At 37.5% G+C, this 70,461-nt stretch overlaps 7 protein-coding genes and 1 pseudogene across 8 annotated transcripts; 3 read left to right on the top strand and 5 right to left on the bottom strand.

The window, feature by feature from the left end:
• Positions 1-24,630: 24,630 nt before the first annotated feature.
• On the bottom strand, positions 24,631-25,830 carry LOC110610514 (F-box protein CPR1). Its single transcript, XM_021750463.1, has one exon. The coding sequence runs from the start codon at positions 25,828-25,830 to the stop codon at positions 24,631-24,633; it is 1,200 nt and encodes a 399-aa protein (XP_021606155.1).
• Positions 25,831-26,591: 761 nt separating this feature from the next.
• LOC110601055 (GDSL esterase/lipase At4g10955) lies at positions 26,592-29,028 on the bottom strand. The gene is made up of 3 exons (XM_021738092.2): positions 28,704-29,028; positions 28,024-28,132; positions 26,592-27,732 (listed from the first exon to the last, which is right to left on the bottom strand). Exons 2-3 carry the CDS (start codon positions 28,116-28,118, stop codon positions 26,829-26,831), a joined length of 999 nt encoding a protein of 332 aa, XP_021593784.1. The 5' UTR covers positions 28,119-28,132; positions 28,704-29,028; the 3' UTR covers positions 26,592-26,828.
• A 779-nt stretch (positions 29,029-29,807) lies between these two features.
• On the bottom strand, positions 29,808-32,069 carry LOC110600975 (scarecrow-like protein 3). The gene has a single exon (XM_021737973.2). The coding sequence runs from the start codon at positions 31,364-31,366 to the stop codon at positions 30,014-30,016; it is 1,353 nt and encodes a 450-aa protein (XP_021593665.1). The 5' UTR covers positions 31,367-32,069; the 3' UTR covers positions 29,808-30,013.
• Positions 32,070-32,835: 766 nt separating this feature from the next.
• LOC110600899 (uncharacterized protein At2g34460, chloroplastic) lies at positions 32,836-37,422 on the top strand. 2 transcript variants are annotated; one of them, XM_021737856.2, is made up of 9 exons: positions 32,836-33,182; positions 33,670-33,782; positions 33,938-33,991; positions 34,091-34,175; positions 34,975-35,080; positions 35,912-35,998; positions 36,138-36,235; positions 36,476-36,585; positions 37,202-37,422. In XM_021737856.2, exons 1-9 carry the CDS (start codon positions 32,897-32,899, stop codon positions 37,268-37,270), a joined length of 1,008 nt encoding a protein of 335 aa, XP_021593548.1. In that variant the 5' UTR covers positions 32,836-32,896; the 3' UTR covers positions 37,271-37,422. The 2 variants fall into 2 exon arrangements, with proteins under 2 accessions (XP_021593548.1, XP_043816073.1); XM_043960138.1 differs by having other exon boundaries at positions 32,851-33,182; positions 33,675-33,782.
• Positions 37,423-37,463: 41 nt separating this feature from the next.
• On the bottom strand, positions 37,464-39,548 carry LOC110600814 (sugar transport protein 14). The gene is made up of 4 exons (XM_021737737.2): positions 39,269-39,548; positions 38,829-39,151; positions 38,110-38,739; positions 37,464-38,029 (listed from the first exon to the last, which is right to left on the bottom strand). The coding sequence occupies exons 1-4, from the start codon at positions 39,408-39,410 to the stop codon at positions 37,577-37,579; spliced, it is 1,548 nt and encodes a 515-aa protein (XP_021593429.1). The 5' UTR covers positions 39,411-39,548; the 3' UTR covers positions 37,464-37,576.
• Positions 39,549-41,061: 1,513 nt separating this feature from the next.
• On the top strand, positions 41,062-45,293 carry LOC110600735 (nuclear speckle splicing regulatory protein 1). The gene is made up of 6 exons (XM_021737629.2): positions 41,062-41,310; positions 42,619-42,712; positions 42,963-43,128; positions 43,229-43,351; positions 44,057-44,275; positions 44,758-45,293. The coding sequence occupies exons 3-6, from the start codon at positions 42,967-42,969 to the stop codon at positions 45,184-45,186; spliced, it is 933 nt and encodes a 310-aa protein (XP_021593321.1). The 5' UTR covers positions 41,062-41,310; positions 42,619-42,712; positions 42,963-42,966; the 3' UTR covers positions 45,187-45,293.
• A 1,357-nt stretch (positions 45,294-46,650) lies between these two features.
• Positions 46,651-49,196, top strand: LOC110623145 (protein DETOXIFICATION 41). Its single transcript, XM_021768057.2, has 8 exons — positions 46,651-47,019; positions 47,111-47,655; positions 47,747-47,833; positions 47,922-47,978; positions 48,080-48,318; positions 48,486-48,604; positions 48,690-48,776; positions 48,850-49,196. Exons 1-8 carry the CDS (start codon positions 46,705-46,707, stop codon positions 48,916-48,918), a joined length of 1,518 nt encoding a protein of 505 aa, XP_021623749.1. The 5' UTR covers positions 46,651-46,704; the 3' UTR covers positions 48,919-49,196.
• A 277-nt stretch (positions 49,197-49,473) lies between these two features.
• Positions 49,474-51,629, bottom strand: LOC110621227 (annotated as a pseudogene).
• Positions 51,630-70,461: the final 18,832 nt, after the last annotated feature.

Below are 70,461 nucleotides of genomic sequence, written 5' to 3'. Positions count from 1 at the left end.
ACGGCATACCCCTCTGTGTAGCTTACCACACCGTGCACACACTGCATTATCAGCACCAGAGCTTGAGCCACTTCCTAGTCCCAGACCTGATTTGATCTTGCTCCAGAACTTATTCTTCTTTGGTTTCTTAGTGGTACTGCTCCACTTCTTACTAGCTGAACTCAAGGATGAAGGATCTATCCTTCCCCCACCTGGGGTCTTAGAACCAGAAGGTTGTGCCACTGACTGTTTAACTTTTCCCTCTATTACGGCACTAGCCTCCATTCTCCTGGCCATGTCTATAATGGCATGGAAACTTTCTCTATCGGCTGACTGAATCAAAGAGGAATACCTGGAATTGAGCCTCATGGTATACCTCCTCGACTTCTTCGAATCTGTGTCCAGATGTTGCCCAGCAAACGGCAACAACTCTAAGAATCTATCGGTGTACTCATCGACACCCATCTCATCTGTCTGTTTCAGCTGTTCAAACTCAATCATCTTCAACTCCCTTGAACTGTCAGGGAAAGCCCAACCTGCGAACTCAGTCGCGAACTCCTCCCATGAAAGATTGTCCACCCTCGGTTTCACATAGCCCTTGAACCATTCACGGGCCTTTTGCATTTCAGGGTGAAACCAGCCATCTGAATGGCTCTGCTGTCATCAGCACCTATCTCATCTGTAATTGTTTTGACCTTCTCCAGGTACACAAACGGATCATCACCTGTATCAAACTGGGGAGCACCCAACTTCATGTAGTCGGTCATCTTGGCCTTGCTCCCTCTAGATGAGGTAGGTTGAGGTCTTTGGGTTTCTGGAACTGTGGGTTCTGCTGGTGGTGGTGGTGCGACATCCCCTGGGATAGGGTTTGCCGTGCCTGGATGGAAGGATGGAGGTGGGTACATAGGGTACTGTGGATACTGTGGGTAGAAAGGTGGGTATGGCATGTGAGAAGGGTAATGATTAAAACTGGGGTAATCCGATGTACTTCCCATCGAATACCCGGGGTATGGTGAAAAAGGTGGGTACTGGGGTGGTAGAACAAACCCCGAGGCCTGAGTGCCTCCCTGAGACTCACCCATGCCCTCTTCTGGCATGTTTACACCAAGGTTACCGTCCCTCCTCTGCTCCACATCCATCTCTTCTTCTCCATCAACTGACATTCTTTCCTGAACTGTACCCCTTACTGATCTGCTTCTACCCAGATCCAAGGACCTTCTAGGGTCCCTCACTGTTCTGTCTCTGTTGGACCTGCTTGACATTGCCCTTGGCAATGCTGGAGGACGGGCGCTCGTGCCCTCATCCTCCGGTGGTACTCTAGTCAATCTAGCTGATCGACGAGTTCCTCGCATTCTGTTTACTGAAAAACAGCACAGATAACAAAACATTAGCATCAGATGGTTCATGTGGAAACACATGAACCCACATCATATACACATCATAATCATAGCATATCTCATGGCATACATACTTGCATTCTAGACAGGACTCTACATCCTATCCTAGTGGACATGATTTCCTATTGTGCTTGACCTTTCTATAACATCTATGAGCCCGACACTCTAGGTCCGACCATATGAACCTAGGGCTCTGATACCATTTTGTAACGACCCGGAAACCGGACCGCTACCGGCGCTAGGATTCAGGTCGGCTTAAGGCCGCCGGAACCCGTAGCAAGCCAAACATACATCCTGTGAACCTGTTCAATCCCATACATGAACCAAAACATACATAAAAATTAAAACTTTTCTTTCATTTAAACATTTCTTTACCCAGCCTAGCCTGTGCAAGCATAACCATAACATAAACCCCTCATTGGAGTTCTCAACAAATACTCCAATGGGGTACATAACATATATCAGGCTTGGGTTACATAAACATCATAAAACATTTATCTCATGTATTCAAGGGATTACAACAGACTCTAGTCAAGCACACTATATAACTTACATTACATTACATAACATACTTTTACATTATGAATAAACCATGTCCACTTCTATGCTATTACAGAGACTTCTCTTACTCTTGCTGACTTCTCTATCTACACAGTACCTGCAAGACTGGGGTTAGGGGAGAGGGGTGAGCTAAAAAGCCCAGTGAGTAAAAAGTAAAAACATGATATTAATTCCTCCCTTTTTAGGTATTTTATTCTTAATTTTATTATTATTATCATTTGATTTAGTTCCACACTTTTTAGGTATATTATTATTCATTTTATTATTAACATTGAATAACTTAACTTTTACTTCACATGCTTTCATGAAATGCAACACATCACATTTAATCACATAAAGGATGGTATTGTCACCATTAGTCCTCACATCTCCAAGTGCCAGGGGCGTAGAATGGGCCTCGCTGGTCTTTCTCTTACATAACATACATATCATAACATTCCAAAGTGCCAGGGGCGTAGAATGGGCCTCGCTGGTCTTTCTCTTACATAGTGCCAGGGGCGTAGAATGGGCCTCACTGGTCTTCCATAACATATCATCATAACATAACATTAGAGGACTATGGATCACCCAATAACCATCCACATCAACATCAAATTATGCAATGCAACATATTCGTGAATTTCTAATGCAAACATCCTGAACATCACATGGCATTAATGATGCATGAGTATGCTATCAGATTCATTCATTTGTTCATTCATTCATTACTTAAAAACTTAGGGAATAATCCCACTCACCTGGTGACCGAAGCTTTAACGACGGACTCTGAAAGACTATCTCACAACCGGGGGTCTCGGGTCCTCGGGTCCGAACCTACACAGGTGGACTCAAATGAGGCACCAAACAACAAGAACATAACTCTAAACATACCCCCAAAAACTTCCTAAAAACACCTCAAAACATCCCTAGAAAACATGCAAGAAAAGGCTGGGAAGGGCACTTTCGGCGGCACCTTCGGCGGCCGGAAGTCCCTCCAGAGCCGAAAGTCAGGCAGGTTCGGCGGCACCTTCGGCGGCCGAAACTCCCAGACAGAGACGAAACTCATGCATGTTCGGCGGCACCTTCGGCGGCCGAAAGTCTCGGACAGAGCCGAAACTCAAACTTTCGGGGGCAGGCTTCGGCAGCCTAAAGCTGCCTCCCACGCTGGTTCGGCGGCCGAAAGTACCTTCGGCTGCCGAACCTGGTTTCTGCCAAAGGGCAGAAACTTGGTTCCTCTTGCCCAAAACAACCCCCTACACAACCAATCATGCATAAACCTATTCTACAACAATCATACTCAAGCATACAAACTCCTAGGGGCCTCCAACAAGCTTAAACCCCAACTACAACACACAAGCAAGCCGCATTGCACATAAACACACATTAAACCATGGATTTTTCATAAAAACTCATCAAGCCTACTCATGCATTTCTACCCCAAAAACTTGCATAAAACTTACTTAAAACACATATAGAACTAGAGATCGGCTCTTACCTCTTGAAGATCGAGAGAGAAACGATCCTAGCTCGAAGATGGGGAGATTCGAGTTCTTGAACCTCAAAGCTCCAAAACTTGCTTAAACTTTAAAACTCTTCAAAAACAAGATGTAACTTGTTAAGATCTAAAGGATTTGAGGGAAAACACTTAAAATGATCATAGGAGGGCTAAAGCTTACCGTCGGCCGAAATGGGAGAGAAAACCTCGCCTGTTTCGGTCACGGGGTCTCTTATAGGGCAGGTTCTGTCACCTTTCGGCGGCCTAACGTGCCCCCACATCTCATGCATGTTCGGCGGCCGAACATGAGGTTCGGCGGCCGAACCTTGAGTCTTTCAAACAAGGCTTTCGGAGGCCTAAAGCGCTCCCAAAACCCCACCATGTTCGGCGGCCGAACCTCACTTTCGGCGGCCGAACCTGGCAAAGCCTCCTTTGGTCTTTTTCATTCAAAAACTCAATTTCCTTTTTGTTTAAAACATAAAATACATTAAAAACATTTCATAAAACATGGTTTTACCCTTCTAGAGGTTTCCGACATCCGAGATTCCACCGGACGGTAGGAATTCCGATACCGGAGTCTAGCCGGGTATTACATAAACATCACATAGCAATCATACACATACAACACTCATGGCATATCATAGCAGATAGGACTCAAGACCCTATCCTAGTGGACATGATTTCCTATTGTGCTTGACCACTTCTAACCTGTCTGAGCCCAACACTGTCTCTATAGGTCCGATCATGTGAACCTAGGGCTCTGATACCAATCTGTAACGACCCCAAAATGGACCGTCACCGGCGCTAGGATTCAGGTCGGCTTAAGGCCGCCAGAACCCATAGCAAGCCTGCTATACTCTCTGTGAACCTGTAAACCTCATACATGATCATACATTTTCTGTGAAAATAAAACTCTTTTCTGAACCAAGGCTTAACCTGTGCATGCACTATCTCTGTACTCTGTACTCATGTACTCTGTACTCTGTATCCCTGACTAGAGCTTGCTCTAGATGGGTTAACTCATACCTGTTAAGCCTGGTTTTCACATACAGGAAAACATATATACATATACAGATCATGTACAAAACATACATCACTAGGTCAAGCAACAACTATTACATCTCTTTAATATTACATGTCTACTCTAAGCTATTACAGATCTCTTTACTCTTCCTGTACTCTGCTGGACTGTCCCTGTACACTGTACACTGAACCTGCAAAACTGGGGTTAAGGGAGTGGGATGAGCTCTATAGCCCAGTGAGTAGAACAGTAAAACATCTCAGTAAAATATGATCTCATGGAATGCGTCATAACACAAACAGTTCACATCAAGAGTAAACCTGTCACCACATAGTCCCAGTAACTCTGTGCCAGGGCGTAGTCAAAGGCTCCTGGACTTCCTGTCATATATGTATATGTGTATATAACACCATTTTACTTACCATTGCCAGGGCGTAGTCAAAGGCTCCTGGACTTTACTATATACCTGCCAGGGCGTAGTCAAAGGCTCCTGGACTTCACTATACCTGCCAGGGCGTAGTCAAAGGCTCCTGGACTTCCTGTCTGAGACTATTGGATCATTCAGCATTCACTCACATCACCAAATAACAATGCAATGCAACATATTCGTGTATACTAATGCAATCAACCTATGGCATAATCATGATGCATGAGATATGCTAAAAGCAGTTTGGAGTTCAATTAAAAGTCATCAGTTTAGTTCCACTCACCTCTGGCTATCTGGACTGACTGACTTTGCAGGTTCTGAAACTCTGGAGCAGTACTCACTGCTGCTCTCTCTGGTTCCTCTGGTCTGTATAAACACATAAAGACGTAACTGAGGGACCAAACTAGCATAGAAATAACTCTCTTACACTTCCCCAAGACTCCCCTTTCTCTGACTCTAAAGCTCATGCAAAACATAAAAAGAAAAGCTGGACAGAACACCTTCGGCGGCAGGTTCGGCGGCCGAATCCCCCAAACAGAGCCGAACATGCACAACTCGCGGGGGCAAGCTGTGGCAGCCTAAGCTACCATGCAAGAGGTTCGGCGGCCGAATGAACCTTCGGCTGCCGAACCTGAGTTCATCCAGAACTCAGCTTCAACGGCAAACCATCTCCTTCTTCCCTTCAACACTTTCTAACATGCATCCTTCACGTAGTCAACACACATATACTCAAGTATATGTTCACAGGGGTCCAAAACTAGCTAATAACCCCAAACAACAAAACAAACATAACACATCAACATGTCTATATACATAAATCATCAAAAACTACCATGAATAACCTAAGCATGCTTCTCCTTCCTTTCACCCTTCAGAAAACATATAAACAGGGTCTAAAACTGCCCTTACCTCTGGAAACAGGAAGATACACCCACTGAACAAAGGAAAAACAGATCAACCTCTCTTCAAACTCTCAAAATCTCAAAAGCGTAACTTTTGTTTCTCTCAACTCTCAACACCTTTGCAAGCCTCTCAAACTGCTGTAAGAACAACCAAAAACATGTACAGATGAGTCATAAGAGACGTGGCCATTCCATGGCAAGAATCTGAGGCCAACACTTGTCAAAAAACATGACTCAGCTCACTAGCCAACTCATCGTCGGCTGCTCAATCACATGCAAGACCATGCAATCGTTCGGGGGCCGAACTTGAAAGCCGAACATGGAGCACTTTCGGCGGCCGAACTTACCTTCGGCGGCCGAACTTGGCTCCTCTGCCTTGGTTCATTTCAACTCAAAACTCAAAACTAAAGAACTGTAAAACCATAAAACACCTCATAACACTTAAAAAAAACATAACTCCTACCCTTCTATAGAATCCCAACACCCCGGATTCCACCAAACAACAGGAATTCCGGTGTCGGATTCTAGCCGGGTATTACATAATCTATCATGCAAGTCAATCATGGTCACAACACATTCAGATATTTGTCTATAAGATATGAAACTTCTGTTATTTGAATCAGTCATAGGAAGCATAGTATTTATAAGAGTATGGAGATTAATACTAGAATTCATGATCTAATGCAAGCAGTAACTAATCTCAAAATGAGAGAAACTCTTCTAATTGAGGCTAAACAGGCCTCTTTATTTCTTTCATATGGCTACACCCTCTTATTTAGTGGGTCTTGTATAATGCAATAGTGATGGCAGATTACAACACAATAAGCATAGGTATTTACTAGTTGGCTAACAGATATGAGATTGTAATGAAAATGTGAAACATACAGAACATTATTAAGCATGATTTTCTCAAATAGATTCCAATTCCTAGAATATGATATTTGTGTTGTGTTCCATCTGGAAAGTAAACAGAAACATGTTTGTGCAAAGGTTGCAAATAAATAAACAAAGTTTTATCTAAACACATGTGATTAGTGGCTCCAATGTCTAGAATCCAACTATGTCATTATATAATTTTGTACAGCAAGTTTTAATAGAATTGGACTTCCCAGCAAAATCCATGAAGTGAGAGTCTGGTTCAATTGAAAAGCTTGCAGTGAGAACACTTTTACCTTTGACCAGTTGTGTAACTTCTTGCCTCAATGAACTTAACATGGATGTTAGTTCATTGATTCTAGTTGTTGTAACGACCCGAAAATCGGACCGCTACCGGCGCTAGGATCCAGATCGACTTAAGGTCGCCGGGACCCGTAGCAAGCCTAACATACATCCTGTACATCTGGTATAATCCCATACATGATCAAACATAAGCATAAACTTTAAAACATAAAACTGTAAACTTTTTCTTTAACCCTTTTGACCTGTGTATGCACTATGACTGAACTCATAGAACCCCTAGGGTCAGCATACCCTATGTCAAACTCGGTCCATCACATGAAACAACATAAAATAAAACTCATGTACAAAGGGATTATCCAACTCGGGCCAAGCACAATACTATAACTCTGAACATATAACATAATGTCATATTACAACATAACTCTTTTACATCCTTACACAACTTTACATTACATCATGTCCACTGCTATTCTATTACATAACATGACCATAACCATATCTTGTCGTCTTCCTGAACTACCTCTGACCCTGCAAACCTGGGGTTAGGGGAGAGGGGTGAGCTAAAAAGCCCAGTGAGCAGAAACCATAAAAGAAAACAGTTCATTTTAACGTATGCTATCATGGAATGCGTCACATCACAAATATATCACCTCAAGGATGAATTTGTCACCAATAGCCCCCTACATATCAATCTCGTACCATAACAAGTCAACAATACTCTATGCCAGGGGCGATACGGCCACGCCTGGACTTCATATGCTCTATGCCAGGGGCGATACGGCCACACCTGGACTTCTCATGCTCTATGCCAGGGGCGATATGGCCACACCTGGACTTCTCATCTCATCTCATATCGTACATGCCATATCATATCATTCCATATCATGTCATAACATACTGAGGGCTAGAGGATCATCCAGTATCCATCCACATCGTTATCATCATATTATGCAATGCATCATATTCGTGAATTCTAATGCAAACAACCTATTGCATAACATGGTATTCATGATGCATGAACATGTTTGAACATGCTGAAAACATTTGATTTAAAACATAAGGGTTAGTTCCACTCACCTCTGGCTAGCTCTGGACTAACTCTGAAGCAGCTAACACTGCTAAACACCTCGGTTCCTCGGGTCCGGTCCTACACAGGTGGACACCAGTGATGTAACAGCCCGGCCATCCTCCGTGACCGGCACTGTCTTAACATCCCCTCACCCTCACGGGATCCGGGCAGGATTTGTCCCTCGGGAGAGCACCTACGGCCCATCTTACCCCAAGTGGATTTGGCCCAAATTTCCCTTTGGAAATTAGGTCGCCTCCCCCACTGCTCGAACCCTTGACCTCCCGCTTTAAGGGAATAGTCTGGTGAGAGTGAGTACCAATTGTTCCATTGGAACAATTGGTACTCACTCTCACCAGACTATTCCCTTAAAGCGGGAGGTCAAGGGTTCGAGCAGTGGGGGAGGCGACCTAATTTCCAAAGGGAAATTTGGGCCAAATCCACTTGGGGTAAGATGGGCCGTAGGTGCTCTCCCGAGGGACAAATCCTGCCCGGATCCCGTGAGGGTGAGGGGATGTTAAGACAGTGCCGGTCACGGAGGATGGCCGGGCTGTTACATAAAAGGCGCCTTTTATGTAACAGCCCGGCCATCCTCCGTGACCGGCACTGTCTTAACATCCTTTCACCCTCACGGGTTCCGGGCAGGATTTGTCCCTTGGGAGAGCACCTACGGCCCATCTTACCCCAAGTGGATTTGGCCCAAATTTCCCTTTGGAAATTAGGTCGCCTCCCCCACTGCTCGAACCCTTGACCTCCCGCTTTAAGGGAATAGTCTGGTGAGAGTGAGTACCAATTGTTCCATCTGCCATTCTGTAACAGCCCGGCCATCCTCCGTGACCGGCACTGTCTTAACATCCCCTCACCCTCACGGGATCCGGGCAGGATTTGTCCCTCGGGAGAGCACCTACGGCCCATCTTACCCCAAGTGGATTTGGCCCAAATTTCCCTTTGGAAATTAGGTCGCCTCCCCCACTGCTCGAACCCTTGACCTCCCGCTTTAAGGGAATAGTCTGGTGAGAGTGAGTACCAATTGTTCCATTGGAACAATTGGTACTCACTCTCACCAGACTATTCCCTTAAAGCGGGAGGTCAAGGGTTCGAGCAGTGGGGGAGGCGACCTAATTTCCAAAGGGAAATTTGGGCCAAATCCACTTGGGGTAAGATGGGCCGTAGGTGCTCTCCCGAGGGACAAATCCTGCCCGGATCCCGTGAGGGTGAGGGGATGTTAAGACAGTGCCGGTCACGGAGGATGGCCGGGCTGTTACAGAATGGTATCAGAGCTTAGGGCCTCAAGAGTACGATGTGTTGAGCGATGCGCTCAGGGATTTGAGGTATCCCACATCGGAAAGAGGTTAGCCTAGAGGTCATAGAAGGGCAAGCACAATAAGAAAGATTAAGAGTAAGAGCATGTCCACTAGGATAGGATGTTGAGTCCTGTCTTGCTATGATGATGTGCTATGCCATGATTTCATGCATGTGCATAAATGCTATGATGTATGACATGTTATGTATGCTATGTATGTACGATGTAGGTTCATGTGTTTCCACATGAACCATTTGATGCTGATGTTGTTTGCATGCTTGTGTGTGTGCTTCAGAGGAGTCAGGATGTGGGGTACTCGTCGATCTGTGGAATCGACAGGAGTTCCGTCAGAGAGGGAAGGTATGGACACCTTTCCCCCTGCTCTGCCAAGAGCGCAGTCGTGGGGAGTCAGTAGATGGAGGACATCAAGGGACCCTAGGAGGTCTTTTGATACAAGCAGAGAAGGTATGGATCTAAGGAGGATGTCAGCTAGTATGAGAGAGCCTGAGATGGATGTTCAGAGGAGAGATATGAGTTTGGATGTGGCTATGTTTGCAGAAGGCATGGGAGATTCCCAGGGAGATGCTCAGACCCAGGATTCCAGGATCTCGGGTTCAGGAGGGATTGATCCCTCCACTCTGAGTACAGCTGCCACGAGAGGTAAGAAATGGAAGAGAGGTCTCAGGAAGTCGCAGAAGAAGTTTTGGCAGAATTTGAAGGCTAGTTTGGGTTTTGGTGGCTCAAGCTCTGGCTCAGGCAGTTCAAGGTGCATGAGGTGCGGAAGGCCGCACAAGGGAGTCTGCCGTTATGGGACTAATCTATGTTACAGGTGCGGACAGGAGGGGCACATATCACGTGAGTGTCCCACTGTGCCCAGGTTGGCCCAGTCCCAGCAAGCAGCTCCAGGTAGAACAGCTCAGCCAGTAGCTCCAGCCATGTTTCAGGCTAATGGTCGAGGCAGAGGGAGAGGGGCAGCCTCTTCTTCAGTAGGTTCCCTTAGAGGAGGTCCGTCAGCTCCGGCTCGGATCTTCGTCCAAGCTCAGCAGGAGGCAGACACATCGAACACGGTGGTGTCAGGTACGCTCACTTTGAAGTTCTGATGTGTATGTTTTGTGAACCTTGGTGTTTCTCTTTCCTTAGTTACTCTAATGAGTCGATGAGGGTTTGGGTTGATAACTTCTAGGCTAGAGTGTTCTCTCAGGGTCAGTGGACCCAAGTGTGATCCATCTGAGGCAGAGTCAGTCTGCCAGTTCAGTTCAGGTGTCAGTTGAGGGTAGATTCCGTCCCTCCGACTTTGAGGTCTTAGACTTAATTGTCTAGACGTCACTTTCAGACTGGATTGGGTTTCTACTTGTGGTGCTACCTTGGTCTGTAGAGACAGGGTAGTCAGGTTCAGAGGACAAGATGGGTCAGAGGTAGTCTTTTGAGGGGACAGTGTAGGTTGCCTAGAGGTTTGACGTTAGCCCGTCAGGCTCATAGGGTGAGTAGGAGGGGTGTCAGAGGGTTCTAGTTCTTGCTTGAGAGTTTAGTAGTTGGGTCGGGAACCAGCCTCAGTGTTAGTAGTAGTTAGAAAGTTGTAGGAGCAGTTGCAGGAGTTAGTAGATGAGAGTTTCGTCCGACCTAGTCACTCTCCTTAGGGTGTTCTAGTGCCGGTTTTTGTGGAAAAGAAGGATGGATCCTTGCGGATCAGGAGATAAGATCAGAGTAGCGCAGTGGAAGCAGGAGGAGTTTCAGGAGGAAGTTGAGGTATTGCTTGAGGTGTCCCCTTTGAGAAGGGTGATTCATAAGGGAGAGAATCCATTCGGATTTCCACGTTCCACTTTATAAAGTTCATGTCAGATCCAAGTAGGGTTCTTGAGGAACCAGAGGTGGAGGTCCCAAGGGATCTCACCTGAGTTGAGCAGCTATTGTGGATCTTGGACACATCAGTTAGTTAGTTTTGGAACAAGGAGATTCAGATGGAGAGGTCCTGTAGCATCACCCCAGTTGAGGAGTGTTCTTAGGAGAACCGGGAGTTTTGACTCCGGCAATGCCGTGTTTCTTTTAGGAGAAAGTTTAGAGGTCTTGCTTGCTTGATTGCTTGCTTGATGTGTATGTACGATGATATGTTCTTATGTTATGTTTTTATGCATGAGTAGTTGAGGAACATTCGGGGACGAATGTTCTGTAAGGGGGGGAGAATGTAATACCCGGCTAGAATCCGGCATCGGGATTCCTGCCTTCCGGCGGAATCTAGGGTGTTGGATCTCTCTAGAAGGGTAGAATGTGTTTTCTAAAAGGTTTTTACTGATTTTATGGTTTAAAATGGAAAGGAAATGAGTTTTGGAAAGAAAAGACCAAGGAGGCGTTTGCCAGGTTCGGCCGCCGAAAGTGAAGTTCGGCCGCCGAACATGGGAAGGCTTCGGGAGCGCCTTTGGCCTCCGAAAGTCTTGTTTAAACGAGCCAAGGTTCGGCCGCCGAAAGTCAAGTTCGGCCGCCGAACATGCATGAGTTTAGGGGGCACGTTAGGCTGCCGAAGGTCTTCGACCAGGCCACCTATAAAGGGCCCTCAGATCGGAAATGGGTGAGTTTTCTCCCCATTCTCGAGCTCAGGTGAGTTTATGCCTTCCTTTGGTCGTTTTCGTGTTTTCTCTACCCATCTCTCAAGTTTTTCATGATTTCTACCCTTGTGTTTGAAGGTTTAAAGCTTAAAAGGAGTTTTGGGAGCTTGGAGCTTTTGGAGCTTGGATTCTCCATACCTCCGAGTTAGAGATCTCGCAACCCTCGATCTTCAGAGGTAAGTGTAGATCTATGCTTCCTTTTATGTTTTAATGAGTTTTAAGTAAGTTTTATACAGTTTGATGGTTGAGTTTGGGTAGAAATGCATGTTTAAGGTTTATGTGGGTTTTATACCCAATGTATGTTATGTGATGTTTGTGTTGAGGAGTTTATGTTAGTTTATGCTCCTTTATGCTTGTGGGAGTGAGTATGCATGATTGGGAGAGAGTATGTGAGGATTTGGGGTGTTTTGAGTTTGGTTTTTGGCTTGGCAGAATCGGACCTGTCGTCCAGAGGGGACCAGGTTCGGCCGCCGAAAGGAGTTTCGGCCGCCGAACCTGCATGGGAGGCAGTCTTTAGGCTGCCGAACGTGCCCCCGAAAGAGGGACTTTCGTTTCTGTCCAGGGGTTTCGGCCGCCGAACCTGCCGCCGAACTTACCCGAGTTTCGTCTCTGGAAGGGACTTTCGGCCGCCGAAGGTGCCGCCGAAAGTGCTCTGTCCAGCCGTTTCTTGGGTGTTTTCCATGCATGTTTAAGTGATGTTTAGAGGGGTTTTTGGGGAGTTGTTTATGAGTTGTTTAGAGTATGTTTGGCACCTCATTCGAGTCCACCTGTGTAGGATCGGACCCGAGAGACCGAGGAGGCCATCAGTGGTAGCAGTTGCAGAGTCAGTCAGCGTCTGCTAGGAGGTGAGTAGAACTAAACTTAATGTTTTATTTTAAGAAATTCTAATGCCTAAAGCATGAGCATGCATCATGATTATGTATAGTAGGTTGATTGCACTAGTTCACGAATATGTTGCATTGCATTATTTCATGTTGATGCTGAGGTAGGTTTGGACCAAGGCGACTTCAATAGCCCATATCTGTCATTGAGTCTTGGGTGAGTCTTTTGAGAGCCGGACAAGTACATATAGGAAAGTCCTTGTGAGCTCTCTGTGGACTAGGCACCCTGTCATGTATGTGAAAGTCCTGTGTGAGCTCCTTTGGGGGAGCCGGGCACCGACAGAGGGATTTTTGAGGTCATGTCCGATCCTTGAGAGTAAAGATGCTAGCAATTCAAAGGAACTCTCTAAAAACACTCCGTGGGGAATATTTATCTGCATGAGCCCCGAGACGGACAAAGTGATGTGATTTACTTGTGTTATGACGCATTTCATGAAAGCATGTAATTAATGAATGGTTTTTCCTGTTTCTACTCACTGGGCTTTTTAGCTCACCCCTTTCCCCTAACCCCAGTGTTGCAGGTTTAAGTCAGAGTCCAGAGGCTGCAGGGTAAAGTCAAGGTTAAGAGATGCATGTTGTAATAGCTTAGATTATGTTTATGTTTAGTAATTTTAGAAGTGGACATGTAATATAAGTTGATGTAATATAAGTTGATGTAATATAAGTTGATGTGATGTAAGTTGAGATAATGTATGTAACTGATAGTAGAGTTTATGTTTATGGATTAGAGTGTGCTTGGCCCTATAGATTGGTTAGTCCCTGTTAATGCATGGTTATGTTTATGTTATATGTTGAGTTGAGAACCAAACTTGAGGCATGTAATGTTACCCCATTGGAGTATATGATGAGGACTCCAGTGGAGGTTTTATGATTTTATGATGTATATTTCATGTCTGGATACATGCACAGGTCAGGTTTGGGTTCAACAGATGTTCAGTTTTCATGTTTTTATGGTTAAGTTTTAATCATGTATGGGATTTGACCAGGTAATAGTATGTATGTTTGGCTTGCTACGGGTCCCGGCGGCCTTAAGCCGATCTGGATCCTAGCGCCGGTGGCGGTTCGGGCCGTTACAGAGGGGTATCGGTTTCCGGGCTGTTACAAGTGAGGTGCCAAACATACTCTAAACAACTCATAAACAACTCCCCAAAAACCCCCTAAAGCATCACTTAAACATGCATAGAAAACACTCATGAAACGGCTGGACAGGGCACTTTCGGCGGCCGAAGGTCCCTTTCAGAGACGAAAGTCAGGCAGGTTCGGCGGCACCTTCGACGGCCGAACTCTCTCTCCAGAGACGAAAGTCAGGCACTTTCGGCGGCCGAATATTACCTTCGGCGGCCGAATATTACCTTCGGCGGCCGAAAGTCTGCTTTCAAGCCAAAGCCCAACTTTCGGGGGCAAGGTTAGGCGGCTAATCCCTGCATCCTCAAGCAGGTTCGGCGGCCGAAACCACCTTCGGCGGCCGAACTTGAGTTCATCCAGAACTCAGCCTTTGTGCATTTCAAGCCTCCCAAACCTTCCATACACCCCAAAACAAGCACCCAACTTCTCAAACACATGCATACATCCTTAACCATGCACAAGGGAGCTCAAACAAGCTTAAACTCCCAAAAACAACATCTAAAGCATACATAGATAGTTTATGACCCACATAGGCCAAAACCATCAAAACAAACCAAACCTCACATACTCTCTCCCAATCATGCATACTCTCTCCCATATGCTCAAGGGGCTTGAAAACTGACCTAAACCCCAACACAAACATCATATGAACATACATTATCAGGCATTGGGCATAAAACCCACATAAACCCTAACATGCATATCTACCCATACTCAACCATCAAAACCATCTTAAAACTCACTTAAAACTTCATGAAACGTAAAGGAAAGCATAGATCCACACTTACCTCTTGAAGATCGAGGGTTTGTGCGAGCTCTAACTTGGAGATGGGAGGAAACTACTCATTGGGCCTCCAAGCTCCCAAAACTCGATCTAAGCTTGAAAACTCCTCAAAACAACCATGGAACTCATAAAAATATGAAGGAGATGAAGAGAAAACATGAAAATGACCAAAGGAGAACATGAACACACCTGAGCTCGAGAATGGGGAGAAATCTCGCCCATTTTCGGTCTGAGGGGCTTTTATAGGTGGCCAGCCAAACCTCCTTCAGCGGCCTAACGAGCATGCAAAACACCCCCATGTTCGGCGGCCGAACTTGAGGTTCGGCGGCCGAACCTGGTTTGTTCAAACATGGCTTTCGGAGGCCAAAAGCACTCCCGAAACCTTCCCATGTTCGGCGGCCGAACTTCACTTTCGGCAGCCGAACCTGGCAAAAACCTCCTTGGTCTTTTCTTTTCAAAACTCAAATCTTTTTCATTTAAAACTATGAAATCAAAAAAAAAAAAAAATCATTTTAGAAATCACATTTTACCCCTCTAGAAGACTCTAGCATCATCAAAATTCCATATTCCAACGGAGATTCCGCTGGAAGGTAGGGATTCCGATGCCGGAATCTAGCCAGATATTACAGTTGTTGTGTCAGAGTATTCTAGAGGATTGTCCTCTTCAAAGCTACCTCCTTCCACTATAGCCACCATTCTGGTGTTCTTATATCCTTTAATTGACTGTGTGCCAGTTTTGTTATTTGTTTTAAACCAATTAGGGTAACCAATTAGTTCGAAACAACCTTCCCATAGATGGCCATCCATGTTACAGAAGGTACAGTGTCCCATTTTTGTGTATGACCTTCTTGGTCTTATTTGTGTTTGTGTTTGTGCTTTATTGAGTAATACAAGTGACTTAGAGTTTTCATTCATGGTCTCAAGAATTTGTCTTTGAATTTTAAATTTTACTACCATTGAATAGGCTTTATTTACTATTGGTAGAGGATCCATCCCTAGGATCTAATCTCTCATAGATCCAAACACATCGTTTAGACCCATTAGAAACTGTATAAACTTATTTATTTTTGTTATTTCGGGCAATGGCTTTAGAAGCCCCACAGGTGTATGTAGGAAGAGTCTCCATATATCCTAACTCATCTAAAGTCTCTTTAGTTTAGTAAAGTAGACAGAAATAGAGGCATTCTCTTGAGACATAAAAGAGATCTTTCGGTGCAACACATAGATCATAGTTGCACTCACCAAATCTTTCATAGATCTCTAGCCAGAGGTCTCTGGCAGAAGTAGTGTAGATAAAGCCATCTACTAATTTTTTGGAGATCAAGTTCAGAATCCAAGATGTGATCATGAAATCACTACTCTTTGACTACTTGTAGTTCTACGAGTTCTTAATAGGTGTCGAAATTGTTCCTTCGACAAACCCTAACTTCATCTTGGCTCCTAGAGCTATTATAATAGTGCTATTCCATGATCTGAAGTTAGTTCATATGAGAGGTAATATTTACTGGATGATCAAGTCCATACTTGGATGATCAAAGGACTGTAGACTCAGTGGATCTCCCATCCCTTGAATCATGATTTGTCCTTTTTCTGACATCACCATCAATATTTACTCTTTACTGTTGTTGCCTCATTTAATCATCGTCCAATCATGTGATATTTTTCAGATCTATTCACATACAAGAGATGAAGTAGCACCGAAAGTTTAAACCCTAGCATTGATACTATGTTTAGAGAGAAAGATGAAAACATCTTTAATTTGATTTTAGAAAGTAACATTACAATTACTGTATGGAGACTTCGGCATATGTTTATATATGTACCAGCAAGTCACGTGCCTCTTATGAGGCCCAATTTAAAAATTATAGAATAATCCCTTAAAGCTATTGCAAATTGCATAACAAGTTTACAATAGTAACTAATATTATTACAACAGTGAATTTAACACTAAGGCCATATCAAATTTATATATATATAAATAGAAATTTGAATTAAGATTATGTTAGTCAGCGGAAGTTTACGTAATATATATTTGATTTTACGCAGTCGAACAAATGGGTTGAGATTGTCGTGAATCTCTTTTCCATTATTTTTAATTAAAATGCATTTTTATAAATATTAATTTATATATTTTAATTGAGTTGCATTTTAAATCATTCATATTAAAGTTCTATCCATAACTAAAAGGTTCTCAAGTTTAAGTTTCAATTAGATAGATAGAGCTAATTATATCAAAAAATAATTTTTTAATTAGTTCATTTCACTTAATATATATTTTAAAAATTCATTTTTATAGTTTAATTATTTTTATTAAATAAATCAAAATTTTAAACCCAACAATTTATTTAATTTATGATTAATTTTGTAGACGTCATTCGCAGAATATAATGAAAATTGAACAATAATTCTTAATTTAAGATTAATAGTATTCTTTTTTTAATTTTAAAATGAGTGATTTACTGTCAAATCCTTATATTTTATCAAAATTAACTACTTATTTTTCATTTTAAAGTCTCTAAAATAAAATATTATTTAATTATGAAATCTAACTCTTTTAATCTATTTACATATATATTTTATGAGTCAATTTTGTTTAGTTTTTAATATTTATATTTTAATTCATATTTAACTAAATTTAAAATAAATTGACAATATTTTATTTGATAAGAATATTTAAAAAATTAATTTTATAAATATACAAATATTTTAGTTAAATAAATATGAAATAAATAAATAAAATTTAAAAAAGTACAGAAATTTCATAATAATTTCATCAAAAGTAATTTTTATAAATTTATATCTTTATTAATTGATTACAATACTAAAAATATGTATTAATAAATTATGTTATGCTTTCTCTTTTATGAAAAAATAATTAATTACATTTCCTTTTGATCCGAAAAACATTTTTCATTTGATTAGTTTTTAAAAATATTTAAATATTAAAAATATAGAAAATACATTTTTAAAATAAAATATTTTTTATAAAATAAATGAAAATTTTTAGTGCCATTTTGGATAAGAGTGGGTTGTACTATAAAGTTGTGGTTAGCCCAATCAAGATTTTGCTCCATCTCGTAGCTAGAAGAGAGTTTTAATTAATTTTTTATTTTAATTTTTTTTTATATTTAATGATTAAAATTAATAGTTTTAATATATTTTTTAAAATTAAAAAAATTAATTAATAATATTAAAAACTAAATAATAATTTTCTCTTAAAACTATAATAAATTTTATATTCAAATTTCAATTAATAATATTTGTTAATTAAGTGTATGTGCATTACGTGTCTGAAAATTTTTCTTATTAATGTTATGCTTCCAACACAATATGAATTCTTGATGGTTTTCTATTTATATTATTTAATTATTATTTTTTCATGTATAATTAAAAATAAATAAATTACTATTTTAATAAAAAAAGTGGTCCACAAATTAAAAATAAAATGATAAGTGAGTTTATTTTTATATAATGAGAATGTTTCCTTAATTAAGCTTTTTCCATTTAAAGAGTAATTTACTCAACTTTTTTAAATAAGGAAACTGAAAATGTAATTATAAAAGGTACATGAAAAAAAGAATGAAAAGCTAGAAAAAGGACATAATGGATAAGAAATTGGCATTAACATTATTATTTGGTTGGGAGCAAGGAATGTTGAATCCAATGGGATCAAAACATCTCTCAAATTAAGGTACAGATACATACTAATTTGATACTATAATAAGTGAGCTGTAACCGCAAAATAAATTCATCATAAAAATTTAATAACCGAAACATACATTGCGGTTTAAGAAAATGAATGATTCGAATACCATATCACTCAGTATATTATTAAGATTTATCATTCTCTTGATAGAGCGAGCCTCAATATGAAATTACGGTTAATGAATACTAATATATTTTCATTATATCTGCAATCGAAGAATAATTAAAAAATACTCTATTAATCTTCATCTTCTTATAATATAAAAAAAATTATAAAGATAAAAGTATATTATTCTCTAATAATATTTAAATTTTAAACAATTTATTATATTTATTTTATTTCTCGGTTTATTAACTTGAATATTAGCATGATCGTCGGGTCACTCACCACTAGTTCATATTTTTTTCTTTACAGATTTAAATTAATTACGGCGCAATTTTATTTCAATCATATTATCAATTTAAATTTCTATGATATCATAAAATAGTAAGAAAAATAAAAATTAAAGTTAGCCAGATTTTCAAAAAATTAAATTTATGAATGAGTCCTTGTATAATCATTATTTTTCACCATCCAATTTCAACCTAAATTAATAATGACAAAAGCATCTTTTAAGTCATAAAAAATAACATGATCTACACTTGGCTCCTGGTTAATGGTTGGAATAATTCAGATAGGATTTATATGGAAAAAAAAAATATGAATCCATTAATTTTATATATCATTAGAAGAATTTCTTATTTATTTTATTTTTAAATTAAATTAAATTTCCAATCGCAAGCACTGTTGCCTTTACTATGCAACCCAAAAGTAAAAGCTAACTCTGTTGCCTTTACCATACAACCCAAAAGTAAAAGCTAACTCGAAAGTGTCACTTTCTTGTCTCATCATATATTGTTTTTTCGATTTTGGTACCATAGTTCCTCGAGTTCCTCTTTTTTTACCCGCCTCGTTGTATCCCTTTCATGGATTTTTTTTAAAAAAAAAAAAAAAAGCTTATGTAGCTGTGCTGTGTGCATGAGCCTCTGTCTTTGAATTTGATCGTAGATTTGTGTTTAAGTTCTTTTTTTTCTTTTTTTTTTTTCAAAAGTATAGATCTGAAAGTTTAAGCTGTATCCAATTCTCTCGGAACAGGATATTTAGGATAGCTTATATTTTAATTTTTAAATTTTAATATAATTAACGAATTAATTTTTATATTTTTATAATTAAATATTTAAATTTTTTTATAATTAATCAATTTAAATTAAAATTGATTTTATGTAATTAAAAATATAATATTATAATTTTTAATTATAAAAATTATATTTAAATTTTAAAATTTTAGCATAGTTAATCTGTACTTTTAAATATATTTAAATTCCTCAATAAACAAACGGTCCATTCTTATCTAATATAATTTAAATATTTTCATCATTTATTTTTTATTTAAAATAACACTTAAATCCTATATAATATCCCATTTATCTAACTTAATACTTTTTATTTTTCAATTTATATTAATTAATATATTTTAATACTTATAATTTTAAAACTTTTAAAAATGTTTATAATTTCAATTATTTTAAGTATTATCAAATAACTTTTAAATAATTTGTAAATTTCTATAAAAAAGTATTGTAGAAAAAAATTGTATTTTCACAATAAATTTGATTATTTACTAATTTTAAATTAATATTTATAATAAATAGAGAAGTAATTTTAAACGAATTAAATATAGAAAAAATTAATAATTTAATTTTAAAAATATAAGAACTAATGCATCATTTACGCTAAAATTTAAAAATCATAGTATAGTTTATATAATATAAATTCTCATCTATACTAAAAGAATTTAAGTGTTCAGTATAACATTTTAGATATTTGAAATATTTATTTATTTTTATCGATTAACTAATGAAATTATAAATGGAAAGATCTCCAATTTGAATGAAATGATTGTTTCGAAATTTAAATGTTCGATTTTAAAAATATAGTGATCGATTTATTAATTACATTAAAATTTAGAGATTAACTAATAATTTATCTTAATATTTAAATTTTAATAAGTTAAAGTCTGGAGTAATAAATTTAAATTTAATATAATTATATAAAATTAATTTTTATTTAATTAAATTTAATATAAAAATATAATTTTAATTTAATATCTTTAAAAATTTTAAGTTTATTAGTTAAAAAAAACTATAAAATCAGTTTTTATATTTATAGTTTAAATTTTTAATTTTAAATAAAAAAATTTAATTTTTAAATTTATTATAATTATAGCATCTTTTTAAATTAGTTTACATCCCACCATGTGTTATTATTTTTATTATATAAATAATTTAATTAACTTAAATTAAACTTTAGTTAAAATTTTAAACTCTTAATTATTTAAAATTTTCAATTAAAATCGAGAATTAAGTATTTTAATTATATAATTTATAAATTTAATATAATTAAAAATTTAAAATCTTAATTAAAATTAAATTTTAATTAATCAAATTGTTTATATAATAAAAACTAATGACATATAACATATTAATTTAAATATAATTAAAGTTATTTTAAAAAATTATTATAATTATAATAAATTTAAATATTAGAACTCTTGAATTTAAAATTAAAAATTTATACTATAAATATAAAAAATTGCAAAACTATTATTTTTTTAGTTAAGAGTACAAAATTTGTATAAACTAAATGTGATAGTATATTAGAAATAAATTCATGATTTCAATCAATTCCCACTTAACAATTAAAATTTCAAAAAGGACCAGCTTTTGTCTACTTTTTAAGTCCCTCATTAATGTAATAGCTATTTTATTATAAATAAAAAAAAACTAAATAATTTAAAGGTAAAAAAATATTAAATTTTATAATTTTAATTTAAAAAAATTAAATAAAATATAATTCAAACTTTCATATTTTAATAAGCAACGCTATTATTTAATTTTTTTTAACAATAATTTACAGATAAAATATGATTAAATAGAAAATTTTAATATTTTTAATCTCATCTATATAATTCAGATATAAATTTAACTTTTTTTTTTTTTAAATTTATACTTACTGTCTACTATGAGTTTAATATACAGATAAATTAGTCTGAAAAAATTTATTAATTTGTGTTATGAATCCAAATAAACAGAATGAATATATGGGGATGGAGGAGTTGATGTATGGCCCATCCCATCACATGTTGTGCTCTTCACTTTCTTCAATTTTAAAATGATATGCATCTTCTTCATTATTGGGGCATTATGAATTTTCTATTTTTTATTTTTTATTTTTTTGGATTAGAAAGAAAATTGAATAATAGATTTAAATTCGAGTTTTTATTCCTCAATCCCTCAACTTAAAAGAACAATGCATGTGGGTTATTCCCATCATGTCCAGACATTTCATTAATATGTTTTTTTTATGTATTTTTCAATATTTAAAATTACATATATGTTCTTAATTTCTCAAAATTACATGTAAAAATAAAATTTATTCGCATTTACAGTCTTAACATAATAAATACATTTGAGTAAATTTATGAGATTTTATATTATACACTCTCAATTCTTAATTTCTATTAAAAAAAATTATTAGATTGGGAGAGTAAAATCTAAAACTTTTTAAATTTATTTAGATATACTTACTACTGAATTAAATATGTAAATGTATTAATATATCTATTTATATATTAAAATTCAAGCAAATTGAAGCTTAATTATTTGCGGATAAGTGTTTACTCCTTTTATCATTATACCAGATTGACATATGAAAATTAATAGGACAGCTGTCATTATTAATTGCATAATATATCCTCTACTTCTGTTATGATTTTTTATTTATTTATTATCTGTTTTAGAATAAGAAAATTTTGATTAGGGGGTTTGCATTATTAGAGAAGAAGAAAAAAGTATGCACCTTAATAGTATGATTATTAAATATTTGATAATAGAAAGCTACTCATTAACCAATCCTCTCATTACACACCCTTAAATTAATCACATCTCTAACATTTCAATTCTTCTTCACAACACCAACAGCCCAGACTTAATTATTTATTAATAAACCAGAATGTCACATAAATTATAAATTTTTTATGAAATAAGAAAATTTCATTAATTAATCTATTAAATTTTAAAAATTTTATTTTAATTTTAATATTTAATTTTTAAAAAAACTCATTAATTGATTATTAAAAAATATAATACTTAATTCGAGTATTTTAAATTTTTTTTATAATATTTAATGATAATAATTAATTAAAAAAATTAATTAGTATATTTTTAAAAATTTAGAAATATTTTAATATATTTTTAAAATTGAAGAACTGATTAATAATTTTTTTATATTACAAAAATTAAATAGTAAATTTTTATTTATTTAACTAATATAATATTTACTTTTTTAAGTAGCATTTAAATCCAAGTGAAAATATAGAATTATTAATTTGTTTTCATACTAGGATGTGTTAAATTTACTTTTTGCTGTAAGGCTTATTATTATGCACTCTACTTCACCTTTGGTAATAAAAAAAAGAAAAAGAAAACTCAGTTTCACTTAAAAAAAAATTAAAAGGGTGGGTCGGTGCGCTCAGTTAGTGGACAATTAAATTAAATTAAAATAAAAAATAATTATATAAAAAAGGAAAATTATATCTCTTAAAAAGGAAGATGAATGAATTATCCACTTGGATACCAAATCCATTGGCCATTGGACAAAGGATTGCGACAAGTGATGAGATAACTTACCTTACCTGGCAGATAGATATAGTTGCGAATTTAAAATTTAAAATTATAATTAAAATAAAATTATACAATTATATATATATATATATATATTAATTTGAGATTCTGTTAGTTATAGTTTCTAAAATAAGTGAAAACATAATTAATCCAATTAGTTAGTACCTTATCGCTAAACGTGAGGATAAGCAATCAACTTCAGATTGTTAGTGTGTGGAACAACCCAACTGAATTTGATAAAATAAAAACTTAAATCCAAAGATAAAAAGGTGATATTTTTTGAAAGGGAAAGTAAATAGTGAGGGTTGAATTATTGGGATAGTAATAATGGGAACTGCATTATTTGGATGGAGATCATAACATTCAAACATGAGATGGGGAAGAAAAGAAGATAGAGATTTCAACACTCCATTATTGTTTTGGAAGAAAGGACAACTCAGGAAAAGGGCATACCAATGCCACTTCATCCATATTCAAAACATTACTTAATAATAATTATAACTGTTATTCGCTTGAGGTATGCATTTTTTATTTATGGGAATGGGCTAAACCAGGCCTACAAAAAGAATCTTATGGGTCGAAATAGGAAATGGAAAAGATGAGGCGTCAGGCCTAGTCTCAGCCAACAGATTTAACTCTAATTGGGCAGGCTGGTTGTAGTACCACTACAAGTTCTATATATATATATATATATATTAGGTTTGCTTCTACAGGAAAAGGAAAAAGGGTATTAATCACTTTTTTTAGAACGGTGAAAGACTAAAGTGGTGACCAATGGTTAGGAAAACAAAGCTGTTGCTACAAATGAGAATTCACATTATATGAGAATAGATTAGAAATGGATTTTTATTTTCTTTTCTTCGGAAATTGACTTCTTCCTCTGCATCAAATCAAAATTAAGCTATTGGCCAAAAATAGATTTTATAAGATTAGCTTACCCCTGCCCTTCAGAAAAAAACTCCCACTTTAAAACTCAAGTTAAACGGTAGTACAGAACAATTTCAAATAAGTGCAGTAGCTCAAAAACGATAACCCCTAACCAAAGGACAAAAAATTAGCAAGAAATGATAAGCACTATCAATGGAAATAAATCAAGTAGCTAGTGTTTGCATGTCTAGCTCAACACCAAGCTTTCAAAGATGTACTATCAAAAGCAGCTGAAATCAATGTCAAGTGCTCTAATTTGACCATGCACTATCACAACTTTTGATTAGATGAAATTTAAGTCCCCAAGTCAACAGAAGAAAACAAGAAGCTCATATATGTCTATACACATATTGACCGAAAGAGTATGCAAACTGCACATTAAGTAATAAAATAAACACAAGTAGGTAAGCTGTTAGACCCAAATTGGTCGAATTCACAGTCAAAAGCAAAATATAGCCTAATCCCTACTGGCAATACTATATATGGAAAGGATCTAATTGCTTAGCAAAGTTTCATCATACCAAGTAAAAACGTTTTAGTATGAACCGATTATAAGTCTAAAAAGCTAATATATTCCCTACTCCTGAGCATTTTCTACTTCCACGTCCCCTGCATTTGCTACTGGAACTAAGCTCTCCACATAACTATAGAACTCACAGGTATAATCAGAACTGCAAATGGGTAAGGTCTTGATAGTCTTGTTATCGGGATCAAACAAAGATAGACTAACACATTGTGGATCCACGCGTTTGACTAGCAGTTGAGAATCATTGTGAACTCCAATCGGGATGCTAAGTCCAGAAGAATGCAATTCTATCATATGGAGTTTAGTCCAGCAGGTGCTATCATTATAAGAAGTATAATCTTTATCCAATGTCCACAACTCCATTCGATTGAGTGGTGTTCCATATCCAGGATAAACAGACTTAGCTGGATACAATGCCACAGCAAGTGATTCTTTGAATCCTACAACTTTAGCACAAATTGCACTGGGAAGACGGTCTAGTATTTGTATTCTCCTGAATTCTTCATTACCCATGTCGAACGAGACGATATACTTTCGATTAGCCAAGTTCCCAACCCCATTAGCTACCCAGTGCATAGACCCATCCACAGTCACAGCCTGCTGGCCCCCAGGAATCACACACGAACCAATTCTTTCCTCGATCATTCTTTCATCCAATAGCTTCCACGAACCAGTTCTCCACGAGTACACTTCGGCGCTCAAAAGAGGCGATTCATCTACGTTACAATGGAAATTCACAGCTCTTACCAGTTTAAAATCATTGGTTTCGCGACTATACCCAAATCCAGTAGCCACCATCCAAATTGGTTTATGGGCGTCATTGATTCTTGCACGAGGAAGACCTCTGAATTGCCTAGTCGAAATATTCCACAACACAAAACCGCAGGCATGACAAGGGGAGATATCGATACAAATAATACCATTGCAAGACTCAACAATCCTAGGATACCGAACCAAACAACCTAGAAACGGAATCCTAACCTCGCGATTGATTGCGGTTTGATTATCCATCAAGCAAAGAGAAAACTTAGACCCAGTTGGATTGTGGAAGCGGCGAATCAGAAGAGACGGGTGGCTGGAAGAGCGACGGAAATGGGTGGAAATGAAGTCATTGGAATTGAAAAGGAAGTACCAGGCTTTGGAAACGGATTGAAATCGTTTAATGGATTTGATGGGAAGTCTTGAGGTAATGTCTTTGACGATATTATTGCTGACAAGAGGAGGAGAAGGAGCAGAGGAATTGTTAGCCATGGATTCCGATGATCGTCGCTTACACTTCATATGAGATGATCACCGCGGGTTCTGAGAGTATAAATAAGAGCAGGGATGTCTTGTATTTTCAAAAGGTAGAGAGAGGTTTTTGTTAGGGTTCTGACTTTTGAGTAAAAAGATTTTCTGCTAATTTGTGGGAAATTGAAGGCCGAGGCACAACTCATTCGGTGCTTGCTCACTATTTTTTAAAAGTTAAAATGCCTCACTAATTTTAAAGCATAATATTTAATGTTTAAAAAATTAGAAATTAATTAACTAGTTCCATTAAATTAAAAATTAAACTAGTAATTTTTATCATATATTTAAAATAATATGAGTTAAATTTTAAAATAATAGTAAAATATAGTTATTATCCTTCAATCTATTGATGCATATATATATAATAATAATAATAAAAAATAAGCTTAAAATTTGTGATGGGTCCACTTCTCACGGGCACGGCCCTATGTCTCATAGTAGTAATGTTGAGGCCGAACACAATTTAGATTATAAAATTAGGTTTATTTGATTATGATGAGATATTACATCAACCAACCCTAAAAAGCGAACGTTTAAAACAAACCAACCATTTCAACATAATCCAGTAATTTAAATCAAAGAATCAGTTTGTTTGGATTGGATTTGTAGGATCGGTCGGTTCCATTCAAACTTTGAACATCCCTACTTCTCATCAACTGATCTGAAAGCATTATCATCTTTTTTCTTTTTTTTCAGAAATGAGGAACAATTTTCACACCACCTTTCAATGCAATGACTACAAATTTTCATTAAAAATAAATAACTGGTTATCATCTTTCTTTTCCCGTAGCAGGCCCTGCATTATCACTCCAATGTACAAATCTCCAAATTATTGAGGGAAAGAGAAGTTACTGAATTGTTTAATGCAATGCTTGATTTATACAAAACGTGAATAATTATTTTATGCTGTTTCAACTAACCAGTTCATAAGATCATCAATCGTTCCAAACTTACATGCATTAGCTGCACTTGTGGTTGTGGAGTTCTCTCTGAAATCTATAAATAGGATTCCACCACTGGTGAATTCCATGAGCTTGTTTAAAACTTGGAGATTCACTAAGATTAACAGTCAGATATGCTGACGGAATTAGATGCAATGCCTCTGAAATTTGCACAGATTTTCCAGTTCCAATCCCCTCCACCTTGTTCTTTTCCCCAAAATGCCCAATATACTCTGAGCAAATAGGATCAGCTGGATTTACAAACAAGTAAGGAAGCCAGGGAGGTAATGCCACAAATGAATCTCCTTGCTGGGGCCTCGGTTGGTGACCCTTTAGAGCAACAGCAAGTCCTGCTTTCACCATGCTGATTCCACGCTTCAGCTTTTGATTCTTGATTCTTTCTATTGGGGAAGAGAGGAATGGTGGATTAAACAAGTAACTTTCAATAAGAATACCCATCTTGGCCATGTTTTTTCCCCCGAGTAATGCAATAGCTGACCCCAATGAATGACCTGCTAACCAAACATTTGCAGCTCCAGCTAAAGCAACCATGTTCTGGAGAGCTTGCATAGCCAGCTGGAAGCGGGAGCTTTCATGAATTTTGTTACACAGGCAAAGAAGATCCAGCTTAAGGTCCCGTATAATAGATATTCGCGTTTTGATTGTTCCCCGTAAGGCAATAACATATCTTGGGGCATTTTGGGCTGAAGGATAAGCAAAATTCTTGAATTCATATATGGCACCAAAATTGGAGCCATCAACATCATCTATGAGAACATGATTCAATTGAAAATGGAAGAATTCCCACCAAGGTGGAGCATGAGCTTGAGGGCCTTGGCGACCCTGTTGGCGGTCACGTTCTAAAACATATACTCCTTTAACCAAGCTTGCAGCAATAGATGTTCGATGATGAAAATTATTCCTGCAAAAGTATTATGATAGAGGCATTAATGAACCAAAATTTTATTAGACTATAAGAGCTAAAAAATAGCCAAGTATTTGTGGAATAATGTTCTATGAAGGCATGCCTGGAAACAGTTCCAACAATATCCTAGTTTCTAATCCTGTAATTTCTGGATAAGCTATATACATTTGAGTGGCTTTTCCAATAATTTTAATACAGAAATCTCTGTCCAGTCACCTCCTCCAAATCATTATCAACAACGAATTGAGCATATTCTACTATGCATTGAAATCTCAAAATGAGCCTTACCAGTCAACAGAAGTGAGATGCACAGGCCCCGAAAGACTGAAAATTTCTCTCTCGGAGATAATGGGCTCCTCCTCTCCTATATTACCTTCTTCCATATATCCCCAAATCTCTGATACAGATCAAAATATATGGAAATATAAAACTAGTATTCAACATCCCAAAATGCATCAGTTCATGATGATCGCTCACGGCCTTGTACATGTAAAAAAAAAAAAACTGTTTTGGGATAAACAAACAAGACAAGTTTCAATGGTTACTGCAGAATTGGTTGATATTTGCATGTTTTGTTGAAGATCACAATAAGCCAGACAGGTGAAAACAAATTCTCCAGGAAATATAACATTGCAGAGGGTACCCAAATCAGAAATCGATAGGCACAGCTCTAATCAACAGTGAAATTGTCCATTTTTGAGTTATGAACCAAATCCACAATCAAGTTCCCAAGGCTTATTATCTGTATGTATCTGCTGCAGTTCAAATCTAGAACATATATGAATTTACTAATCAAAGAAAGCTAAAACTAGGTCATGAAATTAATAGAACAAAACGCAACTAATTGAATTGGCAAAAAAAAAAACTGGAAAGCTATTAACGACCCCAATTGACCGCTAAAAATGGAAACGTTCAACGCGTAAGAAGAGAAACAAGAATAACGAAGAAAGAACTGAATCAAGACGTACTTGTACACAAAAATGGAAATTATCAGTATCCAAACAGAAGGGGATGATGGTTATGACGACAGAGGGCTTCCTTCAGCTCTACAAAGAGAGAGGAGAGGGAGGTTCAACTTCCATGAGTAGAATATTTACAAATGCAAGTTGCCCCCAAAACGCCTTTTCTTCTTTTATATTTTAATGTCCGACTTTCTTTCATCTTGACTTCTTTAACCGACATTAACGTAAAAGTCAAACGATGAAATGTTTGCGATTTTTCGATTGGTTTTCTGCGAGTCTAGCCGAGGGTGGGTGCAAGACTGATTGCGGTTGCGCCCGATTGTTTTTTTTTTTTGTTTAGTAATCTGGAGAGGATTTTTTTTTTAATAGGTAGATTTATATTGGGTAATAAAATAGGCCACCAGCCTAGAGTACAATATTTTTTAAACTAAATATGATTTAATGTAGTTAAATTGAAAGGGGATACTTCTAAAATTTTCGTGAAACATTAGGAACCTAACATTGTTGAATTCCATGAGTTTGTCTGATTTTCGGAATACAACCATGGAAGTGAATATTCTTGACTAGAACTGAAAGCTTCTCCAGCCGAAAACACGTAAACAAAATAGCTTCGATGAAGGAATTGTATCATGTGGTTCTGATTCTTTCGAAAATGCAATTTTAACAAATTTCTTTGGAATTCTGCATGGAAATTCCCTCTATTCGCTAACCACACATTTCCAACTCCAGCTTCCCCAACTGTAAAATTGCCAGCGTCTGTTGCCTGGTGAAACCTTGACCTATGATGGCCGAGTAACCTTGACATAAAAAATCACCAAAAATTTATTTTTGCTTCTAATATCAATCGGTCAAAATTGAAATTAAAAAAAAATTTAAATAATTCCAACAATATAAATATTTTATTTGACAAAATATTTTATAAAAAAAAACCCAAAAACATAATAATGTAAGAAGCAGAACAGAATAGAATTTTAGTAAGAAAGCAGAGCCTCTCTTTAAAATTTGATCAAATCCACACCTTAATTATATTAGTAAATAGAAAAGGATAATCATAGAGGTCCATTGAACTTCATCCACAGATCAAAGCAAACATTCTGGAAAGCACAAGCCTTAACAAAGATCAGCTATAGGTTTTCTTTCAATAATTTGATCAGAAGTAAAATGAGATTAATAAAACATGTCATGAGCAGATATATGCAAGAAGAGGGCCTTCAAATCATTCTAAAAGTATAGATTTGCAGATGAACAAAATCTCTTCCATACAATTAGGCAAAAACTGTGAAAACTGTTAACATCTTACGATGAATGTTGTGCTGTTACTTTCTACACCTCCATGCTGATACAGAGAAGAGAGGCCGATCATGCCAGCAAATTACTACACACCCATTTTCTTCCTTAATTTTGTAACCATCACAACCATAACCTTGCAGCAACTTCCTTGCCTGCAACATACTGTAGTAGCTCAAATTCACATATCCAAACCCAGCCAAATCAAGCCTTTGAATCCACTTCTCGAGTTTTTCGTGTCTTTCCTTTCTCTCAGCTCCCTCACATGCTACAATGTTCTTTATTTCCTCCCCAAACAGCATCTTCTCTATCTTGAGTCTTTCCATGGATGTTCTCGATACAGTTGATTCCAAACAATCAAACAATGCTGCATAAGAGTACAATGCCTCCAACAGCCTCTCCATGAGATTCGATCCGTTGTGATTAGAATCTTGCTCCATTACCACCATGAGCTTTGGTGACAAAGTCCAAAGCATGTTGAGAAAGTAATCCATCTTCATTGAAGCAGTTGAAGATAGTGGCGACAATGAGGTTGAGTCAGGACTTGGGCTATATCCATTCACCATATCTTTCTCCAGCAACTCCCCCAATGTCCCTTGGTTCATTTGAAGGGCTCTTAGCAAGTGACTTCCATTTGAATTCTTCGACGGCACAGGTGATCTCTTCCTCAATTCATCATCTGAGGCCAAAAAAGGATGCAATTGGAGGACTGAACTAATTGCTAGAGCCTCCCCAGTTTTAACACGCAACTTTTCCACATCAAGATTCTCTAATTTGCTAACAATGGGATTGAACTGAAATGGAATATCCAACCTTTCTGCTTCTCCAGTCAGTTTATGAGCCATTTGATCCAGTACCTCTTTCTGTTGATGGATCCCTGTAATTCTCAAATGGGGTGGTCCCTCAGGACGTGCATTTAAAGCTTGAAGAAGTGAAAGCCATTGGGCGGGCTCAGCTGCATTGAGATCAATTATATGAACCATCTTCTCCCCTTCCATGGCTTCAATAATAGCTTGGTTTGTAAGCACAAAAGCCACTTTCAAGAACGGTAACGTTTCGAAAAACAACTTGCGAACTAGAATTTCCTCAGAAACCAAAGTTATTTTAGTAGCATTAAGGGCCCTGTGGACACCAGGCAAAGCTTTGATGACTTTATGAGCAAGTGCCTCAGTAAAATAAGCAGCAATACGCTGCATGGTATCACCATTAGCAGAGGCTAGTTGAGAGATCTGCCCAAGGGCAACCTCTGCATTTTCAAGGTCACCAGAAGCTACATGATTTGCACAAGTGAGCAGTAAATGGATCAAATACAATCCCCTCTCCTCAGACTTTAGCTCTCTAAGCATAGGATACGGTGATCCCATGCCTGGTGAGAGTGACATCACGGAATATGTTACAGATGATGATCCATCATCTTCAAACAATGGTGCAAAAAAGCTATGGGAACACAAAGGAACCAATATGGAATATAATATATGAGATCAGGAAATTACTTCACGGAGGAATCTAGAATTCAGAGAGAAACTTAAACAGATCATAGATGCAGGAAGAAGGAAAAGCAAAGGTGAAATAAACAGAGGAGTATGATAAAGTAAACAAGAAATACCCGATCTACAGAAGGAATCAGATACTCCGTCAATTCATCTCCAATTCACAGATGAAGAACAAAACATTGTATTCAAAAACTAGCCAAGCAAACCAAGAACAAGAGAATCCTTACTGGGTTTTGTAATTGATCAAAAGCCCACATGGAATCCCAGGACAATTCCAAAGATTGCCGGTTGCAATCCTCTGTTCATATAAAGACTTCTCTAGGTCTTCTGGTTCTTATCTGGTTCAGTCACAGATAGAAAGAAAGGATTCAATTAAAAGCTGAGCTCTGAGTTATGGAAGAGTATTCATGGCGACGTTGTCGTAACGTGGAGAGAGCTGCTTTTTGTTGTCTAGTGAAATGGCGTTGTTGTTTTCCCGAGTGGAATATGGAATTTTAATGAGAAGGTGAGGCTTTTTAGGGCAAAATAGTTGAGTTACCATCAGATTTCTCTCTCTAGAAACCTTTGTCTTGTTCACATTATCTCTCAGGAACTTCCACTTTTATGGTTTTTGCCTTAAGATTAGGTGGCTAGAGAATCAAGGGCTGCCCTAAAAAGGAGTTATTATAAAAATATTCCCAAAGATTGGAAAAGTCCAAACATGCTCTAGCCAAAGACAAACAAGGCCCTCAGTTTTGTTTCTTAGTGGGGTAAATAAAAGAAAATAGGGGGTGTTTGGGAATGGTTCCAAAAAATGGGTTTTGTTTTGTAGTTGAAAGGCAGTGAACTTAGCATTGGTGTTATCCTCTTTACATTAAGACAAAGAGACAAAGAGGTTAAGGAAACATCCAAACCTTGTATACTACATTAATTTATTTCTACTGCCCTCTCCCTCTGTTCATTGGTGCTTGTCAAAGCTTGAGAGCTCCCACTCCTATTCAGTTGAAAAATGTTATTAAAAAAAAAAACTTATATTTTCAATGTTAGACGTGTAATTAAAAGTTCATGTTTTGGTATTAGCCTAATGGTTTTTGTTATCCCTTTTTTTTTTAAAAAAAAAAAAAAAGAAATTTTGTCCAACTTTTTTTTAAAAAGAAAAGAAATATTAGTTTGGTGAGCAATTAAGAAAATAAAAGCGTGCTTCTCACGTGGCTCATCTTAGCCGTCGGTTCGACCTACAATTCAATCTTATAGTGGTCATTGGATCTAGGTTTGGCAAGCTTTAGATCACATTTACAGTGGGCTTGGGCCTGTGTTTATAGCCCAGCTCTTGGCGGACTCCATTAGCGGGAAATATAACAGCCACAAAATCCAGCTCTCATTTTCTCCTTCTTGAGGACACAGTCATCGCTTGCTTCTGCCCATGCCTTCATCCAATTCATGGCTTGCAAGCTCTTCTCCACTTCCGTTTCCGACTTTCCACTCGTACATGGAAAACTTTCCAACTTTCCACAAATAATTCCACCCAATGTCTCTCCTGGTCATGGGTATTGCTCTTTCAAGTTCCTTTCGAGCTCCAGAAGAGTATTTTCATCTTCTTTAGTTGTTCATGCTGCCAAAGGAGAAGCGATCCAGTCACCAAATTCAGTGTCTACCCTTGATTCTAAAACTACCCTTCCTTCTTCCTCCAAGCTGGTTCTTGTTGTTGGCGGTACTGGTGGTGTTGGTAAGCGATCTCTCTTGCCCTCTTATGTCCCCCCCCCCCCACAAAATACTGTATTTTTACCGAAGAACATGTGAGTTTAGTCATTTGTTAAAAGAGAATATTTTGTTATCCCTTTGCAGTGAGTGCGATAGTGGAAATGCTTGTGATATATGCTAATATGGAAGAAAAAAAATTGAGAAATTCTTATCCAATCAAAAAGTTACCTTTGTGTTTCTTGTGATTTTTTAGACCAATTTGTGAGGATCATTGAAAACTTGGTGAATCTAGTAGTTGTTTTATCCTCCATGTTTGGAAAAGGTGTAATGCTTTACAGGATTCCATAATACACTAAAATGAGAAATTTGACTTCTTTAAAAGTATCCTGCTATGGGCTTCATTGTTCTTTTAAAGCTTTGTGTAGATGCAACTCTTTGGTCATTTGTCTATCTCTCTCTCTCGTTTCCCCCTCCCTGCTTTTTGGAAACTTAGTTTGTTTCTCCTGTTTCAGGGCAGTTGGTAGTGGCATCATTGCTTGACCGGAATATCAAGTCGCGCTTGTTACTACGAGATCCTGAAAAAGCAACTGCACTGTTTGGCAAACAAGACGAGGAGACATTGCAGGTGCCCTTTTATCTGCTTATGGTCTCTTGCATAATCCGTAGTACTATAAACCAAAAAGTAAAAATAAAAATGGCATAAACAAACTGTTTGCATTTAAATTCTTTTATTTCCTTGAGATTTAATACATAACATAAAGAGCTGCTAAAACTTGCCAGGTACTTAGAGGGGACACTCGGAATCCAGAGGATCTAGATCCATCTATGTTTGACGTTTGTATCTCTTCCTCAGTTCACTCAGCTGTCCTTTTAACTCATCACTTGATCATATTACTAGCCTAGTTACTTATGTAACCTAAATTTTCCATGCAGGGAGTCACACATGTGATATGCTGCACTGGAACAACAGCCTTTCCTTCAAAACGCTGGGATGGAGATAATACACCAGAAAGAGTAGGTCAGAAGTTTTTACTTTTTACATCATTATTAATGAAATTTCAGTATGAAATATAAATATATTATATATTACATCTCTAATTTTAGCTTATTAGCAGCAAAATATCTATATAGACTCAACGGGAATAGCACTTCTCTATATAAGTTCATAACAAGTTACTCCATGGGTCTGTACAGTTCATAGCACTTACCTCATTACCATTTTCTAGTTTATTTTAGAGACCAAGTGAAAGATAGAGATCCAAGAAAAATTCTTAATGCAGATAAATATTATAAAAGATGTATATTATAAACTCACACGAGCAGTGCAAAGCAGCGGTGGTAATAGCATAACCCCCCTATGAAACTATTATTCTGATTTTGAAATGAAAACAATGACATCTGTAGAGATATTTGATGGATCCTGTCTGAGCTTTTTCAGTATTTGAGATTAAGAATCGCAAATTTTAAGTACCTTTTCTTACCATTCTAAGCATCTATGTGCATGGAAATAAGCCTATATTCATGCAGAGTGCAGGCCTGTCTGGCGTGGTTCCTTGATGATACAAGGTTTAGGACTTAATTTCCAATTGATTATCCTGAGCTATTCTCAGGATAAGCTGGAATTATTTGTGAATAACTCCATTGTTTGCTGTCCTGTGCACTCTACCTGAGTATATTTCATTTTAGCTTACATTGTTGAAGAACAACTTATATATGAAAGTCAGCTATTATTTGGCCTTCCAGCCATGAAAATATATGTAAGCCACAGAAAGATAAGCACACACCTAATTCCATTGACTTCTTTTTTATCTCTAAAGATTGGGAGGGTGTGAGAAATCTCGTTTCTGCATTGCCTTCATCTTTGAAGAGAATCATTCTTGTTTCATCAGTTGGTGTAACCAAGTTCAATGAATTACCATGGAGGTAAGACTTGCTTATTTGGTTTTGTAATGAACTTGTGGCTCGATTTTGGTTTTATATGATACAAAAGAAAAATGACCATTATTTTAGATGCAAGTATACCTACACATAATTTCAGGGAAAAGAATTGAAAACAAAAGTGTTTTCCAATTTTTAGGAGGTGTTTGGGCTGTGTTCATGATATTTCTTTATTGCTTAATGACATGCACAGATATTATGCTCTTGCATCTAAACGTGAGTTTGGTAATTTTATTACACTTAGTTTGGAGCTATATGGAAATAGGGAAAATTAGTTTCAGTGAATATGTTACATTAATGTAAATTATGTTTGAACAGGCTGCAATGAGATGATAATAGAGTGGTTTTATGAGAGCCTTTTCCCCTTGATAGTAAAAACCAAAGCATTTTTCCCAATGGAAAGTTTGTTGTTTATGAAAAGCAGCTTCTTTTTTGACCTTGAATGTTTTAGTAGGCAACATACTCTTGGAACTTAGGAGGATAAGTGCATGTCTGCCACTGTACCCAGTAGTTGGAGTTGAATTTGAAACATATTTATGTTCTGCATGGAATATCTCTGCTTATTTAAGGAATTGGTTATCAATTAATTTTTATATGTATAGAAAGATGCAGCTGTGAACCTTTTTTATTCTATATTTTGTTTCTAATATTTTCCTTTTTTTGTCTTATTATGAATTCTGTGTAATTGCTTCAACATTCTTTAGGATGTGGATATCAACCACTCGAATTTCCTGTTAGAATAGTGCAAATGAAATTTTATGTTATGGTTCTCTGTACTTGGATCAAATTTATTTGTTTCAACTGTTTTCTTTGCAGCGTTATGAATCTCTTTGGTGTTCTTAAGTATAAGAAGATGGGGGAGGATTTTGTTCGCCAGTCTGGTCTTCCATTTACCATCATTAGGTCTGATAGTGACTTACCCTTTGCTTGATTTTTGGATATTATAAATTCCTTGCAGCAACTTGTGGAGATACATTTTTCTTTTAGTTTGCATCTGTATGCTATTTCATATATGTTTACAGCACATTTATACCTGTCTCAGACCTGGTAGACTAACAGATGGACCTTACACATCATATGATCTAAATACCCTGCTCAAAGCTACTGCTGGGCAACGGCGTGCAGTCCTTATTGGTCAAGGTTTGCGATTTACAATTTTTTTTTTTCCATAGTGAAACAAGTTATGAAATGCATTTTCCTATTTTTATTGGGTGTTATTCGTGCACCTGTGGGTTTTCACCAATTTACAATTCATTTTCAATGCTAAAATAATAGAAGATTTATTTCCAACAGTCAGTGATGATAGTTACACTTTGGCCATTTAGATTCATATCTTTATCATGTCCGATCTGTAAGTGGGTTGGCTACTCCTATTCTCAGGCGATAAACTCGTGGGAGAGGTAAGCAGACTTGTAGTAGCTGAAGCTTGCATTCAGGCATTGGACATAGATTTTACTGAAGGTCAAATTTATGAAATCAATTCAGTTGAGGTAAATTTCATAAAGATGAGTGGATAATATTTATTATTATAGAAATTGCTTGAACTTATCAACCATTTTGATATCTCATAATTGAACGGTGAAAGCCACCATTTTTTTTTTTTTTGAGATATGAAGCTGAACAGTGGTAGTGAAACTGATATTCCTTCTGAATTCATTTTTGTTAGTCTAACTTATGCTTAATAAGCGAAACCTCCATTTTACATGGGCTGCACACGCTTGGAAGTCATTCTTAATATAATTTTTCTTATTACAGAAAAATTAAATTGAATAGCTGCCTGTAAAAGGTTTTTATATCTTTCTTTCTCTTGAGAACAATGTAATTAAGTGGTGTACTGTGAAAAAAAAAGAAAGAAAGAAAAAAGCTGCAACCTTTGTGAACAAGTGTCAAATGTTTTTATAGAACTGAATCACCTAGTTTTGTAATGTTCTAGGACAGATAAAAATTGGCTGGATAATATGCAAGTTTTCCAGCAATCGATTTCTCCCTTTGTGGTTGCTTATATCTGTTCTGTGTATTTTCCCTTTCAAGTGTTGCACCATCATTGTAAAGTTAATGATTTGAAAACTGCTGCATTTTGTTGAACTGAGATTTGTACTTACGCAGGGTGATGGGCCTGGCAGTGATCCTCAGAAGTGGCGAGATCTATTCAAAGCTGCTCAAACCCAAAATTGAATATTATACTGATAGAGAAATATATAATGTGATACAGTTGAAACTTCATAAACTTTGAAAAAGGTGTAATGGATTTTGCTTTCAAGGTTAATGTATTAATGTGTATATATATATATATATATGAGTGATGAAATAAATTATTTCTACCAGCAGATGGGGATTGTGAATGCGAGAATAAATTAAATTCCAAGCATGAACTATGTAATCAGTTGGAGCTATTTTATTGATAGAAATGAACTAAAGAAGAATTACAGAATCCTAAAAGAAGTTGCATGATAAATTTATGAAAAACCATTACTGGTGATACTAAGCTTGTGATCCTGTTTTTTCCTCCATTTCAACTTGATCTCCATCTCCAACTATTCTCTTCCAGAACCAATGATTTTGAAAGAGAATGTATACCTCCTCTATGGGAACTTGCTTTGTTTCTGGCAAAAGGAAGAAGATGAAGCTGCTCATGATCAAAATCAAACCAGCAAATAGCAAGAAAATCCCGTATTGTAGATGGCAGAGAGATACAAGGAAGCACTGTGCTATCAAAGCTGTGAAGATCATGTTCACACAGACCACTATACTTTGTCCAGCTGATCTCGTCTCCAGGGGGAAGAGTTCACTTGGAACTAACCAACCCAAAGGACCCCAAGACCTTCCATAAGCCAAGACAAACAAGCAAAGGACAACCACCAGGAACATGCCAATTCCTTTTGGAAGTTTTACTCCTTGTCCGAACTTCAGGGCCAGAGTGATACCTGTTGCCACCTGCAGATCAAGCAAATACATATTCAAGTTCAAAAAGATCCTGCAAACTTGGATAAAGATATCGAAGACCTGAGATTTACCATATAGCAGAACATTTCGAAGCCTGCTTCGAGGAAGAATGCTCTTCTGCCGAACTTGTCTACTAAAGACATTGACATAAGAGCACCAAGAACAAGTGCAGCACTTGTTATGACAGATGAGTATAGAGATGCTCCAGAGCCAAAACCCAAACTTTGAAAAAATACAGGAGCATAGAACAGGATGGAATTATTTCCTGTGAGCTGTTGAAACATTGGGATCCCTATAGCTCCTATTATCAACTGGGGACGATTCTTTCGTTTCAGTAGATTCCTGAAAGGATGCTTTATTGCACGAGCTTCATTACTAGCATCTACAAGATCAGCAAACTCAGCATCAATGTTCTTAGTACCTCTGACTTTCTCCAATATTCTTTTCGCTTCTTCCAATTTTCCTTGCTCTACGAGACTGTTAGGTGTCTCAGGAAGGAAAATGCCACCAATGAACATTGACACGGCAGGAACTGTAGCTAACCCAAGAGACAATCTCCATCCCCATGGATGGATTTTTTCAGTTCCGTAATTTATCAAGGTTGCTATCAGGATTCCTAAGCAGGTTGTAAGTTGAAACAGTTGGTTAATCGCTCCACGGATTTTTGCCGGAGCCATTTCTGAGAGATACAACGGAACTGCCTGCACCACCAGAAGAAAAGGGAGACAAATAAAATTAACAAGTCTCCATCCCATGCAAAAGCCATTTTTTTTAAGTTGAAGAAGGTTACCTGGTTGCTGAAACCAATGCCTACACCAAGAAGTACACGTCCTATAATTAGCATCCAAATAGTCACAGCAGCAGCATTGAGAATTGCTCCGAGAAAGAAGCTGATCGATCCAACAATGATGCTGCCTTTCCGGCCTTTGTTTCTCGTTACATGGGATGCTCCGAATGTAGAAACAAGGGCAGCAAAATACAACGAAGATGTAAAAAGTGTAAGGATCTGGTTATCATACTTGCAATAATCCGTCTCATTAAGATGTTTTTGCTTTCTCCTGTAAACTTTCGGGAAGAACTCTTTCAAAAAATCATCCATGGAAGTTACTCCACCTGAAACCAAAATTTCAAGCCCAGATCACGTCAACGATACAACAGGCCTATCATTTCCAACCAATGTTTGACACTGAAAGACAAAGAAACCTTAAATGATGAAAAGAACCGACTCACCCGATACACCAAGATCATACCCAAAAAGGGATCCACCAAGAGCAGCAACAATACAAGCAAAGACGAAATACCCAGTGATTCTATATTCATAAAGGTGAGCTCTTTTCAGAGGTCCCCCATTTGTAAAACCTCCTCCAGCCATCTCTGCTGTCTCTTCCAAATCTTCTTTATCTTTTTCTATATATATGTGTATGTAGTCAAATACAAGTAGACAAAGGAAAAATAAGTTGAAAAGTCAATAATATAAAAATTAAGATTAGGGCTAAAAAGGTTAATTGTGAGAAAAGATGGATTTATAGTATTTGAAGAGAGTAGGAAGATGGTGCTGATGATGTTGAAATGTGTAGGACCAAATTCAATTTTAAACCACAAATATACAGATAAGGAGAAATCAAGAATTTGATTTATCAGAATTTTCCCTTATTAATTTGTTTCCTAATGTTATGGTAATTAATATTTTAAAAGGATCCAAAACGCTTATCGCTTCAAATTTATAATTATCCTTTTAATTATAATTTTTTTAATATAATTAAATCGAGGGGCATTTTTGTTATTTATTCGATTAATTTCATAATAAACTAAAATAATTTTATTATAAAAATAGGTTGATTCAATTAGCTTGTCTATTTTAAAATTAATGTAGTTTAAACATCTTGCTTTAAAATTGAATAAAAAATGTAAGATATATTAAAATAATTACAAAATCTAATTTAGTTATTTTAGTTTTTTAAAAAAATTAAATTCTTATATAAAATTATATATAATATTCTTAATAAAATTATCAAATCAATAAACAACATTATTACAAAACAGTAAAAACTTTTTAATAAGATTTTGCTAATATATATATATATATATATAACAAAGATTTTTTTTATTATCTACACAATTTTTATAAATATATTTTTAATATTATATTTATTATTAAAATATAAATATAATAAAAAAATTTTAATAATAAAAACATAACAAAACTTTTATTGTAATATTAATAATATATTATATTAAAAAATAATAGTAAATCAAAAAGGTAAATGATAATGACAATTAATATAACAAATTGTATTGATTATATTAAAAAAATTATTTTATTATTTAAACATTTTTATATGGTGGGTTCAATTTTTATAAATATATTTTTAATATTATATTTATTATTAAAATATAAATACAATAAAATTCTTTTAATAATAAAAATACAATAAATTTAATATATTATTTATTTTAAAATATATAAATTTAATTGTGCTACTTAAAATAAAAATATAAACTTAAGCATATTATTTTTTTAATATCTTTTAAGATGCTCAATCTCCAATAATCATTTGTCTAAAGAATTTTACTAACGTTGACTTTGCATGAGAAGTTGACTTCGTATAATGAGCTGCAATCAAGGAAGAGTGCGAAACCATCGTTTTTAAATCATACCAAATTCACTAATTCAATAAAAAAATAATATTTAATTTTTATGGTAGTTGAAAATTTTATTAATTTTAAAATAATATATTAAAATATTTTAAAAATATATATTAATTCATTTAATTGTTAATTTTAACTTTTAAATATAATAAAAATTTTAAAATATTTTTGATATAAAAAAATTAATTAATAAATTTTTTTAAAAATTTAAAAGGTTAATTAATAAATTTTTTAAAATTATAAAAATTAAATAATAAAATATTTAACTATTATAATTAATAAAAATATTAATCAGTAAAATTTTTTAAAAATTAAAATATTTTAATATATTTTTTAAAATTGTGAGATTTTCTCAAGATTTGAATCACAAGTTCGGGTCGGATCGATGCTTTTGGTACAATTGCTCAGGGAACTAGTTTTTCTCGGACCCTGAATATTGGATTCGGCTGCTGTCTGCGATTTCGGAACCTCGATCTCGCCGAGGCAAACACCTAGGAAGAATTACAGCCTCTCTACTGTGTTTCTTCTTTTCCCTTATTGTTCCTTCTCCTCTCTGCTCTGCCAAACAAGGTTTCTGACTTTTGCTCCACTTTAAGCGTGCCTTTCAGATCCTCTCCTGCTCTGTATGTTTTTCCTCCCTCTCTACTCTTTTATCTCCGTTTGCTTGTATTTATATCAAAGTATGTTCTCAGATTGATGTGTAGATATGGGATCTTTCTGTCTTTTTCTTTTCAAACTTGTTATGCGTTGATATGATTATGATGAGAATTGCAGACCAATCTTCTTGATTTCATCGAACGAATTTCCAGAATTTAAACCGCAAAATAGCTATGCATTTAGGGTTTCTCTTGATGCTCGAATTAGAAATACTTCTCAATATTTTAAACACTCTTGGAGATCAAAATTAATAAATAATTGATTGGTTTTCTAAGGAGGTTTCTAAGTTCTACGCTCCTTGGGGGAGTTTTTAGTCGTCTGGGGCTCTTAAAGTTTCTAAATTTATGCTTGTTGCTGATGTATTTCTGAGTTTCTTTTATGGGATTTTGTTGGCAGCTAGATGCATTTAGGTATACAGGACATAGGAGAAACTGTCTAATTGCTTTTTGTTGGGGATTTTGTTTGGAGTTGATGTGCATTGATTTTTTAATGACTCCGTCTGGAAGAAATAATTTATTCCTTAAGTGTAATACCTCTTTTACTGGAAGTAAAGGAAAATGTTATTTTCTTCTCTTCTGCAAGGAAGCCAACTTGTTGCTGGAATATTTTGTTCTTGTAAAAGTGTTATTCTTTATTTAATAATGCTGTAAGTTCTTGTTAAGCATGGCTCCAATTATACCCTTTTCACTATTGACCTGATTCATGCAGCTTGTATATTACGCCCTTGGCAACTCTCAATAGCAATACCTAATCAGGCAGATTTTGATCTTTTATGATTTTCAATTTTAGTCTCTTTAAGCATAAAATTGAATATTGATACTTGCTTCTAGTCTGAACATCTTAAAGCAGCAATCCTACTGTAGTTACCATTTTTCTCATTTTATTGATGTTAAAGGAAGGATGCTTCATGATATGCTTGTGATTATTAATCGAGTGTGAATCTACTAATTTTGTTGCTTGCATTGTTGATAATCTGTCTCTAGTCTGCTGGTGACATTATAACAGTGAGTCCAAATATGCATAATACTATCTTATTGATGTATAAGGATGTGCATAACTCATCTTAGGAGCAAGGATATAAATAAACTGGCATTAGATTGTTTGAGTACAATAAATAAGAATTTCAATTATGTACCTTAGTTTTGGATTGCTCTTGACTATGACTGTCTGATAGGTGTTAAGAATGAATATTCAAATATAAATACTCCTGCATTTTTTTCTGTTTACTATTATTTAGTATAAGCTGAATTCTGCTATATTTGTTTGGATTGAAGGCATTTGTCTGTGGAGAAGAGCAAGAAATTATTGTTGAGCTGTATTCTGAGATATCATACCTTACTCAGAGATAGTTCAGTGAAGAAGAACAAGGTATTATTGGGTTTCTTTCCATATGAAATGGCATCCTATCATTGCGTGCTTCCTTCCTATAAATCTAATCTAACTACAGCAATTTCTTGTTAAATTTTTTTCAAAACTTACTGTTTCATTTTTACATTAATTAAGTGGGATTGAAATGAATTACGCATTGCATATAATTTTGCTAATTAGGTTTGAGCATGACTTGTCAGTATAACAGAATAATTGTGCTTTTGATTTTTTCTTTTTGTTTTTTTGTTAGTGAAATGCAAAAGTATGGTTTGCAGCTGAGGGTTAAGCCCCAGCAGGCCAAAAAGCCACCAAGAGCTCCTCTTCCAGCGCCTGTTGGTTTTCATGATGATGATGATGAGGATAATGTTGAAAAGGAGATTTCACGGCAGGCCACCAAGAACAAGTCCCTTAAGGATGTAAGCGAGCTTTGTATTTTATTTTCTCAACAAAATAGTTTGTAGTTTTTTCCTATGTTGGTTTTTCACTGTTTAGTTGTTTTCCCTTTTTGGTTTTAAGATTGAGGAGCAGCATAAGAAAGCATTGGAAGAGGATCCTTCAGTTTTTGATTATGATGGAGTTTATGATAAGATGAAACTAAAAATTGCTCAACCACGAGAACAAGATCGTGAAGAAAGAAAGGTACTGCTTTTACATGGTACTTACTTTGAAAAAGGGACATGGTTGTGTGTTGAATGCCTCATTTCAAAACTGTGATGCCTATTCTAAGGTTAAGCTTTTCCTTTACAAGAACAATTTTGTATTCATTCTAAGTTGATAATCTCTGATTCTTACCTTGGACTTCCGGAACTGTTATTTCCATAGCAATGTACAAATTATTGTTGCACATACTGCAAATAATTTTTTCTTTTTGTTAACTGTACAATCAAGCGGGAAAATTATTGTCAGTAGTTAAATGGCAAAATACAGTATTTATGATCAAATAGTAAGGATGAACATGGATACTGTTACTTCCAAACTGAACTGAATAACCAAACCACAAATCCTTATTCACCGTGTGACTTTGCCCAACCGAACTGTCCAGTAATATATATTTTGGCATTGATCTCATGCTTTGCTCGGACTGAAAGCTGGATCAAACTAGAACTGAATTTATTCAATTAAATTTTGTCATATGGTATATATTTAATTTTGTATGATGATATAATGAATAATTACATTTTGTACAACTAATTAAACTTGATTTCAGTTGCATTCAAATACATTTTGTATGTCATATGCTATACCTATATGGCTTTATCACATACTTCCTTGATCTACCTATATCACACACTGACAGACAGTGTTTATAAGCTGTGGTCATAAAAGATTGGTTTCTTGTTGCAGCCTAAATATATTCAAGCTTTGATCAAGAAAGCAGAACAACGACAGCGAGAACATGAGATCATATATGAGAAAAAACTTGCTAAAGAAAGAAGCAAAGATGATCACTTACATGCAGACAAGGACAAATTTGTCACGAGTGCTTACAAGAAAAAACTTGCAGAGCAGGCAAAATGGATGGAGGAAGAGCGTATGCGTCAATTTCGAGAGGAGAAAGAGGATGTGTGTATAACTTTTCCTTTCAACTTACGAGTTATCACTAACTTGGTCCCATCTAATATGATTTTATCTTACAGTTGAGTTGTTAACTGTCTGGTAACGCTGCTGTTCTGTCGCTGTCTCTTGATCTATTCATGCATAGCTACTAGTTGTAGTATGTCTAGTTTTCTGTATGGACTTTCCATTTTGACAATGATCTGCATATTTTGACATTTTTCTGTGTCATTTGACATTACTATATTTTCTATACTTTGAACAACCATCTATTTGTTGCATTAACGGATATCATGCTTTGCATTGTATAAATTTGATTATTGCCACTGCATGCAGTGAATTGAGCATATGTATCAGTAATGAATTCGTATAATCAGCACTATATTGTACAAAGCTTGTTTGACTGAGCATCTATTTGCTTTGTTGATAAGGGAAAATGCTTTTTAGGTTCTCAGTTACTAATGTGATATTTCCGTTATTTTGTTCAAAAGGTTACTAAGAAAAGTGATTTGAGTGAGTTCTACTTCAATCTTGGAAAAAATGTTGCATATGGTGCAAAAGACATAGAGTCAAGGAAGCAAGAGAAACAAGCTGAAGTGAGAAAGCCAGAGAAGTTGGACGATAAGCTGTCCGCAGGTACATCTGAAAGAGTTCATCCTCTACAAGAGTCAGTTGTGGAGTCTTCCAGGGTGAAAGAGGGGCATCCGTCTGATCCTCCTCCTGGGAGAAATTCGGAGTCCTTAGACCTTAAACCAGTTCCTGATGAACCAGTTATGGACACATTGGTTCAAGATAAAGCTTCATCTGAGCAACCTGCAACTAATGAACCAAAGCAAGACCATCATAAACGAAATGAGGATGCACTAGCTGCAGCTAAAGAACGTTTTTTGGCACGGAAGAAAGCAAAGCAACAACTGTGAATGTTCTTTCTGTCTGTATGTAATGTGATTGAAATTCAAGAGGGATTTCTTTCCTGTTTTTTTTATTGAGAACACGTGATTACTGATTAGTATTATTATTATTATTATTATTATTGTCGTTTCTCATTTGAGTTTTCTTTTTTTTTTTTCTCTCTTAAAAGGGTTAAAGCTGGATGTAAATTGTGATAGTTAATAGATATTTTGCTGGTTTTAGAATTTGTTTTTTGTGCCAAAGCTGGTCTTAGATTGAATCCTTGCATTAAAACTGCACTGCTCGATCTTTCAATACCTGGCTTGTATAATAAAGGGAATAGTAGACCTTATCGCCGAGCATAGTTGCCGGGTTCACCCCTTCCCCAGTTCGGACCGACTTGAAAGGTTCTGTCGATGTAGCTCAATATAAATAAATAATTAAGAGTTTTTTTTTTAATATACAATTGATTACGACTGGTCATTCAAACTTTTCGACCAATAAGTTGGAAGTACTTTATTTATTGATTTAAAAGGGACCAAATTAAAGTGAACAAATGAAGATTAGATGATGCTCTTGCAGATGCCTTGCATTCTGATTCCGACTTACGACAGCACACACAATTAACCAACCTAACATTCTACCCTCCAACCCAACACGACCACAAAGTGACAAAGACAAAATAAATATATTTCCATTTATCCTGTTGAATGATGTGAATATTAATTCCAAGCTAAAATTATGAAAGAAAATTCTATATTTTGTGCGAGTTGTTTGATCCCCAATTTCAAATTTTAATATTTACTCAGGAGATTTTTTTTGTTTTTTTGAACAAATACACAAATATAGATGTGCAAAAATTGAAATATAGTATCATTTAATTCTAATAAAATAAAGAGGAGATTATGTAAAATATAATGTTATATTTTCTGTATTTTTTAAATGAAATTATTTTATTTCGCTCATGATATTTATAAAATTAATGGCTTGGTCCATTATATTTTAAAAATTGAATTGATTGGTTCATAACACATAATCAACCCTTTAACCCTTCTATTCACTCAAAGATTTTATATTAAAAAAATAATTTTAATTTTTTAAGAAATTAAGTAACAATGGAATTTTAATATTCTGAAAATTGAAAGTGTTTAGTTGGGTTACGGAACCAATAGAGCAGTTGCTTTCATATTTGCTACACTGGTTCTAAACAAAAAAGGTCATTTTATAGAGTTGTAGACTAAGTCCCACCAAGTAAGTCGTTAGATGGGACCCACGAGAAGGAAGCAACAAAGTTCTTTGAGACAGAAGTGTTAAATTGTTCAACTTTTTTAAAAAAGTAAATTTTAGTTTACTATAATAGCTAGCGATTGTTAGAGCATTTATCTACTCTTCTAAGCCTAGCAAACTAACTTTTAGTAGCAGTGAATGGTAGATAAGCAAAAGCATTAAGCCTAAAATCTTCTCCTACTCTCATATTAATTTTATAATTTGTTTTCAACAATACAAATATCAAGTGAAGATCAAAACTCTTCTTTAACCGAGTAACGATGGGGTCAGTGGAGCCACAGTACCAATCTTTGCTTCCCACGCTTGATTCACATACAAGAATCACACACTTGTCTTCTCAGGCAATTGAGGAGTTCTTGCAACAAAGGACAGTGCCATTGAGATGGTGGCCTCGTCTTGTTGCTTGGGAATCAAGGCTCTTATGGTTATTATCTTGGGCTTCTATAATTGTCTCCTTATTCAATTTCATGCTTAGCTTTGTCACCCAAATGTTCTCTGGACATTTGGGTGCTGTAGAGCTTGCTGGTGCTTCCATTGCCAACGTTGGAATTCAGGGCCTTGCTTATGGGATTATGGTATGTCTTCTTCTTTACTTAGTTTATTCTTCTCATGGGTTTTATTTTATGTATGTTCTGGTGCTCAGATTTAGTCATGAACTGAACGCAGCTGGGCATGGCTAGTGCTGTGCAGACGGCGTGCGGCCAAGCCTATGGAGCCAAGCGGTACTCCGCCATGGGTGTCATATGTCAGAGAGCAATTGTGCTGCACTTGGGAGCAGCTGTGCTCCTTACATTCCTCTACTGGTTCTCAGGTTCAGTGTTTGTAGCTATGGGGCAATCGACAGCCATTGCCGAGCAAGGACAAATTTTCGCCCGAGGTTTGATCCCTCAGATATATGCATTTGCCATATGTTGCCCTCTGCAGAGGTTTCTTCAAGCTCAGAACATTGTGAACCCTCTTGCATGCAACGCTGTGGGGGTGTTCTTTGTTCACGTATTTCTCTCATGGCTTGTTATTTATAAATTGGACTATGGGCTTCTGGGAGCAGCCTTAACACTAAGTTTGTCTTGGTGGCTTCTTGTCATCTTGAATGGGCTCTACATCGTTCTGAGTCCAAAATGCAAGGAAACTTGGACTGGCTTGTCCATAAGTGCTTTCCAAGACATTTGGCCTTATTTCAAGCTCACAGCAGCCTCTGCTGTCATGCTTTGGTATGAATACTGAGTTAACATTTCCATTTCACTAATTCAGGAACCCATCAAACAACTTTGATTAATCTTGAAGATGTCATTTGAAATGCAGTCTGGAGATATGGTACAACCAAGGAATGGTACTCATATCAGGCCTCTTACCAAACCCAACAATCTCACTAGACTCCATTTCCGTTTGGTATGTCAAAAACCCTTTTTGATTTTGCCTAGCTTTTCACTGTTTTATTGTTATTGCAAGTTCTAACGTTGAAGGATAATGTCTCCAGCATGAACTACTGGAACTGGGACATTGAGTTTATGCTGGGCCTGGCAGCAGCCACCAGGTTGGTGATGAAATGCCTAATTAAAAACATTTCATATTTCAAATTTGAAGTTTGAACATTTGTCCAAGTTGATGGAATGAAAATTTTCTGGTTAAATGCAGTGTTCGAGTGAGCAATGAACTAGGGGCTGGCCATCCAAAGGTTGCAAAATTTTCAGTGATTGTAGTGAATGGGACTGCCATTATTATCAGTACAATTTTTAGTGTTATTGTGCTGTGTTTTAGAGTTGAACTGAGCAAACTCTTCACAAGTGACTCTGAGGTTATAGAAGCAATTTCTAATCTTACTCCTCTGCTTGCCATCTCTGTTTTCCTCAATGGTGTTCAACCTATACTCTCAGGTAACATTCATTAAGTATATGATTATGAACCATTGATAAGCAGCCCACTCTCTTTAAAAAAAAAAACATTATTTTTTTTTCTATTGACATATCATATGTATATATTAATTTTTTAGAAAAATGAAATGGGTTATTAGGATCATAAATATTTCTTTTTTGAGTGGCAGGTGTGGCCATTGGCAGTGGATGGCAGGCAGTGGTGGCTTATGTTAACCTAGTCACATACTATATTATTGGTCTCCCTATTGGTTGTGTACTTGGTTTCAAAACCAATTTAGGAGTAGCAGTAAGCTTCTTTGCTTCTCTTTAGCATCATTACCAAAATTTTATTATAGGAAAATTAAAACAAATTTTTCACTTTTTTGTTTCAGGGAATTTGGTGGGGAATCATCATTGGAGTTGTTTTCCAGACATTAACTTTAATTATTTTGACTTCAAGAACAAACTGGGATGCTGAGGTGAGTTACTTTGCTATGTTAAGTTACTATATTCAAGTCTGATATTACATACAATTTATTATTTCTTTTTTAGGTTGAAAAAGCTGCTAGACGATTGAATGAGTCTGCAAGAGAGGGCTTGGAATCGCTACCCAATCCTTAACTCGCTCCATAGGCTTCTCTTTACCATTTTCTTTTCAAGTTGCTCTTTTTATGAAATGAAGATTGGAGTTAAAGAATCCAATATTTCCTCCTCATCAGCCAAGAATTTGAATTTTGTAACGAAGTCATCCACCTGGTTAGATTTGAAGTTCCACTTTTTTTTAAAGATTGGGGAAAGCTTTCCCTTATAATTTGTAGTTGCAATTTTAATGAAATAACAGAGGAAGTGGAAATTTATAGCATAGTGGAATGAATCATATCACCGCCATATTTGCGATCTGAACTGTGGTTAATGCCTTCACTTTCTGTTTTATTTTTTCGTTTTCTGTTTCATTTTTTTGTTTAACACTAAGTTTGGATAGAGAGAAATCGAAAGAAGAGAAAAGAAAATAAATTTGATATCTCTACTTTCTCTTGTTTAGATATGAACTAAAGAGAAGGAAAAAAAAAAGAAAAATGGAGATAAAAAGGAGGAAAAATCATATTTCTCAATCCCTTATATTTTATCCAAAACATTTATCTCTAAATTGGTGAGAAATAGGGAAAAATGGAGAGAGACGAAAAAATAATTATATAAAAATACTTAAATGCCCTCATTATCTTAAAGCTTCTATTTATTAACTTGTAAATATATAATAGTCCTTTTTTCACATAGAGAAATTATATTTCCCTCTATCCTAATAATCTAACTAAACAAAGAAAGAAATCATAAATCAACTCTTTAGCTTTCTAATTCGGTGCTAGAAAACCAATGAAATGCAGTCAGTCACTTGGTATTATTATTGCACTACTTCAAGTTCAAGGTGCTTTTTTGGAGCATATTACTCGCAACTCGTCGACTGTTGCACAGGCAGTTCTTCTTCCTGAAGCAAGTAGTGGACTGCTACCTTCAACTGGATGGCAAGCTCACATGATTTAGCAGCTCCAACAAACTCGAGTATTTTGCAACTTAAAACTCTGCCAAGAAACTGCAGCTTTACGTTTCATCCTATGTGCCCAGATGTTGCTCTGGCTGTTCCACTTTCGGACCTCACTGAGAGAGAATGTGCTTTTTCCTCCATCTTTCTCTCGCAATTGAGGTGCAAAATAGTTCGGCTTCGCCCCAGCCACTGCTATCCTTGGAAAATTAAGAGAACCACAGAAGGATAAGGTTGAAGGCTCTGCCCTTGGAGTCGAAAAAGCAAACAAGAAGACATCCCCTACACTAGTTTTTTTGCCTTCTGAAACCCAGGTAGTGGATAGACTCTTCAACCCTCGAGACATTCCGGTTTGAGGGCCAACCACTGCATAAGCTGCAGCTGATCTACAAGAGTATGCTACTTTTCTTTGATCTCCTTCCCTAGACAGGGAAGCAAGTGAAAACAGGCCAGGTGTAGTTGTTGTGATGGAATCAAGAATCTTCTGAGGGGGAGCGAACTCTTCTACTGCCTTGAATTTCTTCGCGAGGCGCAGGGGTCCACCCTCAACCCATCGTATGAGAGCAATCCGAGAGGAGCGATTAGGATCATACTCTATCCTTTCTATAACGCCCATAGATGATGTGCTTCTTTTTAGATCAATTCTTCGATGCAACCGCTTTGCTCCACCTCCTCGGTGAAAAACTGTAATTCGCCCTGCAGAACTCCTACCCCCAGTCTTCCCTACACTTAAGAGTCAATTGTCTAGGGGCTTTATTTGCTTCTTTAACTATAGAAGTATTTTCCCTGTAAATATAATTATAAATAAATAAATCAGCAAAGATCAATAAGTACAATTGCAGAACTTTAGAGAACCATAAATGATATGATGCATAGGAGAAAGCCATGTGGAGAAAGCCATTTACTGTTAGATCTACAATTGAACAAGCACCATCTGTGCATCAAATGTGCATCTCAGAACAGCACTTCCAACCCAAACCATCAATAAAATTGCGAAATCTCACAGCGAAAGGAATAAACAGTACCTTATACCAATCGCTGTTCCCTTCCCAGCTGTTGATGATCTTGTCTTGAATGCCTGCCATGCCTGGACGCCGTACTTTCCGGAATGAGATGCAGCAGCCAGTGCGTTCGCCGCCGCCATTAATAGTATATCCTGATTACAAAAATAATAAGGAACGTAATTAGGAAATTTTCGTGCAAATTGAATAAGCACATTAATCGTTAATAAAGAAGAAAGAAAGAAAGAAAGAAGTGCCAATTCTGAAATACCAAGGATCAGCCATCAAAAAGTCAAAGAAGCAATTGACTCCCCTATTTTCATGAAACAATAAAACCTCCATATTTACTAGCCATAGTAGTTTAGCACAAGTGCAACCGTATGCCTATGCACAGTAAAACGAAGAGGGAAACAATCCCAAGGCAGTCGGAATAAATCTTACCCAGTGAGCTTCCCAGTTGGATTAGAGCAGTTCAGTGGCAGAATCGATAAGGATGTTCTCCGTTTGCATGCAGAATAAGCGGAATAATGTGATACTAGCCAAAGAAATGGACAGACGGTGATGAGAGTTGTAAAAAGAGAAAGCAAGATGCTGATGAAGAATGTAATAACGGTGATAAGCGTGGCTGTCGGGGATGGAATGTCATGTCGCGGTGGAGGTGGTAGTTGTGGAAGAGTTAAAGAGGAAATGGCCGTCGGCCGTATAGAGCGGGTTTAGAGGTTGCGCTTTCACCGGGGCAAAACGGAAATGTATTAGGGTTCAGATGACACATAAAATTACACAAAGTGAACCTTCTTGACCATTCTGTCGGTTCGAAATTAAAAACTCAAATTTTTATATTTATAAATATTAAATTAAATTAAATCGATTTAATTTATTTTTTAATTAAAATTAATTTAATCAATTTAAATTTTTAATAAATTTTTTATTTTTTATATTTTATTATTAATATTTTAAAATTTAATTAAAATATTTTAATTTTGATACCATTTAATTTTTATATTATTAAAAATTAATATAATATTATTACTAATTCATTTGATGTGATTTTTTAAATTTATTTTATTAAAATTAAATTAAACTAAAATAATTAAAAATTTTAAAATTAAAAATTAAATTAAATAAAAAATTAAATTAAAATTTTAAATTAATTTAAATCGATAACTTTTTTAATTTAAATTAAATACAATTTATCTATGCCTCAATGGTCGAGATAAAAAAAAATTACATTTCAGTCAATATCAGTAACCGGAACTCATTAGATAATTTATTAATTTTTTTAAATATATATTATATTAAAATGTGTTGAAATTTTAAAATTTTTATTAATTAAATTAATTGTAATTTTAAAATATTTAATATTTAATTTATTTTAAAAAAGTTTAATTTTTTGAATATAATTTTTTTTAAGTAAAACTAGGTATTATATTAATAAAATTCTATCAAATAAAGAGAGATATCATTCTAAACAAATAGATGATTATAATCAATAGATTTTTTAGTCAAAGTATAAGCAGTTAGAATAGTATTACGACGAACTCATTTAAAAAAATATCAGTTTTAGAGTATAACAAAAATTTACTATTATCTCCTCAAGTATCTGTATAAATCCCTGTATAAGATAATTTGGCAAAAATATTCTTTTTTTTTTCGTTTCTCGAACATAAATTATTAAAGTCTTTCGAACAAAATTAAGGAAGAGAGTTTCTACGAGATAAACCTCAAATAAAGTTCTAATATTGACATCGTCATTGTGATTCCGAAAACTCATAGTAATTAGTAAACCTTTATTGAATATTGTTTTCTGAAACAACCGAATCAATAAAATTTAAAAAAAGTCAACTACAGAAATAGACTAATGACTCTTCCATATTAACGAAATGTCTCATCCTAATTCTTATTGACTGAGAATCAACCATCAAAATGTAAAAAATTATGAAAAAATTTCATACGATAACTAATAATTTTTGTTTCCATAAAAAATAAAATGTCCAGCTTGTAATTAGAAACTAAATCCTTCAATGCAATGCAATATCTGTCCGAGAATTGCCGCCATAAATCTATCTGCATATTCTAAAAATTGATTAGATTGTATGGGAAAAATATCTCAACCATACATAAATTATAAATGACGATCGAAAAATTTTTAAAACTCTTAATAGGGATAATAACATTTTTTTTTATCGATAGTCAATTGACGCTAAGGGTGAGCATTATTCGGTTCAAACTGAAAAAATCGACCGAACCGAATTAATTTTAAAATTCAGTTCGATTTTTTATTCAATTCGGTTCGGTTCGATTTTTAATTTCAGAAATTTTAATTATTTCGATTCGGTTCGGTTTTGATAAAAAAAATTAAAAAAACTGAACTGAATCGATCAGTGATAATAATATGTTATTTTTAATAATATAGATAAATTAAATTATATTAAAATTAAAACATTTTAATTAAATTTTAAAAAATTAAAAATAAAGTGTAAAAAATAAAAATTTATTAAAAATCAAAACGAATCAAACCGAACCGAATCAGACTGATTCAATTTGATTCGATTTATGACTAAAATCAATTCAGTTCGATTTTCATAAATACTAAAATTTTAATTTTCGATTTATTCGATTCGATTCAATTTGGTTTTAAACTAAACTGACCGAATGCTTAGCCCTAATTGACGTAGACGTCTTTCATAGAAAGTAGATAGAAAAAGTTAAGTTTAAGAGAGAGAAAAATGCGAGAGTATCTAATTAAAAAGAGATCACATAGAGAATAGAACCTAATAATTTAGATGAAAGTAATAATTTAAATTTTTGAAATATAATTCATTGATAGTCGGTTTTATAATTTTAAAACGATTATTAAAACGTTTTTAATATTTAAGAATTTGTATTAATTATTTCTTTTATAGTAAAAATATTTTAAAATATTTATAATAACTAATTATTAAAAATTTATAAATATTTTAATATAATTTTTAAATTTAATAAATTTCAATATGAACTTAATAATGATTTTTTCTTGAAATTAATGAGATAACACTTAACACATAATGGGTGAGATTCGCTTTGGTCTTAGTCTCTGTTGATCAAAAGGTACATGGTTTTGGTCATTTCATATATGGGGCGGAATTATGTAATTGTATGACTGTAAAATCGATTAGTGGAGCTGAATCAAATAGAACACGTGAGGATTTAAAATATAAAATTATTTGATAAATTTTATGTTTTTTTATTCTTTTCTTATATATTAATTCAATCTAGTACGTAAAAATTTGCATTATTAATTTTTTTAATTATTTTTATTTGGTTCAAAATGAGTAATTGCATACATTAATTTAAAAAAATAATAATAAGATTAGAGTTTAATTAGTAGTTTCAAAATTTAATTAAAATTTAGAAGATGTCTTATAATTTTCTTTTACAACGAAAATTTTATTTATAATTATCTTATATAAAAAAATTAATGGTTTATAACATAATTATATTTTATTTTACGAAATAAATTTAATTATTTTTTTTAATTTACACTGGGGTTGCATAATCAAACCAATAGAAACAAAACTATATAAAGCAATTGCACAAAATATTTAAAAATATAAAAAGTAAAAACAAAGCTACACGCCCTCCTCATCTGCCGTGCTGATTTGCATCCCCATCTTCTCCTTTAGTCCCTTCACGTGTGCCCTGAGTAAAACTAAAATAATCAGGGTACCATTCAGTCGATTTTAATCAAAATCGAATCAAATCGAATAAATTAAAAATTAAAATTTTAATATTTATAAAAATTAAATTGAATTGATTTTAATTAGAAATTAAATTAAATCGGTCTAATTCGATTCGATTCAGTTCGATTTGATTGGTTTCGATTTTTAATAAATTTTTTATTTTTCATATTTTATTTTTCATATTTTAAAATTTAATTAAAATATTTTAATTTTAATATGATTTAATTTTTCTGTATTATTGAAAATAATATATTATTATCATTAATCGATTCGGTTTAATTTTTTCAATTTTTTTGTATCAAAATCGAACCGAATCAAAATAACTGAAATTTTTAAAATTAAAAATCGAACCGAACTGAATTAAATAAAAAATCAGACTAAATTTTTAAATTAATTCGATTCAATCGATTTTTTTTATTTAAACCGAATACTGCTCACCGCTAAAAATAAAATATTATTATACTCAAATTTAGTCACGTTAATATTATTATTTTTAAATTCAGTTATTCAGGCATTATAATTAAAAAAATTAATTAATTAATCCATATACGCTGAGAAATATAAAAAATACTTATTTTATTAACAATTCTGTATCCCCTGTAATTTTGTAAATTCAAATAATTAGTCTTTCTTGTTTAAATATAATATAATAAATTAGTCTTTAAATAAGAGAGTTTCTATAATAACTTTATTTTTTTACAAGGTGAATTTTACTTTATCAATAACTACTATTGTATCGGTTATTAAATTCTATTTTTTGGTCAATATTAAATTATAATTAAATGGTGGAATCTCTAACTCTTTTTTGAAAACAAAAAAATTATAAGAATTAAATTTAATTTTTTATTAAATTTTTATTTAGAATATAAGTTTTTTTATATTTTTAAATAAAATAAAATCATACATTTTTTACAATAATTCATTTAATTTTTTTATGAAATAAATAAAAATATAAATAAAGTGAGTTAAAATCAAATTAACCATAAAAGACGCTTTAAATATATAATAAAATAATGATAATGTAACTATATTTTCACAATAGAAACTAATTTATTAGTTTTAAATTTATAAAATTAAATAATTAACTTTAAAAAATATGAATTTAAATTATTAGAAAATTATTTTTTTATTTATCTATTAATGACTACTAATGCAATTATCAGTTAAAAAATTATAGTTTGTTTGATTTAACTGTTATATATAAATATTAATTAATATTTAATAATGGATAATAATCAATTAATGTTAAGTGTTTGATGAAATTTTATGTAAAGGCAGCTGTTGATAATAGGATTACTAATAAAGCTATATTTACATAATTTATTATATTAAATCATATATTTATTATTTAAATAAATATGTACCTTCCATTTAAAATAATAATTTAATTGAATTTATTTTTTTATAAAATTTTATTTAAAATAAAAAAAAATAAAAATTTTTAATTTAAAATATTTTCATTATATATGAATATGAAATCATGAATAATTTTATAAAAGTTGATTTGAATTATTTTTTTATAAAATTATTTATATTAAATGAATAGATAATATTTATTTATTAAATTATATTTTATTATTATTATTTTTGCATATAATATTATATAAATTAAAAAATAAATTACTCTTTCTATTTTGAAACGAGAGTGCGAAAATTTGATAATTTTTAAAAATTTTGTAACTGCCCTGATTCAAGTATCTAATACTTTTAACAAATGGATATGAAGAAACATCCACCGGCTGCCCATTTCAGCCTAAAAGCCGCGAGCAACGCTTTAAAAAGTCCACCTCATGCTTGCCGTTCGATTAATCGCAAAACCCACAAAAGCATCGCCACGAGGGTTCATTCCATTGGCTGCTTCGTAGAAAAATAAATTAGGGAGATTTTATATTTTTAAATATTTATAAATGTTACTGTACACAAATATATATATGATGATCTGAAATCCAATAGAACAGGGTTTTACAAGGGTTTTGGTATTGAAAAATAATCTTAAAAAAAAACTTATGCTACTTGGGGAGGGAGCTCCCCTTTTATCCATTTCGCTTTGCTTACTGGTGACGTGTAAAAGCCTCTCCGTGATTGGGACACGCGTCTCTGACATACAGATTCGGGTGTACGAGGGTATCAGCCGCCTGCTCCATGCGTAACGGCCTCTGATTCTCCTCGTGCGTACGTTCGAGCGGATCTGCCAGGCTGTCTGAGTAGGGCTCTGGACACTGGGCTGGGCCGAGAGTTGGGCCGGACGCTGGGCCCAAGAGAAGAGGACCTGCTTCACGTGGGCTGGACCGACCTGAGTGAAGAAGCTTGATCGAGCCCGGCCTTGAAGGATGAATGCGTTGGGCCTTTGGCTGTGGTCAAGGCCCAGGACCGGGGTAAAGAAATCCAGTGGTCATCAATTGCCCATTCACCTTCTCGGTAGTTATTGCTTTCAACTGCCGAGGGGGGGAATATCAAGAACCATTATGACCGCGTCTGTTCGTGTTCAGATGCCTTCATAACATCCTTTCATCTTTCTGTCGTTGCGCAGTTTTTGAATCTTATCTGCTTTTTTCCCCTTTCTGGCTTTTCTCTATTCTCCGTGTCCTCTGTTACCTTTGCTTTCTTGTCGTCATTATCTGGACATGTCCTTTCTTTCCTTTCCCATGAACATCTGTCATTGCTAGCTTAGAGTCTAATATAACTCTATCTTGTGCTAGGGCCTCAGACTTCCGGGTATATATCAACGCCAGCTTTTCTTCATTCTTGAACCCTCTGTTGGAGTAAGGGATTCTTCCGTTTCCAGTTTTCTGTCTGCTTCCTTCTTCCGACGAGATTGTCCTGTTTTATCTGCGAAGGATCCATTTGACGCCTTCTTCAAATGGCTGGAGGTGAGCTTGAGTTTGTATTGCTTTGTTACTCCATAGATTTGCTTTAATCTTGCCTTTATCATCTTGATAGAAAATTGTTCTGACTTGTCTCTGTTTTGAAACTTTTTGCAGTACCTGAGATAAAAATGGGTCAGCTCAAAATTTTTGAAAATTTGAGGTTACCTCTAAGGAGTCTGAGCGTTGTTTTGGAGGTCCTTCTGGTAGGGAGGTCGACGGTTGAGACCATTCGGCAAGTCGCTGGAACTATTTCACCCAGGTCGTCTGGCCGGCCTCCTCCTTTGCTTGTTGTCCGGATTCCGAAGAGGTTCTGGGGTGTTGAGGGGTTTGCTCTAATTTTACCTTTCTTCGGGAGAGACAAGGAAATTTCTCCGATGCCCCTGTTATCTGCTTTTGATATAAATGGAAGTGGCGAAAATGCTCAACTTATTGTTCCCTTTGGTGTGAAGTACCAGTATTATGCGAGGCTGAGATCTGCTGCACTCAGTCAAGCTTCTGGTGATACCTTCGAATGTATGCTCAGCAATCTCCTTGGAGCCGTAACTAGAAAGCCCCTGTTTTCATGGTACATACGGACAAGCTCGGATATTATATCCTGTCCATATGTATCGTGAATCACATCTGAGCAATCAGGGTGTCGACCTATTATAGGGGAACAGTGAGAAATACTTATGGGAATCAACTTGTTCAATTCCCCTATAATAGCGAGACAGATCTTGGCCTTTTCTGCCAAACTCACATTCTAAGCTGCGAGAGTTCCTCCGAGCTGAAGATTAGAGTAGTGAGGTAGGTGATGACGATGTAATCATAGATGGTGAAGTATCCGGACATGTAAATCCTTTAAGGATAGTCTTCCATTCTGTAGGCCCGGACATGTAAATCCTTTAAGGATAGTCTTCCATTCTGTAGGCCCGGACATGTAAATCCTTTTAAGGATAGTCTTCCATTCTGTAATGTACTTTTCTTTTAATGAAATTCTTGTTTTTCGTTCATACTTGAGCTTGTTCTTTTCTTTGTCGTGGATGGAGTACTAATACTGCTTTCTTCATAGCCTTAGCCAACTAAATTTTGTTTTTTCCGAGCTGAACTGACCGTATTCGTGAGCTCTATTTCGGTTTACTTTTTCCGAGCTAGAATGCCGACCTGTGAGCTCTACTTTTATTTCATAAGTTGAACTCTGAGCCCTTAGCTCTGTATGTTTCCGAGGTGCCCTTGTTGCCTCCGATCTCGCAGCATTTGTTCAATAACAATCGAATCAAATCTTATAACTTTTTAAGTGATAAGCAGGTCTGACCTTTATCATGCTCCCACCTGTTTGTACTTTTGAGTCTTTTCATAACTTGCCCCTCTATTTCCTTGGTATTTACCGTAGAAGTGGTGAAGTGGTGAAGTGGTGAATCTTGCAGGTTGAGTTACTGTGACTGACGAGTTGGGCTTGTATTATGTAGATGGCAAATGGGCTTATGTAGATGGGCTGTCATTGTGGACTTGGCCCTTGACGGATGTGGAGAAGCCCAGCTATCATCCTTTTGCCCCTTTACCTTCTCGCTGGTTATTATATAACCGTTGAGAGGGTAAACTTCGAGAGTAATTAATGATCGCGCCGCTCCAAGACAAAACTGTTCAGATCAACGTTTCATCTCATTATTGCCTTTCATTTCGAATTCCTTCTGTCTTCTGAAGAAACTAGCTCTTTTCTGCTCTCTGTCTCCCTGCAACTCCTGCTTTTTTCACCTTATTGCATTTTCAGGTACGCTTCCTTGTTCTTCCATGGCCCTTTCAGAGCTTCCTGATGTTGTTGACATTGAGTCGCATATTACTCCTTCCAACATAACTAAGTACATTTCCCGGAGGCTCTTAGATACTCCTCTGTATCTGATTCGAGCGCCTCTTCCAAATGAAAGGATAGTCCTTCCTTACCCTCCCCCTTCGGGTTTGGTGGATCCCCAAGAGGGTCGTCGTATAGTGTTTTTCTTGAAGCAGAGAGAATTCGGTCTACCGTTTCCTTTTACCCCTTTCTTTATTGAGGTCTTTGAATATTTCGGGGTCACTCCTCGGATGTTATCCCCAAACTCCATTTTGTTCATGTCCTGTTTTGAGTCTATCTGCCTGAGTTGGGGTTTTACACCCACGGCCTGTCTGTTCGTTACTTTTTTCCGCCTGGTTAAGGCGGTTCAAAACTTCTATTACTTTTCCCCCCGTAGGGGGTTATCTTTTCTCACAGGCTACAAGGATTCTATAAAGGGATGGGTAGAGAATTTCCTTGTGGCGGAGCTGAAATTAGAGTCCGCCAGAACGTGGGAGGTGGATCTAAGTTGGGGGGAGGTCTTTGCGGGGTGCAATGAGTTGCCCCAATTGAGTCTTATTGAGCAGGTGGGGCTGCTTCGACTGACTTCTGTTGAGAAGAAGTATGATGTCGAGAAGTGTATGTTCGTATCCAATCTTAGGGATATCCGGGACACGGGTATAGTGCCTTGTCCAATTATTCTGTTTCTTCTTTGCCCGTAATATCAGAAGATATGCTGACTCTTTGTACTTTCGTGTTTTTTGTAGCTTCTGAGGTAAAGATGGATGACATCAAGTTTCCCAAGAACTTTGTCCTATCTCGGGACAATATGCATGCGATTTTTGACGCTTTTGGGGATGGGCGTTCAGTGACTGAGATTGCTGCGGAGATGGTTCAAGCGGCTTCCTCCAAGAAGGTTAGCCGACCTCCCGCCAAAGCTTCTTCTAGAGCTTCGAAGCCGAGCTCCCGCAGCACCAAGCCATCTAGCCGTGGTGGGTCGAGCTCAACTCTTAGGCCTGCTGAAGGGTCTAGGTCTGCCCCAGCCTCCTCGGAGGTCGTGAGGGAAGCCTCCCTAGCTATTGTGGAGCAGACCCAAGGTGCTGAACAAGTGGAGCAGGGTATTGCCCGTTCTCCTGGAGGGGTGTCAGGGGAAAAATCTAAGTCCCCTGTTACTAAAGACAAGGAGGCCTCTGGGACAGGGCTGGAGATCGTCCTTATAGAGGACCCAATTCCAGAGGTTTCTACCCAGGATGTCTCTGCCCCTGTGAGGACTGAACCTGAAGGTTCTGAGGGCATTCCATCAAAGACCGGGGACAAGCGCCCAGCCTCTCCTAAAACATCTGCCCCATCTCCTGCTCGGAAGAAGTCCAGGGCTGCCGCAGGAGCTTCTCCAGCCCTTCCTTCCATTGGGAAGGGGAAAAGTGTTGTTGCCGAGCCTCCGTTGTCTTCTTCTGACAACGCTCTGAACACGTCGGACATTACCTCCGAGTCTCCGACCAGTGCTGTCGCCGAATTTCTCAAGGAGCGAATATTCGGCGGAATCACAGAGGCTTCAGATCCTCGTCTTCTTGCCCTGACTGGTCTCTTAGCCAGTTCTACCAAGGAGCAAGTGTCCTTCCGATCTCGCTCTCGTGAGGAGCTCGGATCTTCAATTAGGGAAATGCTTCTGATGGTAAGTTTTTTTTTTTTTTTCACCTCTCTTTAGGTTTGCTTCGTTTCTTTTTCTTGACAGTTGTTCTGCCTTTTTAGGTGACGAGCCTCTTTATGGAGGTGGATGCTCGTGATCGCTCCCTCCAGGAGTCCATAGACCGCCGGATTGAAGAGCGTGTCTGGAGGAAAATCTGTCTGCAACCAGTGATGCGAGGGGTAATCTGGTAGCTGCTCGGGAGCAAATCCAGTCCCTCCAGGTGAAGTTGCACTCTGCGCTAGAGGCCCTTAAAAAGGCTGATAAGAAGGCGGCTGAGACAGCAAAGCATACCGAGTCTTTAGAAGCAAAGCTGTCTCAGACTCGTAAGGTTCTCAAAGTGTCTGATGAGAGGGCAGCTGCGATGGAGGTTCGTTGTGAAGAAGTTTTGAAGCAACTGTCCTCTATGACACAGGCTCTTCAAGAGAGAAATGAGGCTGTGAGCCAGAAAGCTGAGATCCAGCGTCAATGTGATGCTTTAAAGGCCGATTTTGAAGGACTTGAGGCTCATCTCAATGAAGTGAAAGCTCATAAGGAAAAGGCCCTAGCTCGGATTGAGGTCCTTGAGCAGGAGTTTAGTACGAGCTCTGATCGTATCAGAGACCTGGCTTCATCGGCTGAAGAGTTCAACCTTCGCCACCAGCAGCTCAACCATGAAGTCAGGACCTTGGAGCGTAAGTGTTCAACCCTGCTTAAGGTAGTAAAGCATTTTGAAGACAAATCTCAGCTGGTGCGTGAGCAATGCGTAGCGGAATATCAGGAGTCTGATGAGCTGAAAAGGAAGATCGAGCAGGCCTGTGAGGCTCACCTCCAGGACTACAAGGACTCTTCTGAGCTTAAGGGATTTGTGGCTGAGGCCTACGAAGCACATCTTAATGAGTATAAAGCTTCTGGTGAAATGGGAGCGGCTATTCTTAAGAAAGCCTTCCGTATGTATGTGACCGGCTATAATCGCGGTTTAAGAGAAGCCAGACACGCTCCTGATACTCCTTTGGCCGAGCTTCGCAAGTACGAAGCGGACTCAGATGGCGAGCCAGTGTTGTATGGGGAGGATGATTTCCCTATGCCCCGAGGAGATTGCCGGAGGAACATATGCCGGCCAGCTGAGTCTTCTTCGGAAGAGTCTGAGCTAGAGGGGGAGGACGTGGAAGTCCTTGAGTCAGGGAAGGATGACCCTAACTCTGAGAAGGAGGATCTCCACCTTGAGTCAGAGATAGCTCCTGTTGTAAACGTTGAGGGCTCTGATCCAAGGGATTCCGAGCTTCCTTCAGATGTGACTGCAAGTAGAAATAATGTAGACGAGGGTGTTCTTACTGATGTAAGTCCTTTAAGGACTATTTATCCCCCCACTTCGTCAGAAGGATAATTTGTAATAGTTATTTGTAATGAAATATCAGTTTTCTTTTTCCTCAAAGTACTCTAATATCTTTTTTCTCATATTTGTACACTATGTATTCTTATTCATAAGCTCTGGATTGCTCTTGAGTTGCATGCTCAGCTCTTAGCTAATAGTATGAGAGATCAAATCTCATACCTTTTGATGGCGACTAGCATGTCTGTTTTTTGCTTTTAGCCTTTCCTTCTTGGTTGTGAATTTGGATGTCTGTTCCCGATAAACTGATTTTGGAGTATGGTCCTTTTCTCCTTCATTTATCCTCTTACAGGTTTCTTCGTTTATGAGCTTTTTGAAAGAGGGAGCCCGGCCTTTTGTTTTGGCCTTCATACCTTGGGCTTTTGAGGATGCAAGTCTATCCGAGCTGGGAGCTCGACCTTGAGCTTAAAATAGGTCTATCCGAGCTGAGAGCTCGGCATTTTGCCCGATAGCCAATCTTTTAGCGTTAGCGTCTGTTTCGAGGTTGGCGCTTCTTGGCTATTGTGCCCCGAACCTCTTCAGGAGGTCGGAACCTAATTTTGCCTTGGTAGCTCTGGGCTCCTTTCTTTTTTGAGGTCGGAACTGTGTTTTTATGAGTTTGTCCCTGCATGGAAAATTTTCATTTCGGGAGGCTTTTAAGCCCTTCACCGACCATTTTTGTTTTCAGGAGATCTTACGAGATCCTGGCTGTTTTTGTTCCTGGGTGACCTCGGGGCCCCGCCGGCTGTTTTTTTGTTTTGTTTTCCCGGGAGTTCTGGGGGATCCCGGTCTTCTTTGTTTACCCGGGAGTTCTAGGGGATCCCGGTCTTCATGCTCCGGGAGGCATCTTTATGATCCTCACCGGCCGTTCCGGGGTGACCTCGGGGCCCCACCGGCTGTTTTTTTGTTTTGTTTTCCCGGGAGTTCTGGGGGATCCCGGTCTTCTTTGTTTACCCGGGAGTTCTAGGGGATCCCGGTCTTCATACTCCGGGAGGCATCTTTATGATCCTCACCGGCCGTTCCGGGGTGACCTCGGGGCCCCGCCGGCTGTTTTTTTGTTTTGTTTTCCCGGGAGTTCTGGGGGATCCCAGTCTTCTTTGTTTACCCGAGAGTTCTAGGGGATCCCGGTCTTCATGCTCCGGGAGGCATCTTTATGATCCTCACCGGCCGTTCCGGGGTGACCTCGGGGCCCGCCGGCTGTTTTTTTGTTTTAGGAGATCTTACGGGATCCTGTTTGCTTTTGTTCCGGGGTGATCTCGAGGCCCCGCCGGATGTTTTTTGTACCTCTTTGAGGTTTTGCACAAGATTCAGGCTCATTTACTGTCGCTTCGTCATCTCAGCTGGTTTTGGACCTAACTGAGGTCTTGTTTTTTCAAGGGATCTTTCTGAGCCCTGTTCTTTCTTTTTCATGGAAGAATATTATTCATAAAGACAATCATATTGTGTAGACAATTTTATTTACTCATATTCGTCAAAATACAATGTTTTTCTTTACAAATACTTCAAGGGAAATACCTCTTTAGGTGCTAGATGTTCCAAGCGTGGGGCTCGGGGTTTCCTTGCATATCTTCGATTCGGTATACCCCTGGCTTGACCACTTTTGTCACCTTGAAAGGACCTTCCCAGGTCGGTGCTAACTTGCCCGCGGCCGCTCTTTTTCCTGTAGCTTCAAGGTTTCTTAAGGTCAGATCTCCCACTTTTAAGCTTCTTTCTCTGACCTTTTGGTTGTAATATCTCGCCGCTCGTTGTTGATAAGCGGTAGTTCGGACTTGGGCTTCTTCCCTGACTTCCTCAAGAGCATCCAGGTTGCTTCTTAACTTATCCTCATTAGTATTCTCACTAACGAATTGGACTCGATGAGTGGGGATCTGCAATTCAACTGGGACTACGGCTTCTGTGCCATAGGCAAGTGCAAACGGTGTTTCTTTAGTCGGCGCTCTGGGAGTGGTTCGGAGTGCCCATAGTATGCTATTGAGTTCTTCTGCCCAATTCTCCTTTGCGCCATCCAGCCGTTTCTTTAATCCTTGAAGGATAGCTCTGTTAGTGACTTCTGTTTGGCCATTAGTCTGAGGATGAGCCACGGAGGAGAACTTATGCCATATGCCCATGTTCGTCGTGAAGGATCTGAAAATGCTACAGTCAAATTGTCTGCCGTTGTCTGAGATAAATACTCTAGGTGTGCCAAATCTGCAGATGATATGTCCCCATACGAAATCTATCATCTTGCGAGCTGTGATTGTGGCTATTGCTTCTGCTTCTGGCCATTTCGAGAAGTATTCCATAGCTACTACCACGAATTTCCTTTGCCCCGTAGTCTTGGGGAAAGGTCCCAGGATGTCGATTCTCCATTGTGAGAAAGGCCATGGACTGGATATGCTCGCTTGAGGAGTGGCAGGGGTTCTGATGGCGTTAGCAAATCTCTGACATACGTCGCATCTTCGGACAAACTCTTCTGCTTCTTTTTTAACAGTGGGCCAGTAGTACCCTTGCCTGAATATTTTGTTGGCTAATGTCCCTGCTCCCTCGTGAGCCCCACATAGGCCTCTATGTATTTCCTCCATTACCTTTGCAGCTTCTTCCGGACTCACACACCGGAGCCATGGGCTGGACTTCCTTTTTCTGTATAAGGTTCCCCTTACTGCTTGGTAGTTGGCAGCACGAGCTGCTATCTTTCTGGCTTCATCTTTATCTTCGGGGAGCTCACCTTCCTCCAAGTATCTCAGGTATGGGGTCATCCAAGTTGGGCTCTGTTCTATCTGCAGTACCGTGTTTGTCTTTTTAAAAGCAGGTGTACGGACATGCTGTATATATACTTCATCGGGAAGCTGTTCTAACTCTTCTTTGGTCAATCGACTAAGCAGGTCTGCTTCCTCATTTTCATCCCGAGGTATTATTTGAAATCTGATGATAACTCCCTTACCCGTGAGCTCGGCTTCTATAGTTTTTACTTTATCAAGATAGTTTTGCATGATGGGGTCCCTAGCCTGATATACTCCCGTCACCTGGTTGATCACCAACTGAGAGTCGCTATTCACCTCGAGGTCGGTTACCCCTACCTCCGAAGCTACCAACATTCCATTTACCAAGGCTTCATATTCGGCCATATTGTTAGAAGCCGTAAATTCTAGACGCAAGGCATAACATACTTTAAAACCTTCTGGCCCTTTAAGCATTATCCCAGCGCCACTACCCTCAGCACCTGATGCTCCGTCTACATACAGCTTCCAGCTAAATTCTTGGGGGGGCTCTCTCTCTTCCCCCTTTCTTGATATCTCTGAGGATGATCCTCCTTTTTCCTCATTGAATGCGCACTCCGCTATGAAGTCAGCCAGAGCTTGGGATTTTATGGCTGTTCGAGGTCGGTACTCTAGACAGTAAGGGCTAATTTCTACAGACCATGCCAACATCCGCCCTGAAGTTTCCGGCCTATGTAGAATCTTCTTTAAGGGTTGGTCTGTCATCACGACTCCTTGGTGGCCTTCTAGATAAACTCTGAATTTCCGGACTGCTAGTAATAAGGCGTAAGCCAATTTTTCAATGTTCGAATATCTGACCTCAGTGTCTCTGAGTACCTTGCTAACGTAGAAAACAGGTTTCTGCTCTTCTTCTTCCACCCTTACTAGCACTGCGCTGACTGCTTGTTCTGAGGCCGCCAGATATATCAGAAGTTCTTCTCCTTTTATGGGACTGCTGAGCACGTGAGGCGAGCTAAGATACTTCTTAAGCTCTATGAAGGCCTTTTGGCAATCTTCTGTCCATTCGAAATTCGGTACTTTTCTCAACTTTTTGAAGAATGGCAAGCACTTTTCTGCCGACCTCGACATGAATCGGTTAAGCGCTACTACTCTCCCGGTTAGTCTCTGAACATCTCTTACACAGGTCGGTTCCGGCATATTTAGTATGGCTTCCACTTTCTCCGGGTTAGGCTCAATGCCTTTACCACTCACCATGTACCCCAAAAATTTTCCTCCCCTAATGAAGAAGGCTCATTTTGCTGGATTCAACTTCATTCTGTATTGATCTAACACCCCGAATATCTCCCTCAAATCTGCTATGTGTTGTTGGAAAGTGGAACTTTTGACCACCATATCGTCCACATACACTTCCAGGTTTCTACCGATATGGTGTTTGAAGATTTTATTCATCAACCTCTGATATGTTGCCCCGGCATTTCTCAATCCAAAGGGCATAGCCCTATAACAATGAGTTCCATCTTCAGTTATAAATGAGGTCTTTTCCTCATCCGACCTTTCCATTGGGATTTGATGATAACCCGACATAGCATCCAAAGAAGACATATAATCAAAACCGGCCGTTGAGTCGACCATTTTATTAATATCAGGTAGGGGGTAACAATCTTTAGGGCAGGCCTTATTTAGGTCGGTAAAATCTATACACATCCTGTATTTGCCATTGGCTTTTTTGACTAACACAGGATTTGCCAACCACTGTGGGTATATGACTTCCCTAATAAAACCTGCCTCTTCTAGCTTCTGCATTTCTTCCCGGGTGGCCTGCTGCTTCTCTCTTCCCACTACTCTCTTCTTTTGCTTTACTGGTCTGGCCTCGGGGAGGACATTCAATCGGTGTGTCATCACTTTGGGGTCAATTCCCGGCATGTCTGAAGGCTTCCATGCGAAGGTCGGCGCGTGACTTCGAATCAGGGCCATGACTTCACCTTTTTGTTCTTTGGTGAGGCTGGCATTAAGACTGAAGACCTTGTTTGCATCTGCTCCTGATAAGGGGAAAGTTTCCAACTCTCCAACTGGCTCTGTCCGGGCTTCTTTTGTTTCATCTCTGACCTCCAGAACTTCCGAGTCGAGTGCTTCTCCAGTTGAGCTCGGCTCTGTTACTGTGGCCAAGTATACCGCCCTTGCTTCTTCCTGGCTGCCCCGGACCATTCCCACTCCTTCTTCCGTTGGGAACTTGAGTGCCAAATACCTGATACTAGTGACAGCTTCAAAGTCGAACAACGCCGGTCTCCCCAAAATCGCATTGTAGCTCAGTGAGAGTTTGACCACCAAAAACACCTCATGATGGGTGCGAGCTCTGGGTGCTTCTCCCAAGGTAAGAGCCAGCTTCACCTTTCCTTCTACAAGTACCGGTGCTCCTCCGATCCCCTTGATTGGTGACTGGTCCCGAACCAGCTGTTCCTCTGGGATTCCCATCTGCTGAAACACTCGGTATGGCAGCAAGTTGACTTTACTCCCATCATCCACTAAGACCTTCTTTACTCGATAATTATGAATGACGGCTTCAACGACAAGCGCGTCATCATGGGGCATCTGAATACCCTGAGCATCTTCTGAGGAGAAAGTGATGATCATGGGAGAGTGGTCAACGATTTGCATGACTTCACTATTGCTGGTCTCTCCTTCCTGGTTTCTCTTCTTTCCTCGACGGCTCATCCGTCCTCCCGTTCCTCCAACAATCATGTGGATGGTCCCACTGGACCCGTCATTCACTGGTCCAGCTCCTATTCTCCTAGGCGTCTGAGTTGTCGGACCAGGCTGAGGCCTCTGTCCCTCTGGTTTCTTCACAAAATTTTTGAGGTGCCCCCTTTTTATCAGCCTCTCAATCTCCGCGATTAACTGAAAACAGTTATTCGTATCGTGCCCATGGCTCCGGTGGTACTGACAATACTTGTCAGGATTTCTTTGATCTGCTTCCGACTTCATGGGTTTGGGCCACTGGAGGAACTCCTTATCCTGGACTGCCATGAGCACTTCGGCTCTGGAAGCGTTGAGGGGGGTTGGTTTCTCGGGAACCCAAGGAGGGAGCACTCTTGGTTCAAGAGCCCGAGGAGGTGGAGGAGGCCTTTGATCCCTTCTCTCCCAGGTCTGTTTGTACGGCTCAGGCCTCTTTCCATGTTTCTTCTCGTGTCTCTCCGGCCTCCTCTCCTCCGGGGCTTTCTCTTTTCCTGCCATCCCTTTGGCAAATCTACTCGTCACTAAGGTGTCATCCTGCCTTATATACTTCTCCGCCCTCTTCATCAACTCAGCCAGTGAGGTCGGAGGTTTCCTGCTCAAAGAACCAAAGAACTCGGCAGAGGTTGTTCCCTTTTGCATGGCCTCCACCGCCCTTCCTTCATCTAGCTCGGGAATCTGCAGGGCCTCCGTATTAAAACGGGCGACATACTCTCTGAGTGATTCACCTTCTTTCTGTTTCACTGTTTCTAGATAGCTCGTCTTCCTATCTGCTGGCACCCTGGCTATGAACCGGCTGATGAAGCGGGTGGCAAGATCTCCAAAACTTTTGATGCTTCCAGCCTCCAAGCTGTTGAACCACGCCCTTGCTGGTCCCGAGAGCGTTGTTGGGAACACCTTACACATTAAGGCATCTGACAGGGTTTGCAACTCCATGAAGGTCTTATAGTTCATGACATGCTCTCTCGGGTTACCAGCTCCATTATAGGCCGCCATCAGCGGCATCATAAACTTCTTGGGAACGGTCTCCTGCTGTAACAGCCCGGACGTGATTCCCGGCACTGTTACCGCTCACAGCCCGTGACCTTCCTCTGGGCCCAGCCACTGTGAGCAGCTCTTAACACCCCTTCACCCTCACGGGTTCCAGGCAGGATTTGTCCCTCGGGGGAGCCATTACGGCCCGCCCTAGCCCGAGTGGATTTGGCCCAATTCCTTCCTCTGGGAATTAGGTCGCCTCCCCCACTGCTCGAACCCTTGACCTCCCACTTTAAGGGAATAGTCTGGTGAGAGTGAGTACCAATTGTTCTCACTCTCACCAGACTATTCCCTTAAAGTGGGAGGTCAAGGGTTCGAGCAGTGGGGGAGGCGACCTAATTCCCAGAGGAAGGAATTGGGCCAAATCCACTCGGGCTAGGGCGGGCCGTAATGGCTCCCCCGAGGGACAAATCCTGCCTGGAACCCGTGAGGGTGAAGGGGTGTTAAGAGCTGCTCACAGTGGCTGGGCCCAGAGGAAGGTCACGGGCTGTGAGCGGTAACAGTGCCGGGGATCACGTCCGGGCTGTTACACCTGCTGCACTATCTTTGAGAAAGGAGAAGAGGTGGGCAAGGAGGTTTGGCTCTGATCTTTCTTACCTAGCTCGGCTAAGAGCTGCTCTTTCAACCTTTTCAGCTTTTGGTTCATTTTCTCGTCTTCCGGGCTGGATCCTTTGCCCAAGCTGTATTCCTCCTCCTCTGTTTCAGTTCCCGTTTCCCTGGTTGTTCCGGCAGAATAGTTGTCCGCCTCCTCATTTTCTATCAACTCTCTTGCCCTTCTCCCATGGATTCGGGCCTCCGGTTCTTCCTCTTCCCCGGCATCGTGGCTGTTAGTTTGGAGGCGGTCAGAGGTAGGTCGGGGCTCATTGGTTCTAGGTTCCTCCACTACTGGGAGTGTATTTACTGGGGTGCTAAGGCCCCTCTGTTGCATTATCTGCCCCAACCAGTGAGCAGTAGTCTGTAGCTGGAGAGCCATGGTTTGAATGTCCTGGTTAGACAGAATCATGGTGGGAGTATTCCCTACCAAGCTTGGCGAGGGATTAAGAGGGATAGGCGTTTGGTTATTCAACGTTGTAGGGCTAGAAAAGGAGAACTGCTGCCCATCTTGGGCAGAGCTCAGGTCATTTGGAATGTTAAGGTTACTTTCTTGGTGGTTTGCCATCGTGGATCTCAGTGGGTTTTGAAAGTGAAAACTCCGGTGATGAAAAGATCTCCTTCGTTTCCCACAGACGGCGCCAATTGATGATCTGAGATCCAATAGAACAGGGTTTTACAAGGGTTTTAGTATTGAAAAATAATCTTAAAAAAAAACTTATGCTACCTGGGGAGGGAGCTCCCCTTTTATCCATTTCGCTTTGCTTACTGGTGACGTGTAAAGGCCTCTCCGTGATTGGGACACGCGTCTCTGACATACAGATTCGGGTGTACGAGGGTATCAGCCGCCTGCTCCATGCGTAACGGCCTCTGATTCTCCTCGTGCGTACGTTCGAGCGGATCTGCCAGGCTGTCTGAGTAGGGCTCTGGACACTGGGCTGGGCCGAGAGTTGGGCCGGACGCTGGGCCCAAGAGGAGAGGACCTGCTTCACGTGGGCTGGACCGACCTGAGTAAAGAAGCTTGATCGAGCCCGGCCTTGAAGGATGAATGAGTTGGGCCTTTGGCTGTGGTCAAGGTCCAGGACCGGGGTAAAGAAATCCAGTGGTCATCAATATATATATATATATATATATATATATATATATATATATATATATATATATAAT

This window comes from Manihot esculenta, chromosome 1 (assembly GCF_001659605.2).
Source record: "Manihot esculenta cultivar AM560-2 chromosome 1, M.esculenta_v8, whole genome shotgun sequence".
Classification (NCBI taxonomy): Eukaryota; Viridiplantae; Streptophyta; class Magnoliopsida; order Malpighiales; family Euphorbiaceae; genus Manihot; species Manihot esculenta.
This window is presented reverse-complemented; position numbering and strand designations above follow the sequence as displayed.

Excerpts from the sequence above, each read along its gene's own strand:
- LOC110600814 (XM_021737737.2), bottom strand. The coding sequence starts at position 39,410 with ATGGCTGGAGGAGGTTTTACAAATGGGGGACCTCTGAAAAGAGCTCAC. Across the intron at positions 39,152-39,268 it reads GTATGATCTTGGTGTATCGG|GTGGAGTAACTTCCATGGAT; the intron begins GTGAGTCGGTTC and ends TTTTGGTTTCAG. Across the intron at positions 38,030-38,109 it reads TCGAAATGTTCTGCTATATG|GTGGCAACAGGTATCACTCT; the intron begins GTAAATCTCAGG and ends CTTGATCTGCAG.
- LOC110600899 (XM_021737856.2), top strand. The coding sequence starts at position 32,897 with ATGGCTTGCAAGCTCTTCTCCACTTCCGTTTCCGACTTTCCACTCGTA. Across the intron at positions 33,783-33,937 it reads AAGACGAGGAGACATTGCAG|GTACTTAGAGGGGACACTCG; the intron begins GTGCCCTTTTAT and ends AAAACTTGCCAG. Across the intron at positions 35,999-36,137 it reads CTTCCATTTACCATCATTAG|ACCTGGTAGACTAACAGATG; the intron begins GTCTGATAGTGA and ends TACCTGTCTCAG.
- LOC110601055 (XM_021738092.2), bottom strand. The coding sequence starts at position 28,118 with ATGGAAGAAGGTAATATAGGAGAGGAGGAGCCCATTATCTCCGAGAGA. Across the intron at positions 27,733-28,023 it reads CATCTCACTTCTGTTGACTG|GAATAATTTTCATCATCGAA; the intron begins GTAAGGCTCATT and ends ATACTTTTGCAG.
- LOC110600975 (XM_021737973.2), bottom strand. The coding sequence starts at position 31,366 with ATGTCACTCTCACCAGGCATGGGATCACCGTATCCTATGCTTAGAGAG.
- LOC110623145 (XM_021768057.2), top strand. The coding sequence starts at position 46,705 with ATGGGGTCAGTGGAGCCACAGTACCAATCTTTGCTTCCCACGCTTGAT. Across the intron at positions 47,656-47,746 it reads GCCTCTGCTGTCATGCTTTG|TCTGGAGATATGGTACAACC; the intron begins GTATGAATACTG and ends TTTGAAATGCAG. Across the intron at positions 48,319-48,485 it reads TGTTCAACCTATACTCTCAG|GTGTGGCCATTGGCAGTGGA; the intron begins GTAACATTCATT and ends TTTGAGTGGCAG.
- LOC110600735 (XM_021737629.2), top strand. The coding sequence starts at position 42,967 with ATGCAAAAGTATGGTTTGCAGCTGAGGGTTAAGCCCCAGCAGGCCAAA. Across the intron at positions 43,129-43,228 it reads AGAACAAGTCCCTTAAGGAT|ATTGAGGAGCAGCATAAGAA; the intron begins GTAAGCGAGCTT and ends TTTGGTTTTAAG. Across the intron at positions 44,276-44,757 it reads TTCGAGAGGAGAAAGAGGAT|GTTACTAAGAAAAGTGATTT; the intron begins GTGTGTATAACT and ends TTTGTTCAAAAG.
- LOC110610514 (XM_021750463.1), bottom strand. The coding sequence starts at position 25,830 with ATGGCTAACAATTCCTCTGCTCCTTCTCCTCCTCTTGTCAGCAATAAT.